This window comes from Balaenoptera musculus, chromosome 10 (assembly GCF_009873245.2).
Source record: "Balaenoptera musculus isolate JJ_BM4_2016_0621 chromosome 10, mBalMus1.pri.v3, whole genome shotgun sequence".
Lineage (NCBI taxonomy): Eukaryota > Metazoa > Chordata > Mammalia > Artiodactyla > Balaenopteridae > Balaenoptera > Balaenoptera musculus.
The window spans coordinates 13,494,809-13,566,897 of NC_045794.1; the positions used below are offsets into that span (position 1 = coordinate 13,494,809).

Genomic DNA, 72,089 nt, shown 5'->3' on the forward strand with positions numbered 1-72,089 from the left:
TGGAACCAAAAAGTGCTGTCTTCTTCAAAAGCATTTTCCTGTTTTAACCCAGATTGAACTTTCCTTTTCTAAACCAGCAAAGCTGGTATTGCCTGTTCTACTCATTTGAGCACTTAGTCATTTGTTGTCTTATGTCATTACCCTGTAGACTCATGTCCCTAAAAGAAAAAGAGAGAGAGATGTACTACTCCAATTTGTAAGACCAAGATAGAATGTACTCAAGGATTTGACGTATGGGTTGGGCAAGAAAGAGAAAACAGAATGGAGGAAGATCTAGATGTATTGCTCAGCCTGGAATGGTGAATTTAGAGATAGGCATGTGGAGACTGGAGTGCTTTCAACTGTAAAATCAGGCCAAATGTGGAATAGACAGAAAAGATGTCAATACTTTTAGGTTCAAACATATCATCAGTCTGTCAAAGGAGGAACAATGTAGTGATGAGCACATGGTCCGATAACAGACCAGGCATTGAGAAGAAGCCCTGGGAAGTCAGCAAATAGCTATTTGGTGAGAGAAGTTCGTGACAGGGAAGGCTTCCTTGGGATCTGAAATGAAAACAGGACTTTAGACATTGAGACTAGGGTGTAAGCAGAGGGTAAGGACTCGCTTGGATGTACGTCACAATCTGGAGTTAGGTCAGATACATGTAATGCTCTAAAATAATCCCAAACAAGAATCAGGACCATATGATATAAGAGCCAGAACCTTAGACTTAGAAAATGTAGGCTCTAGTTACTAGCTGATTGATCTTGGACGGCATTATAACTTCTCTGTGCCTCAATTTCCTCTCTGGTAAAATGAGAGGGTTGCACTAGATGAACCCTAAGGTTCCAAGGGGTGATTCAGGGATTTTCTAACCAAGTAAGTGCATATTTGCTCCAATTACTAAAGACTTCAGGCCATTTGAGGAACCTGCACCTTGCTGTCAATTATTTTAGATATTAAGGTTCTATGTAAGATTTCTTCTGAAAATAGAATTCTACTGAAAAAAATAGTTTGGAAACCACTTGAGCAGATGCTACTAGAGTCTGTTTTCATGATATGAACTAGGATTCTTCATCCTTCTGGCAAATAACCCTAGATGATAAGTGATTTGGGTTTTATTGATATCACTTTAGAGCGTCTTGTAAAATAAAGGGCCTAAAGTATCTTTGGCCAAAGGAACTAATCAAATATTTGGATTTCTGATCAAATATATTTATTATTGTATTTTACACTAAAAAGTAATACATGTTATGATGGACACTTTCAACAATAAAGAGAAGTATAAGGAAGAAAATGGAAATCATATGGATGACTTTAAGCCAGGGAAAATAACTATCACCATTTAGTTTATTTTCTTCTGGTCTTTTTGTGTTTGTGTGTGTGTGCGTGCACACAGGCACAATGTTTTTCAACAAACTTAGGGCTCTGTACATTTATATGCCGTACATTTAAAGGTGAGTAAGAGTAGACTAGTAGGAGTGTTAAAATACAAAAGTAATTAAATTACAGGATAATGTAAACATACTATAAAGGAGGTAAATATAATCTGCTGCAAGAGTTCAGCAGAAATGAAGTCACTTTTAACTAGGTAAAAGCTTCAAAAAAAGAGGCTCTATGGATTTCAGATAGACTGATGTGAGAGAGAAGATATTCTCAGATAAGACAACAGAGGAGAGGGTATTGCAATGGAAATGGGGGGAACCAGTGTCAATTGATGAACCCCGGAGTAGACAGTCCATCTAGACTCTCCCCCTAGTCTCTGCTTTCTCTGTCTGGCTTGGGATTTCATACACAGGCAGATCTCATTTTATTGCACTTCACAGACTCTGCACTTTTTACAAGTTGAAGGTTTGTGGCAACCCTGCATCGAGAAAGGCTATCAGCGCCATTTTTCCACCGGCATTTGCTCACTTCATGCCTCTGTGTCACATTTTGATAATTCTCACAATATTTTAAAGCCTCCACCAGCAAAAAGATTACAACTCACTAAAGACTTTTATGATGGTTAGCATTTTTTAGCAATAAAGTATTTTTTAAAGGTATGTACATTATTTTTTTAGACATAATGCTTTGCACATTGAAGAGACTACGTATAGTGCAAATATAACTTTTACTTGCCATGGGAAACCAAAAAATTTCTGTGACTTGCTTTACTGCGATATTCACTTTATTGTGGTGGTCTGGAACTGAACCTGGAATATCTGCAAAGTATGCCTGTACAGTTAAGATAGCAGCATTATTTACAATTGCCAACATATGGAAGCAACCTAAGTGTCCATCAACAGATGAATGGATAAAGAATAAGTGGTATACACACACACACACACACACACACACACACACACACACACACACACACTGGAATACTACTTGGCCATAAAAAAGAATGAAATTTTGCCATTTGCAGCTACATGGATGGAGAACTTGGAGGGTATTATGCTAAGTGAAATAAGTCAAACGACAAATACTGTATGATATCACTTATATGTGGAATTAAAAAAACAAAACAAACTGGTAAATATAACAAAAAAGAAACAGACTCACAGATACAGAGAACTAACCAGTGGTTACCAGTGGAGAGGAGGGAAGAGGGGAGGGGCAACGTAGGGGTAGGGGATTAAGAGGTACAAACTACTATGTATAAAATAAATAAGCTACAGGGTTATATAGTACAATACAGGGAATATAGCTAATATTTTATAATAACTATAACAGTACCCAAAAGAGTACTTATGTATAACTCAAGTTTCTCTCTGTGAAAAGAGTATGAAAATCACTAAACAGACATTTTGAAAATAAACAATACATCTTAGTACAAGAATAAAAACTGAAATTCGTATTAGGGAAAGTTTGCTATTTTATGATTTCCAGACACCCTCAAAAAAAGTTGGCAAATAAAAAAGAGAGACGGTTTAAATAGTTCTATGTGAGATAGAGGAGACGTAAAAAGAAGAGAGGGTTACTAGAGCAGAAACCTTACAAACCTGGGCCAGTAGTTCAGCGGGAACAGTTAATTATTTTATAATAACTATTTTAAAATTGTGAATCATTACGTTGTACATCTGAAATATATATAATATTGTACATCAACTATACCTCAAAGAGTTTGTGTACTGGCCCCATAAGCTATTAAAATAGTTTGGCGTTCCTAAACCACTGCTGACAGAGATTATGGGGCATGGAAACTTCATAGAGTTGACATAAAGTGTCCTGTCACTGCCAATGTAGAGCAATCTATTTTCAGATCTCATGTGAAGCAGGAAGCAAAACTTTCATCTTAATAGGGGTTTAAACCCCGCCCCTATCTTTCCTATGCCGTGTGAGTAGCAGAATAGAAGGTCATTGATCTTACAAAGAGATGGCAGACGTGGAGACCGTCATTGTCTGCAGCCAGTCAGCACTTTCTATAGACATCATATACAGACTTCCATATATATAGACTGCGCTATGAGCAAGTGTCCAAGTAAAGACTGAGACTTCACAATAAGGTTTCCAAAACAACATGCAGCATAGGTTTTACTGGACAAAAACAGAGTAGAAATGTAGGGGAAAAGTCCATTCTGAATCAAGTTATTGCCAGTTATTGAGCCATTGAATCCAATGATTGCCAGTTTCTTCCCAAGGGGGAACTGGCCCTGTGATCAGAGCCTGCTGTGTGTTCATTGCATATTAGTTGTTTGACCAAGACATGGCTGTGCTCAGGGGGCTTCTACATTCGCAACTTGTTTGCTGGACCCCAGCTTAGCACCTCTCATGAGTTCCTGAAGAAAAACCAATTCATTAAGTCTTTAGAGGGTTGGATACTTTACTGAAGACTGATGGGAAAAGAAGAGGAGGGTTACGTTACATACTATGCTTAGAATCCTCATTTGAAAATCTTCATTAGCTATGTCTCTTCTCCCTCTGAAGTTCCTCTTTTTCACTAGCCACTTCCTCTCTTTCTCCATCCTTCTCCTAACTGTTCCCGCTGACCTTCTGGCCCTGGTTTGTAAGGTTTCTGCTCTCGTAAGCCTGTCTGCTTTTTATGTCTCTTCTATCTCACATAGAACTATTTAAACCCTCTCTCGTTTTTATTTGCCAACTTCTTCTGAGAGTGTCTGGAAATCGTAAAATTGCAAACTTTCCCTAATACGAATTTCACAGTTTTTATTTGTGTACTAAGATGTATTGTTTATTTTCAAAATGTCTGTGTAGTGATTTTCATACTCTTTTCACAGAGAGAAACTTGAGTTACACGTACTTACTCTTCTGGGTACTGTTATAAGTGGGTGCACGTACAGTTGACCTCACTGTCACTGTCAAGATTTTGATGCCATAGAAGTTGACCAAACCAGGTAAGAAGACTCATCCCATTTTCCGAGTACTTTAACTGTCCTCCAATCTGATGCATCTTACAGATGAGATTGGAAAGACAGATCAGTTGAAATCATTGTTTCTTTGTTTTTTCCTTGTTTATTGATTGATTTTTTTTTTACATCTTTATTGGAGTATAATTACTTTACAATGTTGTGTTAGTTTCTGTTGTACAACAATGTGAATCAACTATATGTATACATATATCCCCATATACCCTCCCTCTTGAACGTCTCTCCCACCCTCCCTATCCCACCCCTCTAGGTTGTCGCAAAGCACCGAGCTGATCTCCCTGTGCTATGCAGCTGCTTCCCACTAGCTATCTATTTTACATTTGGTAGTGTATATATGTCAATGCTACTCTCTCACTTCGTCCCAGCTTCCCCTTCCCCACCCCCCGTGCCCTCAAGTCTATTCTCTATGTCTGCATCTTTATTCCTGCCCTGCCACTAGGTTCATCAGTACCATATTTTTTAGATTCCATATGTATGTGTTGGCATATGGCATTTGTTTTTCTCTTTCTGGCTTACTTCAGTCTGTATGACAGACTCTAGGTCCATCCACCTCACTACAAATAACTCAGTTTCGTTTCTTTTTATGGCTGAATAACATTCCATTGTATATATGTGCCATATCTTCTTTACCCACTCATCTGTCGATGGACATTTAGGTTGCTTCCATGTCCTGGCTATTGTAAATAGTGTTGCAATGAACATTGTGGTACATGTCTCTTTTCTGAATTATGGTTTTCTTAAATGCCCCAACCAAAAGACAGACTGGCTGAATGGATACAAAAATAAGACCCCTATATATGCTGTCTACAAGAGACCCACTTCAGACCTAGGGACACATACAGACTGAAAGTGAAGGGATGGAAAAAGATATTCTATGCAAATGGAAATCAAAAGAAAGCTGGAGTAGCAATACTAGTATCAGATAAAAAAGGTATTAAAATAAAGAGTTACAAGAGATAAGGAAGGGCACTGTTGGTGGAAATCATTGTTTCTTAAGTTCTACTACAAGTTTCTAGGAGAAGAGTGGATTGATCACAGCTGTGCGTCAACAGGCAGTGCTGGGTAGGCTATACTAGTAGGGGAAGGTTAAATTGGAGAATCCAGTTTAAAAATTCTGGTGTTATTTCTGTGGTTACTGGAAAGGTATCCTCTGAAGGGAACCTGACATAATTCTCCAATTCTACTATAGCCTGGATGAGGTATTTCTTTTGTTCTGGACCATTTATTATTTCCCATTTGGTTTTCCACCTAGGAAGGGAGCATTTCGTAAAGAAGATATGACTATCTGATCAGTGGAAAGGAACAACTCTCCTTTTTTACCTAATAAATTGAATTCTGATTTATAAATCAGCAATAATAAATCTACTAGTATGAATTAATTTTGGAGAGACTGAACACTTGTCTGAGCCAATCAAAAGGAAATATTTCAAATATTTTAATATTAAGTTAAATACTTAAATGTAAAATAAAGACAGAGGCATCTGTGTGGCATCTTAGCCATGTTCCCACCCTCCCCTTTATTTATTTATTTATTTAATAAATAAATAAATTAATTAATTTATTTATGGCTGCATAGGGTCTTTGTTGCTGTGCGCGGGCTTTCTCTAGTTGTGGCGAGTGGGGGCTACTCTTCGTTGCGGTGCACGGGCTTCTCACTGCGGTGACTTCTCTTATTGTGGAGCATGGGCTCTAGGCACACGGGCTTCAGTAGTTGTGGCACGTGGGCTTCAGTAGTTGTGGCTCACCGGCTCCAGAGCGCAGGCTCAGTAGTTGTGGCGCACGGGCTTAGTTGCTCCGCGGCATGTGGGATCTTCCCAGACGAGGGCTTGAACCCATACCCCCTGCATTGGCAGGCGGATTCTTAACCACTGCGCCACCAAGGAAGTCCCTCCCCTTTATCTTTTAATTGCCATATGCCATTTCAAGGTCATTAATCTCTGTTCTTCGGTTTCCTAATCTATGCAAGGAAGCTAATACTTGTTCTAAAGTGTTCTTTTAAGAAGCAAATTATCAGTAGAAGAAAAGACAGAGAGAAAGAAATTGAGGTGTTATAAAAATTTAAAGGGATTAAAAGTTAACTTTATAAACAGAAATTGTTTGGCCCTATGTTCCTGATAGACCATACCTGGCTGTACTGAAAAGGTATAAGACATTTAATTTATATAAAATGTATGCCCCTGTCTATGAATGTTTACTGTCACATGCTCCATTCTTGGGCTTTGTACAATGTCGAGAAATATTTGAATTAGATTTATATTATTTCTAGGATAAAAAATTTTAGTAGGTATAAATTGGTAACTCCATAAAAGTTTTCTGGAATAATTGGAAAGATGTGCACCCAAGATGAACCAAATCAGATGTTCTCAGTTCGGGGTAAATTGTTCTCTGCTCACCCTAAAACCAGTCCTTCCTAAAAACATTTAATAATCTCAGCGCCTGGAGTCTCCCTTTCCTACCACTCGTGCCATACCTCAGCCCTGCTTGAAAATTTGTACTGTTGCTACCACTGATATATCTGTTCCAGAAAGAAACAGGCTTTCGTTTCCAGGACTGTCAAATCAGGAGCTTTCACGAGAACACAAAGATTCACTCTATTATTGCACATCATAGAACTCATGCCTGTAGCTTGAAAATAGAAGTCTTTGGTGTAGGCATTTGCTTGTTTGACAGTTCTGTTCTAAATTTTGAAACTAGTGGTACTGTAAAGTGCCTGTCTGACAATGGTGTACCAGAGCTTAGTCATGCAAAATAATTATTGTTCACGGTTCCTTAGCTGAAGTCAATAGCTCCGTGCAAAACACAACATAAGGCAGAGATCTAAAGTTACTAAATCAAAACTGAGAAAAAGAAGAATTTTAAGCAGGCTTGGCAGAAAAAAATAGGTTCTACGAGATTTGCCAAGTGATTTCTCTCAGCATACGGAAGGCTCTAATATTTTTAAAAGAACCCCCATGGTAGAAACCATGGTAACTTTTATTAGTATGTCCTGGTAATTGTTGTCAGTTAACTTACATGATGTCAAAAACACGAAAGCAATTATGGAGATAGCAAATGGTGCCTACTGCCTGTTTTCTAAACTTGAAATAATATTTTCAGGTTTGCTTCTGTCAATTCAGTGTTTTAATATCTACATCCAATATATCATCTACACTGAACGGCTTGATTAAATTAACCTAAGTGTGTATAGGACTGAATTTTTGTGACTGGAGTCTTGGGATGCCTACCCTGGACCCAGAGTAGGGCCTATGAATCAGTATAGTGGTGCATGCAGGAAAAGTGAACATCAGTCCTACAAATGAAGGGTTATCTCTCCATGTTGCCTGAAATCTTTGCCAGAGAATCTTGGCAAGATTAGGTATTGCTGCTTGAATGAAAGGGGTGATGTCCTTCTTAACCCCCGGCAGACAACTGCACTTAAGAATATCCCTCTTCTGGGAATAACAAACAGCAATATCTATCGTTTCCTTAGAAGAGGGAGAAACACAGAAATAAACCAGGAATTTCACAGACTCTGCCATAATATATTTACCTTCAACACTTTCAATCCAGTATTAAGACAGAATTGATAGAGGTGGATATGTAATTATTTTAGACTTAGCTCATGGCCACTTTCCATAGAGTTCATGAGTTTTTAAAGAATAATCTGTTATTGAGGTTTAATTACTATACAGTGAAGTGCACAGATTTTAAGTATACAGTTCAATGGTTTTGACAAATGTATACTTGCATGTAACTAATATCCTGAACATTTTCATCACTCCAGAAAGTTTTCTTATGCTCCTTTTCAGCTAATTATCACCCTTATCACTAGAAACAACCACGTTTCTCATTGCTGTTATCATAGATTAGTTTGCCTGTTTTTGAACTTCATATAAATGAATCATAGAGTATGTAGTCCTTTGTGTCTCGATTTTTTTTACTTAACATAGTGTTGAGACTTAGTCATGTTATTGTGCGTATCTGTAGTTTATTATTATTTTTAAATTGTGCTGTAGGTAGTGTTTTTATATGTATATACCACAATTTGTTTTCCCATTCTTCTGCTGATGGACATTTAGGTTTTCCCAGTTTTTGGCAATTGCATATAAAGCAGCAAAGAAATTCTTAAACAATCCTTTTTGTGTCTAAATGTCCTCATTTCTCTTGAGTTATTCTTCAGAGTGGAAATGTTGGATTATAGCCTAGGTCTAAGTTTATCTTTATAAGAAACTACAAGACAGTTTTCCTAGTGTGGGTATCCCATTTTTTTACTCTCACAGGCAACATGTGAGAATCCCATTTGCTCCACACCCTTGTCAGTATTTGATCTTGTCTGTGTTTTCAATTCTTGCCATCCTAATGTTTGGGAAGAAATATCTCATTGTGATTTTTTTGATGGATATTTATAACTTTAATTCAGTTATATTATGAGGAAGGAGCAAACAGTAAAAATATCAATGAACAAAGTAACAAGTCAAAAAGAGAACTATGGAATAATACAAAGATATTTGAAGGAAGGAAGTAAAAGAGGGAAGCATAAACTAATGAAACATGAAATAAACATTTAATAGAAAGGATCAGAAAGCCAAAAATTGATCAAGAAAGAAGAGACAGCACAAATAAATTCTATTATAAATAAAATGGGACCCTAACTACTGATGCAGCAAACATTGAAAAGATGAGAAAAACATTATAATAACCTCATAGTGATAAACTGCTTAGAAAATATGACTTTCCTAAACTGACCCACAAAGAAAAAGACTGAATTCTCTTCAATAACCATTTAAAAATCTGGACTGTTAGTTAAAAAAAAAATCCTACCAAAAGGGAAACATGAGGTCTAGAGGGCTTTACAGGTAAACTCTATAGAATAGTCAAGAAACAGATTATCCAAACCTTTATACAAACTCTTAAAATAATAGAAAAATGGTGAACACTGCCCAACACACTCTGTGAGGCTGGTATAACTTGATACCAAAACTAGACAAGGACAGTATAAAAAACCAGAAAACTACAGGCTAATCTCATCCATGAATCAAGATGCAGACTCCAAACCAAAATTAACAGCAAAGTGAACCCAGCAATATATTAAAAAACTAAAACTTCATGGCTAACTTAGGTTTATCTCAAAATGTAATCAAAATCATGACCAGGAATTGTTCATGAAACTTCAACAAAAGGGCTAAGGATAGCCAAGACTCTCCTCAAAAACTAGCTGAAAAGACTTGTCTTACTAATTATGTAATTAATAATTTAGACAGTGCATTGGTTCAGTGATAGAAAAATAGAGCTAAGGAATAAAACAATGAGCCCAGAAAGAGACCCATGTGAGTATCTCATTGTTATCTGACGGCATATCTCTGAAGACTAATGCCACTGGACACCTTTGAATATGCTTCTTAATCATTCAGATATGTTCTTTTGTGGAGTGTCTGTTCAAATCTTTTGCATATTTTTTCTATTTTTAATTATATATTTTGTCTCCTGATTATTGTTATAGGTATTCTTTATATATTTTGCATACAAGTTCTTTGTTAGATAAATGTATTGAGAATATTTTCTCCCAGACTGTAGTTTGCCTATTCATCTTCTTAATGATGTCTTTTGATGAGCAGAATTCTTAATTTTGATAAAGTCCAATTTATCTTTTTTTTTCTCTTATGGATAATGCTTTTTGTGTCTGGTCTAAGAAATCTTTACCTACTCCAAGGTCATGAAGATATTTTCCTATGTTTTGTTGTAGAAGTTTTATAGTGTTAGCCTTTAGGTCTATGATCCATCTTGAATTATTTTTTGTGTATGGTGTGAGCTGGGGGTTGAAGTTCCTTTTTTTCCATAGTGCTCTCCATTTGTTCCAGCTCCATTCATTGAAAACTTTCCTTTCTCTATTGCATTGCTTTGGAACCTTTGCTGAAAATCAATTGATCAACTGAGTGTGATTCTATTTCTGGATTCTATTCTGTTCTTTTGACCCACTTGTTTATCCTAAACTTTTACCACATTCTCTTGATTAGCTTCATGAGTTTTATCATTTTTTTTTAGTCCTGTTCCTCTCATTGTGGCTTCTTTTAACTCCAGCAGGTATGAGGTTCATATTTTATTTCAGAAGTTAGTACAATTTCCAAACTCCTCTGGATCTCAGTATCTATAAAATAGGAAAAATAAGAACTCCCTTATAGGGTTTTTTGGGAGAGATAAACAATCTAGAATACCTTTAAAAAGTATACTATAATTCTAAAATAATATTTGTATGTTTAGAATGTTGCTTATTTTTATTTCACTTTTTGCTTCCCTTAATCTTAAGACACGTTCTCACATATGTTTACTGAAATCTCCAAGAAGGGTCTGAACCCTTAGTTTCAGATTTGTGGGGGCATCTATTCTATGGATTTAGAGAAAAAAACAAAGATCTAAGATAATTAAAAGGAGTGAGGGGCACCTGATTCCTTCCCACTTTACTGGAAACCTAGTCTAGTGGTGATAGCAATCCTTTCTGACATTTCTCGTTTGTCTGTTTTTCACAAGGCAAGAACGACTAGATTTCTAATGCTTTGTTCTTCCAGATCTTTCTGATTTGATCTCCCTTTTCTTTGTTGTAGCAGCTACATTTTGCTGAATGACCTTTGCTCTCCCCACCCTAAATCAGTGACCTTTTAAACTGTTTTAATATTTGCTGTGGAATTACTTGTGTTGAACTTTGGCTCGAGTTTCCCTGAAAGATTTCATTATAGGCTTAAAATGGTGGTGAGCAGAAGAGTTCAAAGTTTGTACCCTTACCTTTACCCAAACTAAAACAAGCTGAAAAATAACTCTTTCTCTTCCTTACTCATCTAAGAGCATATAACAAAGATGAGCAGAAATCTAAATTTTTTCACAACCTTTTTCCTGTTACTGCTCTAGATCATACCCCAATTATCATTCTCATTGCTAAATTGAAATCTTTTCATCCTTAAGTTTAGTGGCAACTTCTTTTTTTTGGCTTTTGTGTCTACTTGATTGTAAACTCCTTGAGCACAATTATTTGATGTTATTTATCTTAGTTTCGGATTTTAGCATCAAACCAAGTGCCTTGCATTCACATCATAACTGTCTACTAAATTCATTCATTATAGGCAAGTGCTGATTATTGTGCCAAAGACAGTTTCATATATATAACAGACAGGCAATAATTGTACATGGTTTATTGAGAGCAGGAATCCAGTATTTGTTCATTGATTGATTAATAGTTTGAAGTCATTTTATAATTAGAGCATCAGATGAATCTGGTGCTCCTTTCTTTTCAAAAACCTGTTAGAACCGCTCAACTGGAATTCTGTATATCAATTATTTAAATAATAGCTCTCTGTACCTTTTTCTGTAAATTTATCAACAAGATTAGAGCTGTATTACCTCATAATAAATGAAGAGAGTCTTTTAAATACTTGTAGTACTAAAAACTCTTGGCAGGAATTCAGAATTATCTCACATTCTGCCCTATTCCAGTCAGTGTCACAGCCAGGTTCCAGTGTACATTACCAAGATAGGAGAATAAATATATGTAGTTTTCAAAAGACACGGACCATGAAAACGAAGCACTAACGTCTGCTGATGCTAGATTTTCCAATACTGCTACTGATATGCTTCTATAGAAACTGTTCTCAGGCCTGTGATTAATTGCCGTTTCCTAGAGCAAACTGGTAAATCTTACATCCTTTTTTGGTAGAATATGGATTTGTCCATCAAATCTTAGCTAGTCCTGGAGGCACCCTTTAAAGTCTAAAGGAGGTAAAATTAGGCCAAAAAAAAAAAAAAAAGGAAGTACACGACATATAGCAGGTGGTAAATGGGTGAGAAGTATGACCAAGTGAGAAGTAACGTAGATGGAAAGCATAAATCCTTAAACATGTTTAGATAAAGCCATGGAAGTTAGATCCATAAATACTGTTGTGGGTACTAGGAAGCTTGGAAATATCCTTAACCTAGATATCGGTGTTAGAATAACTACGCCTTCTAACCCTAACTCTCCTGAAAGTCCCTGCAAAAAACCATGCTAAACTGATTGTGTAATGAATTGTGTAATGAACTGTAATGATCCAGTTTAAGCTCTTCCAGTTCCATTTTGGACTCTGAACAGGAGGGGACAGAATGAGGAAGCAAATTGTCTAGGATCACGGATTTGGAAGACTGCAAGACTATAGGTGACCTTCACCAAATGTTACATTGTGTCAGTGCCAGCCTTCCGAGGAAGCCTTGCCGCCAGAGCAGGGAAAGAGAAGTTCAACAGAAGGTAATTTTATCAATGACTTCTAATCAGCGTCCCCCCAGCCCCCGAGATCTGAATATTCTCTAAAGCTTTCAAAATTGGGATCTTTTAAACATGTTTGCGGCTACATAAAAGTCGGCCTCCTTTCCCTCCTTTCCCACGCCCAAACTTGAAGAGTTCCAATACAATCGCTAACGTCCCGAGGCGCTGCAGAGGGGAAATGGCCTTTCGGGAGGAGACTTTCCGCCGGCGCCAAAAAGAAGGGTTCAGAGAGGAGAACCGGTGGGCAGGGGTTACTCCGGTGGGAGAAAAATCAGGCGACTTAGGGGAGGGCCTTGGCGAGGGTGGAAGTCGTGCTTTCGGCGCCCGAGAGCAAGTTCCGAGGAAATTAACCAGAAGGGGCGTGGCGCCTGCCTCCCACCCGCCCGCCCTCGCAATGAAAGTCACCGAGCGCCTGCGCGACCCGCCTCTGGGACCAGGTCGCGGTCTTTCTCCTGCTAGGATTCACAGTACGTGCCCGGGAGGGGTGTGTAAGCAGCGGGTAAGGAGAGGGAGGCGGCGGGAAGGGGACCGGGGTGGCAGGTGTAGGCTTGCGGGTCTCTGCCGACCTGAAGCTTCTTTGTTCCATGTAGCTGCTATATGTTTGCTTTTCAATCCATCACTTTTAAAAGGGAGTTTCATTCCTGTCCCCCTTGCAGGTAAATTGTCAAGCTCCAGGACTAAAACTTGAGAGAATAAGTCTTTTTGTGTTTCAGTGATGATTGACCCACTTTGTATTCTCAAACCAAGGTAGCATCCACTTTGAAAGGGCCCCCTTGAACTTTTGGGGAATAAAAAGTACGTGCAAGTAATAGTAATCTAGAAAGTGGCTGCAGTTTAAGCAACTTCTGTTCATCCTAAGGGTGTAAAATCCTGCAGCAGCTCTGAGTTCAAGGACAAACTGGCCTTTGTATCTCCTGAAAGACAGGACTTGCTTCTCTTGGTTTGCTTTGATAAGCCACAGAAACATTAGCAAGTTAAAAAATAATAATAATTAACAAAGTGGAGGAGGACGTGAATTAGACCCTATTAGATGAATTGGAGATTGTTAGAGTCTGCTCACTGGAACCCTGGGAGGATTCTCAGCCCCCCAGTCTGGAGGCGAAAGCCATGTGGAAGGAGTAAAGGAGAAAGGAAGCCTTCTTTGGGAGTTCAGGCCTCAGCTATTACTGCTATTGCTGGATTGGGGTGGTGGGGACCAGGGTGCATGCAGATTTCATCTCCCTGCTTCCTTTGAAATAGTCCCAAGGCCTCTTAGTAGTCCGGGCACCACATTTATTTTCTCCTTTCTCCTCTGCCTGTTTACTCTCCAAGAACGTGCCAGTTGGGCTGTAATCAAACATTGTTGAATGGCCTTGGAAACTTCTCCAGGTCTCCAGCTAACAGGCTTTAACCCAGTCTAGCCCAGTGTTCTCAGATCCCTAGCCTGCTGTGAAAACTAGACACACCTTTTGCATCCCCTGGGAGTTAGGCTGGTATTGAGTTTTACTGTCTTCTGCTTTTTCCAAAATAAGAGGCCTATGTGTGTTGACCATCTTTGTTCATCTTGAAAAATGGCAAATCGGTCCAAATTTGAATATTACTCTCTGTGGCAGACAAGGACAGTTTTTCTGAGGGTTTGTTTGAGAGTGGAGTTTCTTAAACGCTGAGTCCAGAAAAGGTCAGCATAGGCCCCTGGTAATGGCCTCCCCCCACCTCCCCCCCAGAGCCAGAAGCATTTTCCTCCCAACACCTGGGCCCTGAAACTTGGAGGCCTTGTCTGCAGTCACCTCAGTCTATTCAGTAAATTCTAGAACTCATAAGCAGCAATGAGACCACTGAATTATCTTTTTTCTTTGTCTCATGGGTACTGTTCTGTTGCTTTAAAAAGTCTAAAATTGCAGAGTCATGGCCATGGGAATGCATGCTCACATACTGTGTGTTGCACAATATTGATGTAGAAAGGCCGCTGTAGATAAGAGAACTTTGCTCTTTTTGGCTAAGAGCCTATAAAGAGAAGAGGAATATTTCTCAGTTGGTAGCATCTATCACTGAACTGTGATAGATACTAAGGGAGCAGGGGTGGGATTCTGTGGGGTGCGGGGGACAAGACAGGAAGGGGATTTGACAGAAAGAGACCCCCAGAAGGCCAGGGAAGTCTAGAATGTTTAGCCTTGATGGTAGATAGCCCACAGGTTCAACACTTGAGAAAACTGGGTTCCAGTCTTGGGCCCTCCACTGTGAATTTGGGTCAATTACTCATTCTACCTCTCTGGGCCTCAGTTTCCTTATATGTTAAACGTAGAGACAAATATTTGCTCTGAGTACCTTAGAGTTCTCCAAATTCTCAAGTGAGATAATGTGATGGCTTTTGAAAACTCTAAAATTGTATCCTCAGTGCCTAGAACAGCAGTTATTTATTTACCAAATACTTGTATAGCACTTACTGGGTCCCACTGCCTTTCTAAGCACTTTATACTTTATTCACTTAAGGCTCACAAGAGTCCTGTGAGGTAGGAAGTATTATTAACCTCATTTTTACAGGTAAGGTAAATTAATCGCAGTGGGTAAGTGGCAGAGTTACATCCACCTGGACCACAGTCTAGTTGCACAGTCTGTGTGAGCTCGACACGCAGCTCTTTGTCCTTTGTAAAGGCATCACCTCCACATTAGGGGACTGAGCCCCCCTCTCTGGCGATATAGGTAGAGATATTCTCCACTGTGCCAACCAATGCTGGACAATAAAAGGAACAATACACTGTCCAAATAGAATACATCGTTGGAATCATTTATTTTCTATAACTCATCACCAAGTTTCATGTTTTGCTCTGCTTACTTTCCTTCGATTATTTCTACTGTGTTCCTAGACTACTCAAATCACTGAACACTTTACCCTCTGAAGTATTATTACTACTATACTGCTATCCTCCCTCCTGGTGACCTTTCATGTACAAAGTTTCCAGTGACTATTTTTGGAGTGCAGTGCCCAGGCATGATGCAGGTTCAAAGCAACTTACTGACAAATTAGCTTCAAAAAAGAAAGTCTAGATCAGCACCACCTAATTTTGTGCTATAAATGACTCCTATTTCTTAATGCCTTAGCTTTAACTCTCCTTACCCCACCCTCAGATGTGCTGGGAGTGGACCATGTTGATCCTGAGAGGCGATTTGTGGACCCACAGTGTGTGATACCAGAAGCTCAGTATTGGCCTGCTCCCAAAGCCACAGACTTGAGGAGCTAAGGCATATTTTGGTGACTGAGAAACTCTGTGTAAAGTACACTTTGTGTGTTGTTCACATTTAGAGAAAAAGCCTCCCATTGACCTTTGCCTCCAACTGCTCAGGTCTTTGTGTTCTTTCCCCACCAACAGTTCTGGAAGTCTTCTACTTTTTCTCTATTCTTTCAATACCCATTTTCACTGAGAGAAAACCATCCTCTGGTTGCTAAATACACTTCATTCTGAGAACATTGCTAAATACACTTCATTCTGAGAACATTGGTGGGGATGTACAGAAACTGTTTGACTTTTAAAATTATGGTTGAATAAGCAGCATTTGCTACTTGATAAACTTTTCTTAAATTTAAAAAAAATTAACACCGCTGCTGTGTTTCTTCATATCTCTGTCCAGAGGCATAGGACTTAGGGATTCCTTATTAAGTGAATTACTCTATCTGCATGCTGAAGGAGAGTGCAGTTTATTCATGACTCCCCCACCCCTGCCATACTAGAGCAAGAGCAGATACATTAAATGTTGCTAAAAGTATTATTTTGCACTGAGAAACGTCAACTGAAAAAAACACATAACGTGAGAGCTGGGAGTTCAGCTTCAGTTGGGGCTTTCTGAGGATGGTAGCTCTTGAGGAACTGCTCTGAAGAGGTGCGGGTATCAGTATATATATGATTTTGGTGAAGGGGGTATGTGCAATCAAACACACATCTTCGTAGAAGTTTGCTGCTGGTTACAAGGAACGGATGTCTCCATTAATGATGTTAGTGCTTTTCTAGTTATGAGAAGTTGCAAAAAATTGGGCTCATACAAATTTCTCCTGAAAATATCTAACTCTCTGAAGGCCTCTTCTGCCACTTTTTCCCAGAGCACACAGTGCCTCATTCCTGATCTGCCCTGAACTCCTTTCAGGGTGTGTTAAAGGTCAGCGACTGCATTGGCTAGTGACTTCATGCTTGTAGAATCAGATGGTGAGTGTTATTTTTAGTTGGCAGAATCTATCTAACATACTTGCTTTTAAGACTGCTGACTGTTGGAGGTGGGTTAATTTGCTGCTCTGTGTGTGTGTGTGTGTGTGTGTGTGTGTGTGTGTGTGTATTTAAACTAAATACGGTTGACCCTTGAACAATGCGGGGGTTGGGGGGCCAGCCTTCCACACAGTCGAAAATCCACTTATGACGTATAGTCGCCCCCTCCTTTTACTCGGTTCCTCTGTATCCATGGTTCTGCATCTGCAGATTCAACCAGCTGCTAATTGTTTAGCATGCTGCTATTTAGTATTGAAAAAATCCAAATATAAGTGGACCCACACAGGACAAACCCGTGTTGTTCAGGGGTCACCTGTACATTTCTATTTGTCTGAATCCTAGGAGTATATTTTTAGCCTACCTTTTAAAGTAGGGGTTGCTTAGGAAGCTTTGGGATTTTTATTTGCAAAATGGGAGTAATGCTTAACTTGTAGCATAATTGGAAGAGGAAGGAAGATAACAGATGGAAGGGGTGCCAGCACCGCCAGCTGCGGGGTAGGCACTCAGTCAATGTTAGTTGAATCAGAATTAAGCAGTTTGCAGTCTCTTGAAGGAGACAGTGCAGTGTGGTTGGTATACAAGATGTGAGGTCAGAGACCTGGGTTTGTGTCCCAGCATGGCTGCTAAGTATCTCAAATTTCCATTTCATTCATCTGTAGAATAGATATACTTATGAGAATGATAATTTTATGGTTATGAAAATTATGTAAGGTAATGCACGTAAAGTACATGGTATAATTGGATGTGTAGCCAAGTCTTATAAAATTAAATATGTATGTATTATATATGTGATTTATGTCCCATTCAACAGTAACATACAGACAACTTCATGACTGGTAGCAGAGTATAGAAAGATATATAGGTTTACAGATTATTGGTAGATGGATAGATTGATCCGAATGATCACTCTAGGTTGCGTGCAGGGGTTGAGTTTTAAAGGCAGGAACAGATGTGTCTACAAGAGACAACACTCCATGCTAAGCCTGTAAAATAGCGTTCAAGCTTGGGTATGAGAAAAGATATTTGTTTATGTAGAAGACATAGAAGATGTAGGTAGTGGGGCTGGTAATAGAACAGAGGAGGTTAAAAAGAATGACTCTCAGATAGTACGGAATTTCAGCTTTACCCTAACTTTCTACCCGCCTGGACTTCAGCATCACCCGTGTGTGCCTCTGTCTCCTTCCTGAGCACTTTCCTGTTTATACTTCCGACACCAGACTCAGGGAGTTACCTTCAGTTTACTCCTGACCGCTTTTAGGTGGAAGTAAATATGGAATGTGAAGTGACCTGAAGACTTACGTAAAGTTAATCCGCCTCCCCTTGTGCCTTCTACAAAAGCATCATAAATGCCAATTTTTCACCTTGCATTTGCAAGCCTTGTTATTTTATGTTTCCATTATCCTGCCTCACCCTCTTCACTTGTGTTGATGTGAATGATGACCATGGTCTTGATGACGGCGATGATCGTGATCAGGAGATCGTAAACTTTATTGAGGGTTTTCGTGGGCCAGGCACTGTGCTAGGTATTTTCCACATGCTATCTCAGTTAAATCCTGACAACAACCCACTAACTTAGGAGGTATTACTATTCCTATCTTATAGATGAAGAAATTCAGTTTCACAGAGGCTAAGTCTCTCAACCAAGGTTAATAGAAAAATGGTGTAACTGGAATTAGAATCCTGGAGTCTGAGATCTTGAATACGACTGAAAGGACAAAAGGCTGTTAAGTTGGGTTTGTAAAGGAGGACATATGTTAGAACTTAAGCATTTCTAATCAAACATTAATGATACTAAATACTATGGACGTAGTTTGATGTTTCTGAGGAGACCCATGGATTCTGTTTTTGTGTGTGTCCAACTTGTGGCTCATCTTGATGCAAAAATATGATTTTATTTCTATCTTTAGAGCAGTTCGCCTGTTTATTTTTGCTTGTAATACCCCCTGCATTTTCATTTTCACTCAGTACTTGTTTGATGTCTTCAAGCTTAATGGTATAGAACTAGACAAAACCATAATAGTATTCATTTTGGAATTTAAAAAAACCTAACTGATTATTTCTTCTTCAAATAACCCGAGATATCTTTAAGAACAGTGTGGTTAATGCTGCAGTATAAGCGCATCAAGTGACCGTCAAGTTATTTGGGGTATTTCTGTCTGCTTTATCCCATCTTGTCTAAAATTTTTTTAAGATTCCAGACCAAAACTGAAAAAATGGTCGAGCTCACGCAGCTAATGGACAATGAAGTATTCATGGCCTTTGCCTCCTACACAACGATTGTTCTTTCAAAAATGATGTTTATGAGCACTGCAACTGCATTCTATAGATTGACAAGAAAGGTAAGACATCGGAGGCAATATTTTCTTTTAAGAGTTGAGATTCTGGAAAGCAATTTTCTTAAATTATTTTTTGTAAAGCCCAGTGGCATATTGTCTAATACTGCAAATGAAGTATGCAATCATTTGGTACAGGTGGTCCTGATATATTTATGGAATGGGTGCTTTTTCCTAGAAACTAGTAAATAGTTTTTTCATTGTAGCTTTTACCTTTTGTCATGCCACTTAGCATATGAGATTTCTGGAGTATCAAAGTTTTCAAGGAAACTTTTTGTGATTTTGAAGTTAATTTTGCCTACTAGAGTTTAGAAAATAGTCATTTTCTAGACAGTGAACTGGTGTTTTCAGCTCTGTTACAGGTCAAGGATATGCCTTTGGGGACAGAATTAAAGTTCTTATTATCAGCAGAACCTCTTATGATTGGGATAAGGCATTTGAATTTTGTGTGGTTATGAATTCTTAAGTGGATCATATTTCTACCCGTCATGATAAGAATGATTTTTTTTAAAACTGGAGGCTTGGGGAAGGTGGTAGAAAGTTTTTGAAACACATAACCTATATTCAGGCAGGGTTTATGACGACAGTGATGGGGGTAAAGCTACGTTGACAAAGTTAAATGCTTTTTCATTGGTGTGGTCCCTGTGCCTATTCAGCAGCTTCTTTCTGGAAACCATCGTTTCTCTTTTAGTCCCTGTCCTGAGTTTTTGTCCTCCAGAGCCTTGCTTTTATCTAGACGTCACAGTGCTCCCTAAGGTATTTCCTCATTACTGTCTTGAGGCATCATTTCTTCCCAAGGATATCTGCATTTTAATGGGGGCCCATACCCATGTGTTTAACTCTCTAATGGGGCAAGGTGTTAGAGCAGCAGTCTATTAAGTGGCTGCTACCACCAGATCCACACTGTCCTCTAGAAATGTCAGGCACCAAGGATAGCAGAAATGTGGCTTGTCTTAAAAGGAGAAGGGAATTCCAGTTTGTGGAGAGCCTGTGATATATGTTAGGAGCCATGACACTCTTTGTGTGTGTCAGATCATGGAAACATTTTACCTAATTGTTAGCATTATCATGTGAGATAAGCGTTACTGTTCCCATTTTATAGATGAGGAAATACAAGTCAGAGATTAAGTAGCTTTCCCAAGGTTACACACCAATAAAGGGTGAGGCTGAGATTCAAATTCGGATTGGTTTCAATGAAAATCTCATGCACTTTACGTTGTAATACCTTCATTTACTTATTCAAAATATATTTATTGAACATCCACTGTGTGCCAGGCAATTATTTAAGAACAAGACAGACAGATCTGACCTCAAGAGCTGATACTGTATCACACTGCTGCCCATCAGCTCTCCTCAACATCTTTACCTGAAATAAATGCTCATGTCATATTAAGAAAAATATTATAATATTTATGAGGTTCCTCAGCTTAAACTAAGGCTAATTTTAGAGTTCGTGTTTTTCTTTATTATATATTATTAAATACTGGGACATACTTAAATATTTTTAAATGCATGTTTCAAGTTTCAGGGAATGGGGAAATCATTTCAAACATCATAATAATGGCAGGAAGGAATACATGAAATATGCCCTAGAACATGTACTTGGTGTTTATAGGAATGCGATTCAACTTCTTATATTTCACTGTATTGTTCAACACAAACTTCTAGTTAATTCAAAAAAGGAAAAGAGGCACACATATCCTAACAAAGTACAAAATACTTTTCCTGCCCCTCACTCTTTTATGCTGCATGCCTGTTCTCTGATATCCTTGGCAAGTAAACTTATGACTTTCATATGAGCCAACCAGTTAGAAATATTAATACTCTTGAGGGCAAGTGCATCAACATTACTGTAAAAAAATGCCAGTTCACCATAATAGTCAATGAGGACTTAGAATTATGCTCATTTTTTCCATTTTTGCTTCCTTTTCGCTATTTTTATACATTGGTTTTTATGTCCGTTCTTATTTATGCTTCTCTTAAAATTTTTTTTTACACTGTTAATAAAAATTCAGATTTTAAGAAGAGATGCTTTCTGCTACCCCTGGGTTTGATCTATTGCTCCCATTTTTTTTTCATAATGGCCAACTTGGATGCCTGTATTTCCTTCCATTAAAATGTAAATAACTTATCAGATAGAGTTACCCCCATGTTACTTGGCATTTGAAATAGGTTTTTTCCTCGTTATTTGGAATAGGTTTTTGCCAACCCAGAAGACTGCGCAGGCTTTGGCAAAGGAGAGAATGCCAAGAAGTATCTTCGGACAGATGACAGAGTGGAACGTGTACGAAGGTGAACCCACTGTCTCCTGAAATGATTTACTTGATCAAAGAATTTTGGTACCAGAGTTAAGTGAGGATGTTGGGGTCTAGAAGAAAGAAGGAAGAAAAGTCAATCATTTTACCTAGTCCATATAATTATAGAAAATTAGCAATCTAGATGTCTCCAACTATCACTGTGATTGCACATATTTCCAGTTTAGCTTTTCTGTGCACTTTGTTGGGGTTAATGACTTTGTTCTGTGTAGGGATTTATCAAAAGTAATGACAAGTAGGAGGTGAAATGAGGGTGGTAGATTCTTGCAGTTTTTGTCATCTTTCTCCAGAGGTGAAACTGTCAGCTTGTGTAAAAGGTTGAAGAACTAGGTATTTTCACATAAGATTCAAAATATGAACTTGGGAAATCTCTCCGTTTCCAATCTCTCTCTTCTTTGTCGATATTATGTTTAATATACTGAGAATGCAATGAACAATGAAAAGCAGTAAGCCAAGATACCATCTACACAGTTTCTTAATAATACCATGAATATACTTATTTTAAAAGCACATTGAATTCTAGTTCTGGAGTATATTTCTTTTTTTTTTTTTTTTTTGGAGTATATTTCTTAATCCTTGTCATAAAGTCATGTAAATTGCAAACTCTTTTTCATCTTTACAGAGGTATTATTGACAAATAAAATTGTAAGATGTTTGAAGTGTACAATGTCATTTGATATATGTATATGTTGTGAAAGGATTCCCTATATTGAGTTAATTAACACATCCATCACCTCACATATTTCATCTCCCCTCCTCTCTTTTTTGGTGAGAACATTTCACTTCTACTTCTATAGCAACTTTCAGTTATACAATAACACAATACAGTGTTATCAACTATAGTCAGCATGTTATACTTTAGATCCTCAGACCTTGTTCATCTTATGACTGATGGTTCATACCTTTTTATCAACCTCTCCATATTTCTCCCAACCCCTAGCCCCCTGGCTACCACTACTTTCTGTTTCTATGAGTTTGATTTTTTTTCCTTTCGGTAGATTCCGTGTATAAGTAATACCATATAATATTTGTCTTTCTCTGTCTTAATTATTTCATTCAGCCTAATGCCCTCCAGTTTCATCCAAATGACAGGATTTCCTTTTTTTTCTTAAGACTGAATAATATTCCATTGTGTGTGTGTGTGTGTGTATGGTTAGGTTGTTTCCATGTCTTGGCTGTTGTGAATAATGCTGCAATGAATGTGGGAGTGCAGACATCTCTTTGGGATAATGGTAGTTCTCTTTTTAATTGTTTGAGGACCTTCCATACTGTTTTCCATAGTGGTTGTACCAGTTTACATTCCCAACAACAGTGTGGAAGAGTTCCCTTTTCTCCACATCCTGGCAAGCATTTTCTATCTCTTGTCCTTTTTACAGTAGCCATCCTAACAGGTATAATGTGATAACTCATTTTGATTTAGGATGATTGGTGATGTTGACCACCTTTCATGTACCTCTTGGCCAGTTGGATGTCTTCTTTGGAAAAATGGCTAATTGGGTCTCCTTTTTTAACTGGGTTATTTTTACTTGTTTGTTTATTTGTTTTGGGCTATGGAATTGTATGAGTTCCTTATATATTTTGAATATAAGCCCTTATCAGATATGTGGTTTGCAAATATTTTCTCCCATTCCATAAGTTGCTTTTCAATTTTGTCGATGGTTTCTTTTGCTGAGCAGAAGCTTTTTGATTTGATGTAGTCTCATTTGTTTGTTTTTGCTTTTGTTGTCTTTGCTTTTGGTGTCAAATCTAAAAAATCATTGCTAAGGCCAATGTCAAAGAGCTTACTGACTATCTTTTCCTTCTAGAAGTTTTATGGTTTCAGGTCTTACGTTCAAGTCTTTAATCCATTTTGAGTTGATTTTTGTGTATGGTGTAAGATAGGGTCCAGTTTCATTCTTTTGCTTGTGGAAATGTAGTTTTCCTGACACAATTTATTGCAGAGGCTGTCCTTCCCTATTGTATATTCTTGGCTCCTTTGTAAAAAATTAATTGACTACATATGTATGGGTTTATTTCTGGACTCTCTATTCTGTTCCTTTGATCGATGTGTCTGCTTTTATGCCAATACAATACTGCCCGGATTACTATAGTTTTTAAATGTAGTTTGAAATCAGGAAGTATGATGCCTCCAGCTTTGTTTTTATTTCTCAAGATTGCTTTGGATATTCAGGGTCATTTGTGGTTTCACACAAATTTTGGAATTTTAAAAAAGTTCTCTAAAAATGCCACTGGGATTTTGAGAGGGAGTACATTAAATCTGTAGATTGCTTTGGGTAGTGTGGGCATTTTAGCAATATTAATATTAATTCTTCCAATCTATGAGCAGAGAATATCTTTTCCTTTATTTACGTCTTTTATTTCTTTCATCAGTGTCTTACAGTTTTCAGTGTATAGATCTTTCACCTCTTTGGTTAAATTAATTCCTAAGTATTTTATTCTTTTTGCTGCTATTTTATTTTTTATTTATTTTTTATTTTTTTAAACTTTATTTATTTATTTATTTTTGGCTGTGTTGGGTCTTCGTTTCTGTGCGAGGGCTTTCTCCAGTTGCGGAGAGCGGGGGCCACTCTTCATCGCAGTGCGTGGGCCTCTCACTGTCGCGGCCTCTCCCGTTGCGGAGCACAGGCTCCAGACGCGCAGGCTCAGTGGTTGTGGCTCACGGGCTTAGTTGCTCCGCGGCATGTGGGATCTTCCCACACCAGGGCTCGAACCCGGTTCCCCTGCATTGGCAGGCAGATTCTTAACCACTGCGCCACCAGGGAAGCCCTTTGCTGCTATTTTAAATGGAATTGTTTTAAGTTTCTCTTTCTGATAGTTCATTGTTAGTGTATAGAAATGCAACTGATTTTTTTCATTGTAGTTTATTGAAATTTGAGCAAGAATTTGGCTTTGATATTCTCCAACATAATATTTTTGTATATTGATTTCATATCCTGAGACTATACTGAATTCATTTATTACTTCTAACAGTTTTTGGTGGAATTAGGTGAGTATTTTTGATATAATATCATATCATCTACAAATAGAGACAGTTTTACTTCTTTCTTTCTGATTTGGATGACTATTTCTTTTTCCTGATTAATTGCTCTGACTAGGATTTCCAGTACTATGTTGAATAAAAGTGATGAGGGTGGGCATCCTTGTTTTGTTCCTGATCTTAGAGGAAAAATTTTTGGCTTTTCACCATTGAGTACCATGTTAGCTGTGGACTTGTCATATATAGCCTTTATTACATTGAAGTACATTCCATCTATAACCAGTTTGTTGTGAGTTTTTATCATGAAAGGATTTTGGGTTGTCAAATGCTTTTTCTGCTTCTATTGAGAAGATATTTTTAAAAATTTATTTATTTATTTATTTTTGGCTGTATTGGGTCTTCGTTTCTGTGTGAGGGCTTTCTCTAGTTGCGGCGAGCGGGGGCCACTCTTCATCGCGGTACGTGGGCCTCTCACTGTCGCAGCCTCTCTTGTTGCGAAGCACAGGCTCCAGACGCGCAGGCTCAGTAGTTGTGGCTCACGGGCCTAGTTGCTCCACGGCATGTGGGATCTTCCCAGACCAGGGCTCGAACCTGTGTCCCCTGCATTGGCAGGCAGATTCTCAACCACTGCGCCACCAGGGAAGCCCCTGAGAAGATTTTTATCTTTCATTTTGTTAATGTGGAGTATCACACAGATTGATTTGCAGATGTTGAGCCATCCTTACATCCCTGGAATAAATCTCACTTGATAATGGAGTATGATCCTTTTGATCCTTTCAATTAAACTGTTTAATTTGTTTTGCTAATATTTTGTTGGGGATTTTTGCCTCTATGTTCATCAGGGATATTGGCCTGTAATTTTCTTTTCTTGTAGTGTCCTTATCTGACTTGGATATCAGGGTAATGCTGGATTTTTAAAATGAGTTTGTAAATGTTCCCTCCTCTTTTATTTTTTGGAAGAGTTTGAGAAGGATTGGTTTTAATTCTTCTTAGGGTGTTTGGTAGAATTCACCAGTGAAGCTGTCTGGTCCTGGATTTCTTTGTTGGGAGGTCTGTAATTACTGATTCAATCTTCCTACTAGTAATTGGTCTGTCCAGATTTTCTATTTCCTCATGATTCAGTCTTGGTAGTTTGTATTTTACTAAGAATGTAACCATTTCTTCTAGGTTGTCCAATTTGTTGGTGTATAATTGTTCATGAGTCTATTTTGACCCTTTGTATTTCTGTAGTGTCAGTTTGAATGGCTTCTTTTTTAATTCTAATTTTATTTATTTGAGTCCTCTCCCTTTTTTTCTTGGTAAGTCTTGCTAAAGGTTCGTTTATTTTATCTTTTCAAAAAAATCAGCTCTTAGTTTCTTTGATCTTTTTACTGTCTTTTTAGTCTATTTCATTTATTTCTACTCTGATCTTTGTTATTTCTTTCCTTTTACTAATTTTGGGCTTAGTTTGCTTTTCTTTTTTTAGCTTCTTGAGGTGTAAAGTTAGATTGTTTATTTGAGATCTTTCTTTTTTCTTAATGTAGGTATTTATCACTTGTATAAGCTTCCCTTTTAGAACTGCTTTTGCTGCATTCCTTGAATTTTGGCATATTCTGTTTCTGTCTTTGTCTCAAGACATTTTTTGATTTCTCTTGATTTTTTCTTTGACCCATTGGTTGTTTAGTAGCATGTTGTTTAATCTCCACATTTGTGAATTTTCCAGGTTTTTTCTTTTTTCTTCTTTTTGTAGTTGATCTTTAGTATCATACTGTTGTGGTTGGAATAGATGCTTGATATGATTTCACACTTCTTAAACTTATTAAGGCTTGCTTTTTGGCCTAACATATGATCTGTCCTGGATAATGTTCCATGTGTTCTTGGGAAGAATATGTATTCTGTGGCTTTTGGATGTAAAGTTCTGTAAATGTCTTTTTAGGTCCATCTGATCTAAAGTATAGTTTAAGTTCAATGTTCCCTTATTGATTTTCTTTCTGGATGGTCTATCCACTGTTGAAATTGGGATATTGAAGTCCTCTACAATTATGGCATTGTTCTTTCTCCTTCAGATCTGTTAATATTTGCTTTATATATTTAGGTGTCCTATGTTGGGTGCATAAATATTTACCAGTGTTATATCCTCTTGATGAATTGACCCACTTTATCATTATATAATGACCTTGTTTGTCTCTTGTCACAGTCTTAGGCTTAAAGTCTGTTTTGCCTGATATAAGTATAGCTACTTAGCTTTCTATGGCTTCCATTTGCATGGAGTATCTTTTTCTATCCCTTCACTTTGAGTGTATGTGTGTCCTTAAAGCTGAAATTAGTCTCTTTATAGGCAACATGTTGTTAGGTCTTGTTTTATTTTTATCTATTCAATCATTCTGTGTCTTTTGATTGGACAATTTAGCCCATTTTCATTTAAAGTAATTACAGATAGCTATGTACTTATTGCCATTTTGTTAATTTTTTTCTGGTTGTTTTGGAATGCCTTTGTTCCTTTGTTTCTCTCTTCCTTTGTAATTTGATGATTTTCTCTAATGGTAAGCTTTGATTGCTTTCTCTTTATCTTTTGTGTATCTACTGTAAGATTTTACTTTGTGGTCACCCTGAGTCTTACATAAAACATCTTGTGTTTATAATAGTCTATTTTAAGTTGATAACAACTTAGCTTTGAATGCATACAAATGCTCTACATTTTTACACTCCTCCTTCCACATTTTATGTTTTTGATGTCACAATTTTCATCTTGTTATTTTGTGTAGCCACTGACAAATTATTATAGTTACAGTTATTTTTAATACTTTTGTCTTTTAATCTTTATACTAGAGTTATAGGTGATTTAACCACCACCATTACATTAGAGTATTTTGACTTTAACTATATGTTTACTTTTACAAGTGAATTTTATACTTTCATGTTTTCCTCTTTAGTGTCCTTCAGTTTGAAGAACTTGAACACTTTTTTATAGGGTTGGTCTAGTGGTGATAAACTCCTTTAGCTTTTGTTTGTCTGGAAAACTCTATCTCTCCTTCTATTCTGAAGGACGGCTTTGTTGGGTAGTGTATTCTTAGTTGGTAGTTTTTTCTTACAGAACTTTGAATATATCATACCACTCTCTCTGGCTTGCAAAATTTCTGATAAAAAAAATCTGATAATCTTACGTGGGTTCCCTTGTATGAAATAAGTTGCTTTTCTCTTGCTGCTTTTAAGCTTCTCTCCTTGTCTTTAACTTTTGATAAGTTAATTATAACGTGTCTCGGTGTGGGTCTCTTTGGATTCATCTGTTTTGGTACTTTCTGAGGTTTTTGTAGCTGAATGTCTATTTCTTTCTTCAGATTAGGAACATTTTCGGCCATTACTTCTTTGGATAAGTTTCTGCCCCCTTTTCAGTCTCATACTTCTGGTACCTCTATAATGCATATATTGGTCTTTTTGAGGGTTTTCCATAAGTTCCTTAAGCGATTGTCACTCTTTTTCATTATTTTTTCTTTTTGTTTCTCTGATGGATGAATTCCGCAGCACTGTCTTCAAGTTTGCTGAACCTTTCTTCTGCTTGATCTAATCTGTTGTGACCTCCTTTATTGAATTTTTTAATTCAGTCATATTCTTCAGCTCTGTGATTTCTGTTTGTTACTTTAAAAATATTTTCTATTTCTGTTGAAATTCTCACTTTGCTCATGCATTGCTCTCCTGACCTTGATGAGCGTCTTATGACCATGATTTCCCTCAGGTAAATCACTTATCTCTGTTTCAGTAAGATCTGTTTCTGTAGATTTATCTTGTTCTTTTGTTTGGAACATATTTCTCTGTTTCTTTATTTTTCTTTATTCTCTGTGTTGGTTTCTGTGCATTAGATAAAACAACCACCACTCCCAGTCTTGACAGAGTGGTCTCATGTGGGAGATGAACGTTGTCAATTAACTTGAGCTCCTGGTTGTCTCTCAAACCTTTGTGATTGTCCAAGCTGCCTTCTTTGTTTCTACTGGCTCCCAGTTTTTGAGTGTGTGCCAAGACTTTTCAAGTGTTCCAAAGGGGAGGATCACAGTCAGCAGCTAGCTGCAAGCTGATTGGAAGCTGGACTCTCAAACAACAGCTGGGAAAGTAGGTAGTTAAGCCCCTTCCAGAGAGAAACTGGGATTTGGGCATTTTTCCTGGGCTCAGGTGTATATCTGTGGGGAGAGCTCTTGTACCTATTAAGAAACTGCTTCCTTGTTTGCTATAGTCCTGTGGAAGTCATGAATGCAAGCCCCATTGGCTATCAGAGCCAGGCAATCCAGGAGCCTGTCCCTTCAGTAGTAGCTGCAAAAGTTGGGGTGCCAGAAGTGCATACAAGCTCCTTCCAAGGAGATACTGGCAACTTGGAGTGGGCTAGAGGGAGAAGGTGAGGGATGTGTCTTCTGGCTTCTCCAGTCTCTGAAGAGGATTATAGCCAGCCCCTAGATGCATACTGAATTAGAAGCCTGACCCTCAGCAGCAGCTTTAAAGTATACAGATGAATGCCTTTTAGGGAAAGACTGGAAGATGGACATTTTTGCCTGCTCCCTCTTCACTGAGCCTTGGGGGTGGGGGTAGCTGCGGCAAGTGCTTGTGCTTGTTGAGAACTGCTTCTTTGTTTGCTATATTCCTGTGGGACTTGTGAATGGTAGCACTATTGGCTGTCAGAGCCAGGTGATCCAGAGACCCATCACTTGGGCTGCAGCCATAAAAACTGAGGTGCAGATGTGTGTAAGCTCCTTCCGGGGAGATACTGGAGACTTGTTTTGGGCTAGAAGGAGAAAATGGAGGAGATGTCTACTGGCTTTCCTAGGAAGGATCAAAGCCAGACCCTAGATGCAGGCTAACTGGAAGCTTGACCTTTAGGTAGCAGTTTTTAAAGTATGCAGGTGGATCTCTATCTGGGAAAAACTGGGAGGTGGGCATTTTTGCCTGTTCCCTCTGTGCTGAGTCCTGGGGGAATAGCTACAACAAGTCTCATGCACCTGTTAACAACTTTGCTTTTGTTTGCTATAGTCCTTTGGGTCTCCAGGATGCAATCCTCACTGACTTACAGAGTTAGGTGTTTTGGTGGGGGCCTGTTCTTGGGTGAAAGTCTTAAAGGTTGGGGCACTAAATATGAGGTCTAAACCCTTTTCTCCTCAGGGAGAAGCTGGGAGTTGAGAATTCCCTTCTGACTGTATGATGCTGTTCTGGGGGTGGGGTTTATAGCAAGATTTTTTCAGCCTTGCCTTATCCATTTCGATGTGGGTATTTTCTCATTCTCTCAATGGGTAGAAGTTGCTCAGCTAGTTTCTGGATTTCTTTCAGAGGTAATTGCTCCATGTGTAACTGTCCATTTGGTGTATCTGTGGAAAGAGGGGAGTTCAGGAGCCCCCTATGTCACCATCTTGGCTGACCTTCTCCCCACCGCAAAATTTTTTATATTGAGATTCCATTCCCAATCCATTAGTTACCTTTTTCTAACATGTGAAACATTAAAGTTATGTACTGTCTTCATTTAGTATTTTCTAATGCTCATCTAAACTGTAGTACAATTCTAGACACATTTCACGGGATAAGCAAAATTATATAAAATTAAAGAAGCAGTGAAGAGTTTTCATAGCCATACTTAAACATTTAGATATTTAGTTTTGTGATGAATAGTTAAGATATGAAACATCATGAATATATTTGACTACACTTCTTCAATTTGGTGAGTATAAATAGATAATGAAATGGGGACTGAAAGAAAAAATTTTACTTCTGTAATTCACGTTATCTGCTGCAGCATCAAATCCCTTTGGAATCTAGATCATATTTGCATCATCACTTTTGACTTCCTGGAAAGTCTGAAGCCCCTCCCAAGATTTCTGCACATTCCCTTATGGTATATCGTCTCAAGATTAACTCAGTCTGCAATCCTGCATTTGTGCATGTTTCCATATTCTGCATTTTGTTAGGCTGATGTAAACTTGGTTCTTTCCATCAACTCTCTCAACAAATCAAGTTAAAAATGTGATAAAAATAGACCTGACTAAATCAAGGTGCAGAGTTTACAGTATGGCAACACAAACATTTCAAGTTGTATGTTACAGTGCTCTGTCCTTCAGCATCCTCTCCCTGGGGAAGTTGCATTGTGCCCTCTTCACCTCACAGAATGGTCAGCATTACACCATTGTGCAGGCTATTCTTTTACCCCATGTACTTCTCTGCTCCTCCAGTACCGAAATTTATTTTTTTTATTTATGCAGAAGTTTAATCTCAAATTATTTATCAAGCAAGAATGGCTTTTTCTAAGAGGAAGTCTATGCTAGATAGTTAGAATAAGATTTTAACTTTTGCTTCACTTAGTTATATATTTGTTAATTCAGCAGTCCTACTGATTAAAGTGGCCAGTTTTAAAATGGATTGTGTCAAGAATATGGATCTAAAATAGTCTCAGGAATCTCTCAAAGAATCAATGTGAAAATTTCAAACAGTATCAGAGGAAAATTATATGTGTTATGATGAAAAAGAATAAAAATTAGAAAAGGTGAATAAAGCTTTGTGGAGTTATCAAAACCACTAAAGAGAAAGTAAGCAGTTTAAAGCTTTGTCTCATCCTTTTCGTGCATCCCTTTTAGGGAAGGTAATCAAATACATGATGCTAATCATGACCCTATGCTCATAAAATTGCCCAGAACTTGAAAGTGACAACAATTAGACCTTTAGTAGCATTAGTAAGTTTGAAAGGAAGATCAAAGTAAGTCTCACCTATGAAAACTTAGCAACAGATATTTTATTTGGGAATTTTTAGATTCCTCCCCACTCTCCCTTCCCAGCCCCTACTTCTGTCTCTCCTTGCCCATGGGATTGTATTTCTAAAGGAGAAAGCCATTATCTAAGCTGATCTTCTCATCAGGTTGTGAACAACAAATAAAATTTAGAATGATTGACCTTAGCTATGAAAGGAGTCAGTGTCCTTGAGGAGGTGCAGCCACTGTGTGTCCAGCGCCTCCTGGCGATCAGACACTGGCTTTTCAGTGCAGCAAGAAAGAGTGTCCAGGAAAGACAAGGCATCCAGTTTTCAGGTGTATTTTTTTAAGATCGGATCAGTCCCATCAAAAAATTTCCTACTAACAAATCTCTTTTGGAGATACTTTTCAGAGAAAGAGTTTCCAGAATCTCCACTTCCCATTTTTAACCTAGAATTTTTCTTTTTCATTACTTCCACATGTAATTATCACGTTATTTCTATTAGCATATTTCAGTGACAGGGACAGAATTTGGCTACAAAGGAAGTGAAAATTATGCTTTCAGGTATGCAATAGTGAGAAAATTAATACATTCTACACATATGGAACACTTAATTAAAAATATAAAGTAATATGTGTTGAAATGTCAAGATAAGTAGCCTAAAGTTAGTTATTTATATTCTGGGCAGACAGAAATCAGTGATGATTAGAAAACCTTTTACATTATGCATTTATTTAATCCTATCCCATCTTGTTCTAGAAAGAATTCAAGACCAAATGTGTTCCCTACAACAAGGTAAAAAGAAAGTTGTACAGTAATCAGGGCAGCTGGAGAAATACAGGGTAGCATTCAAACGAGGAAAAGGGGGGTGGTACTTAGGAAGAGGAGAGATGTTTAGAATAGGCTATGTTTAAAGGTAGAGAATACCCCTTCACTGAAACTGTTCAGTGGAGTCCAGGTGATACTTGCTGGGGATTCTTCAAGGAACTGGAGCATGGGCTAGGATTTGAGCCAGATGACTTCCCTTCTGGCCCCAATGCATGAAGGAAGCATTTATTGAGAGATTACTGTGTGTGTCTCACTGTCACTTCTTTTATTGGAGTGCTATAAAATAGCTTTAAGACTGGGTTCCTGCCCTTGAGGGGGTTTATAACTTTTCCCCTAAAAATAAGACCAACATTCATGTAGTACTTAGAGAATGATATAAAGCAGTCTCCCATTAGATGTTAAGTCGTGAGGTACAGGGTATTATTTCCTAGGGTATTTAGAAATATTTCATAAAGGAAGAAGCTGAAGAATGTTAGGACTTGAGGAGAAGGAGAGGAGAGATCACGTCAATTTGGGAAAATTTCTTTGTGGGAATTTGGAAATACTGCTGCTGTATGCTGAGCATGAAGAACTTTGGGTAAGAGAAGGGAGTCAGCAAATCTGGTGTGAAGCTCCTTTTGTAGTTGGCCATCCCCTGATAATTCTCAAAGATGTCTACAAGTCTGGTCTAGGTCAGGGCGATGCTGAGATCCGAGTGGTTCTGATCTGACTAGGAAGGTGTGACTGGTGCATCATAAGCACAGAGCAGGGCTGATGGGAAGGTCAGCCCAGAGCAAGCTTGCCCCAAGGAGCATCTGCCTGAAGGAGAAAGGAAACAGGAACACAGGATGATGGAGAGGGGGAAATAGACCCCGGTAGAAGGTGGTCACACATAAAGATGGATGTCCACCAGTTACTAGATTTTGGTAGCTGTCTAGGAATGACATGAAAATGAAGGAAGCTGCCCCTCTAGGATGAGTTCTGTTGTTTGAGCAGAGAAAGGGTCATGGTGGAAGGGTGATACTGAACTACAGCAGGAGCTGACTGGGAGAGTTGGGTAAGCATGTGCCTGGCTCAGGGTCTAAAAAAGAAGAGCATATAAAATAGCGTAAATTAACATAGAGTGTGAGGCTCCATTGAAAACAGGCCTTACTAGGACAATAAGGAGTGCTATCTCTGAGACCATTTCGAGGGCCAAGGACAGGGAAAGAGAACTGAAAAGAGAAATAAGATAAAGAGAAAGAGGGAAGCCAGAAAAAAATGAGGGGCCAGTAAGGTCCAAGGAAGCCCTGCCTTTGAACTTCCTTCCCTCTCCCTCCACTGGAGCCCTTTACCCCTTATTGTCTTTGACTTTCTTCTCTTCTATTTGCCAATTGCTTAATACAGGCTTAGAAGTAAACACATTTCCACAGGGTCTCACCATTATAGGTTCTTTCCCAACTTTAAAATGTCTGTCCTTTTAGAATGTTGTGAAGGAGAAAAGTAACATGGCCAAGATGGGAGGTGAAGATATATCTGTGGTCCAGCAGGAGAGTTCAAAGGACCCAAACAAATACCCTTGCTATTTGGTAATTGGTGAAGCGGGCTCTTCTTTAGTAGAAAATAGTATTCCTGTCCTTTCTTGCCCACCTCACTCTCAGTAACCCTTGAGTTGTTCCATGAAAGAGAAGGGACAAGAACTCCCATACCTTTCTGTCTTGGCTTTTATTCAGGAACAGGCAGTTGTTTATTTAAATCTTTCAAAACTGTTACTTACCTAGGTCACTGTCACATTCTTCATACCTTTATGTTGTCATCTTTGTCAAAAAGGTGATGAGAAAGGATAATCTACAGGAAACAGGAGAAAGGAAAGGAAGGGAGGAGAATGGTGATCATTGAGCAGGCAATATGTAATAGTTACATTTTTTGCTAAAAGAAAAGAGAGTAACATAAAACAAATATTTTTCATTTTGAAATATGTATCGATAGCTGATAAGCTCTATCAAAATCTCAATTTCTAGTCTAGATTCTTAAGCAGTTTTTAACTCTGGAGACTTGAACAGGGGTACCAGATTTTTGAAGATTAAGCAGTTTAAAAAAATGTCAAGTCAATAATAGATGTGCCTTGTATTCACAATCCTAGCCAGAGGTGCCATGAATTGGAGGAAAACTTGTGTCTAAACCATGCTTTCTGTTTTCTTATAGCTGTGGTATGAAATTCCAATCAAGGAACTATGTCTTTCTCTTTATTGTCTATCAATTTTATGTATACTTTGCACTTTGCTCCATCACTACTAACTAATTCCTTTTGCAATTTTAGGATAGATTGGCTAAATTTTTTCCCATGTTTGAAAGACTAGTTATGTATTCTGTTATATGGATGTGGAGAGCATGAATTTCTTGATATTAAATTGGTAAATTGATTCTTGACAACCTAGTGGATTGGGTGAATGGGCAAGGGTGGTCTCAGTAACCATTTTGCAGACTAGCACAAGTGAGGGAGGAGTCTTAAGAAAGGTCATAACCAAAAGGGTTTTCTTCTTTTGGGAAGAAGAGTTTTTATAAGAAGAATCTTGAATTGCTGTTGTGTGGACCTTAGAAGAAAAAGTATTTTATATGTATAAAAATAGAGTGAGTTTTATTATATAGATGCAGTTTTGATAGTCTTGAAAGTGCAGCAAGCCTTCTCTGTTGTATGTTGAGATACACTACAAATAAAAGAAACAAGATAACGAGGCATTCTAAATAAGAGTCAAGTGGGTAAGGAAGCAAGGGAATTTGAGAGAAATAAAATGAATCTTACTTTGCATGTTTAAGATCCATTAACACTTCTATTTAGTTTCAGAAGAGAGGGGAAAATGAATATATTTCTGCTGATTTTGAAATTTGTGTTTTACAAGTCATCTTTTTCCACAGAGCCCACTTGAATGACCTTGAAAATATTGTGCCATTTCTTGGTATTGGCCTTCTGTATTCCTTGAGTGGTCCAGATCTCTCTACTGCCATCCTGCACTTCAGACTCTTTGTTGGAGCACGAATCTACCACACAATTGCATATTTGATACCCCTTCCCCAGCCAAATCGCGCTTTGGCTTTTTTCCTTGGATATGGAGTTACACTGTCAATGGCTTACAGATTGCTGAGAAGTAGGTTGTACCTGTAAAGAGAATCATACAACTCATCATCCAGTGATTTTCTAACAATTCTGTACTTCCAACTTATAACAAATACTTTTTAAGGTTTTAAGTGGGAAAGGAGCAGAGAAATTAAGATAGGGAAAACCTAGTCTGAATATTAATGTCACCAATATCCTTTATTCTTTTTTAATATTTGCACTAGAAATTTAACATAATTTTTAGCTCTTTTGTCTTATTCTTAAAGTACTTTGTTTTAAATTTTTATTGTAATTTGTAACATTATTCAACATTTCATATTTTAAATCTTTAGAAAGAGTAAGTACATGTATGTTAAACTTGTATTTCAGTATTGCTGAAATTGGCATATGAAATAAAGAATTTAAAGAATGATTTCATTTGGTTTTATTTTTCCCAACGTATTTTCAAAAGTTTCAAACCTACAGAAAAGCAGAAAAGTAGTACAATGAACTTCTATATGTCTTTCACCTAGATTTACCAGTTGTAAACATTTCCCCATATTTGCTTTAGCTCTATCACTCAATGTTTTTTCTGAACAATTTGAAAGTAAGCTGCAGATACTGTATCATGCATTTAAGATACTTCACTCCTAAATACTTCAACATGTATCTCCTGTGTACAAAGCAGCCTCCAAATAACCATACCATTCCCACACCAAAGAAATTTAACTCTAATACAATATTTATTTAACATACACAGTTCATATTTAAATTCCCCAATTTTTCCAATAATGTCTTTTATAACTGCTTTATTTTTGATCCAGGAATCAAACAAGGACGTCACACTGCCTTTTGTTATCATTTCTATTTAGTTTTCAATAAAATGGATGAGTTCTTTCATTTTTTTTCATCTTTTATGACTGGCGTTTTTTGAGAAGTTTAGGCTGGTGGTTTAATAGAATGATCCTTAATCTGATTTGGTTTTGTATATTATTTTCTCATTCTTAGATTCTAATTAAACATTTTTGTTAATGTTGTGTTCTTCAGATTACAGCACATTAATAGACATATGATGTCACTTTGTCCCATTAGTGGTGATCAGTTCAGTAAGGTAGTATCGACCAGATTTATTCACTGTAAAGCTATCTTTTTATAATCGTATTTAGGGTGATAAATTGAGACTGTGCAAATCCTGTCCTCCTACAAACTTTCACCCAATGGATTTAGCATCAAATAATGCTCAGCTTTGTTTCTATATAAAAATATAAATATATAAACATAAAAATTCATAAAGCATATGTTTACAAACGTATAAACACTATATACATCCATACATATTTAGATTTTTTGTCTTAAATTATGTATACTTAAACCTTTGTAATAAAGGATGAACCTTTAAAATATTGATATTTATACTCGCCATTTATATTATTAGTTTTTCTATCTCTTGATTACTCTTAATTTTAATACATATTTCTTAAATAGTGCTTTTAGTGGCTCTCATAATGGTTCATTTAGGTTTACCACACAAATGAAAAGTCACTGTGTTTATATTTTAAGTTTCATAATTTGAGCAGCTCTTAAGTCCATAAAACATATTGGACAATTGACTATGGAGAATTCTGTACAAGTTTCTTTTCACTTCTTTTCCTAATGTTAAAAGCGGCTTTGCATATCAGGAAAGCTTTGTGGTGTAATTAATGGAAAAGATCATGAGCTCAGAAGTGAAAAGTTCAAAATTTAAGGATTAGATCTGCCTGCATAAACACACACACACACAGACCCACACACAGACACCTTACCCTCTGGATTTGGGTAACCTATTTACTCTGTCCAATCTGTAGTTTCCTTAAACTTTTGTGAGATTTTTTGAAGGTCAAATGATCTATGTATGTGAAAAAAAGATACTCTAAACAATAAAGTGTCCTCCATATGGAAATTATTTGAGTAATCTATTGAGCACAAAGATTCAGTTAGCTGAGTTTTGTGTAAGATACTTGTTTAACCATTGTCACTTCTGTAATTGTTCTCATAAATTTTCTACTTCCCTGGTAATGCTTCTCAGAGTAGTAGCAGAATGTACTGTGGTTATTGGTTACCCACTCAGCTACTAATATTTGATATCCATTACTTAACAACTATCAGGAGAAAGAAAGGACATTTAAATTATATGTTCTTAGAGGTATAAAAACTATGTATATGTGCAGAACATGTTTAAGAAAAAATGAAAATGTCTGGAGATCACCTACTTCAATTTCCAAGTTTGAATAATAGTTGTAAAGACAATTTAAAATGGTTTCTAACTGTATTTTCACTCAGAAGAGAAGCTGTAGATGTTGGGGCATTTATTAGTGAAACTGTTGTAATGGAGAAGGATGGATGAAGGAAAGAATATTTACTGGTCCAGTGTCTCCTGTACCAAGGAATCCCCACCTGACCACATGACACACTGGACTCTGGAGGCACGTCTGTGCTATAAGTGGCTTTGACTTGTGATGGGACAGAGGTGGAGAAGAGATTGCACAGTTTGTATTAACACTGTTACCTAGGAGGGATGTGATGGATATGTTCACGTTTCTACCACTTAATTAGAACTCTTTGAACGCAAGGATTGTGTTTTCTTTGTCTTTGTATATACATTCTCATTCATGTACGCAAACATACACATCTGCATTCACACACCTCATTCTCAGACTCCACACTCACCACACACACACACACACACACACACACACATACACACACATACACACAGGAGTTAGTACCACCACCATCACCAGTACTAACCATTATGTATGCACTTAATAATTAGGTAACAAGTTACTTCTTCAAATTTCACCACTCCCTTCACTCAAGCCTTGGTCTCTCCTCACCAACCCTAAACTAACTCTACCATAAGTAAGTCAAGTTTCTTCTGCAGAAATCAGAAGGTATTTATCTGAAATTCTTATAGAAGCATCATCTAGGGCGGTGATGGGAGTTTTAGTGAGAGGGTGCAGTGACTCTCAAATGGGGCTGGAGGGTGGGGCAGATTTTATCAAAATCTCTACAGCTAGCATCTACACATACACACAATATACTGAATCAATATTATTTAGGACATAAGCCCTATGGTTATTTCACGTAGTACTACGTAGAGTAGAATCTTCTTAGCAGGTGGGGACATCTATCTCTAAGATGTACTTATTTGGCTTGGACATGTTGAAAGATGGTGGTGGGACATCAGAATTTGACATATATTAAAGGGCTCTGTGGTTTTAAAAGACTGAGAAAATCTTATCTAATCAGTGCCAAAAGGGTGGGACCCTCTGCTTTGAAAACTCAAACACTCTTTCAGGGTATTGATGTGACTAGGCCCTGAGAGGTAGACTCATAAATGAGAATTGAGTGTAAACCATAATAGCAAGGAATTCATTGAAACTCAGTTCTGTAACTGTCCCATGGTCTAGTGGTCTTGAATCCCAGGGATCACTCCATTCTGGCCCTGTGGTCAAGCTGCTTTGGAAGTTAAATCGTGATCAGAAATCCTCTCTTGATTTTCTCTGGGGGAGCACTGCCAAAGGTACCAAAGTTACTCCACGACTCAGTGCTCTGCACACTATAGGAAGGCTTGTGTGGCCAAAAAAAAAGGCTTGTGTGGCTTGGAGAGCATGGGTTCACACCAAAGAGAGTTGGATGAGTCAAATGTTCAATGGCATAAGACTAAGGTAATCTGATATATCCGTTTCAAGATAGAGGTGATGTCATGAATGGGACTAAAAATACTCATAGTTCATTGGCTACAGTACCCCACATTCATCTCCACACTTGGACCAGTCTTGTAAGTGGGACTGAAAGACCAAGGCTAATGACACAAGCTCCTCACCATTGTGGGTGCTTAGGCACAATCAACTCTTATCTTTGTATTCTTCCTTTTCTCTGTTTCCTTGGCTATCTAATACCTCTTCTGAGTGAAACATTCCTCTTTACACCATATTAAAGGACAAAGAGTCTACTTCTTGGGTCTTCTTGACCTGGAAGTGAGCAGCTTGCCAGCTTGCTGTGTTCAGCTAGGAGATTAACTATCAAAGGCCAAATGTACAACTTCCAGTTCCTATTTATTTTTATTTTTCCTACCTTCCCACTCTTAACATTCAATGATTCTAAGCCCAGACATTTCTCCAGGCAGTGGGAAGACAGGCCGAGAGATTCTGGTGCCCAAAGCATTAAACTTTAATGTAGAGAGACTCAAGCCTAGGGAATCCTGTATAAATTCTAGAAACCATTCACCTGAGGGTTCTACTTTATAAATACCAAAAAAAAATTTTTTTTTTGAGTTGCATAGTTGCTTCACACTGACTCTTTTTGGAGACAGATGGTGAGAAGTGAGGCAATTTGCCTTGAAAGTCTCTACAATCCATTTAGAAACAGCAGCACAAGAATCCTATGGTCACCTCCCCGCTGCCAGCCTGAAATGTCAGCCCTGTGGGAAGCTGATAGGTGTTCCTGCTATCAGCGGAAGCAGCACCTCTACATTCGTATCTTTCAGAGTACTTTATTCACCTTATATCCTATGTAAACTGTTGGATTTGACAAGGAGGGGTTGTCAAAGGCAGACTACTGGGAAGGGGCTATGTTGGGTTGAATTTGGCACCAATCTCTCACACTTGACAGCTCAAGTACAAGATTGGGGATGAGCTATAGGACCTATGAGCCTCTTCAGTCAGCAAGCGCTGGCCCTAAGTCACATTTAATTCAGAAAGCCCTGACAGCCCTGCATGAAATGGGAGCAGTAAAATGGAGAGATAGGAGCTGCGTGCAAGAGTAGGTCATTTAAGTTATTTCCTCTTACTGGAGTTTCGGCAAATAAGAACCAGGGTGATATAGACTGTGCTACACCACAAAGAGATCTGCGTTAGCAACTTAAAGAAAATCATCCAGATTTTAAGGCTGGGTGACATGATTTTCCATAGCTAAAAGCTAAGAGGGGAATCAGCGGAGAGTCAGAGCTGCCTAAAATTCTTCATCTTTTACCCTAACTTATACGTATCTATATCTATATTGCGATATAAATAAAACCATCTAAAATAAAGAGAAGAGTAAAGGATTGAAGCAGCTTTACCTAGTGGATAGAACAATAGATTTGAAAGCACTTAAATTTGAATCTTGGCTCTGACACTTTCTGGCTGCCCGAGACAATGACCAAGATATATAACTTCCTTAAGCCCCATCTTTAATTCTAAAATGGCAAAATTAAGACTTTACCTACAGTATTAATATTCTTTTGCCACAATAGTTCTATGTAACAAATCATCCATGACTCAGGGGCTTGGCAAATGATTCTGCAGGGTTGGGCTGATGTTGGCTGGGTTTGCTCATGTGTCTGCTGTGAGCTACAGGTTGGCTAAGTGATTCTCGTGGACGTGTGTCTGTCTCACATATCTAGGAATTGGCTGGAGCTTGGGTGATTCCAAATGATCTAAACTAGGATTACTGGGGCAACTCAACTCTATTCCATGTGTCTCATCCTCTAGTATGGGGGTCAGCAAACTATGGCTCATTGGCCAAATCCAACCCATGTATTGTTTCTATAAATAACGTTTTATCAGAACACAATTTTGCTCATTCATTTTCATATTTGCTACGGCTACTTTCATGTCACAATGGCAGTGCTGAATAGTTGAATAGTAGCAGTAGAGACCACATGGCCCACAAAACCAAAAAGATTTACTATCTGATCTTTTACAGAAACAGCATGCTGACTCTTGCTTTCGTAGGCTAGCCTGGATATGTTAACATGGCCGTGGCAAAGAGCAAGGGAGGAAATGGAAATGCATTAGCACCTTTTCAAGATTCTGCACGTATCACATCTGCTAACATGCTACTGGCCAAAGAAAGTCATATGTATGACTGCAGAATTAAAGCTCTAGGACACAGACAACCTTATTAGTGAGAAGAACTGCAAAGTCATGTGACCCAGGGGCCTGGATACCTGAAGAGATGAAGAATTTAGGCTATTTTTGCAACCAATTTACTGCACCTGCCCACTTCATGATATTGTGATGAGGTTCAAGTCAGACACATGTAAAACATCTTATAAACTCTACCACAGTATGCAATTAAAACAGCATTCATTCTAATGTGTCATAATTTTATCAGATTAGTGGTAATCTGTTATATCCTCAGTATGATAAGAATAGTTATAACTAAATATGTGGTATGTGAACTTGACCTTCTTGTTCTAATTTGCAATGCGCTGCCTTAGAGAGACAGATGGGACAAGGAACAAATATTTGGATAACCTTATCGCTTCTTTAATCAAGTTGGTTCCCAAACTGTACCCAGTCTGTTCTCTTGAAATTGTCATCTGCACCCTGCTCCCAACCAAGTGTTTCAACAAAATTAATCAAGTTCTGATTACTGATGTATTGAGTGTAGCACAGACAATATTAGTGGCCCAAATGTAAAATTTTTGTTAGTATTTGCTGAAGTAATTGTATTTTATCTTCCCATGGGTTGAATTAATCGTGAAAATAAGGGCTGTGCTAAATCCTTGTCTGAGCTACTACATCTATAACTCGATAGCTAAAGGAATGCAATTTACTCTTTCTTTATAACTCATCTTTCATGACAAGACAGAGTTGAGAACCAAGAATTGGTTCTAAGGATAGCTTTCCACTAACTTGCATGAGACACAGGCAAATCACATACTCTTGCTCTCTCCATGTCTTCACATTTAAAATCAAGAGATTAAGTTAGAAAAATATTTGAAATATTCTCTGACTCCAAAAATTCTATTTGTTCTGGAGGCAGGTGTTGGTCTCCTCTTTTTCCAGTGATAAAATATGAAAAGCAAGATGTGGGAGTAATTATAGTAGGAAGCTTGTAGCCTCTATTAATGAGGTCAAAGCTAAACTTGTGTGTTAAATAGCATTTTGTGGTTTAGTGCCTTAGGATAATAATCTTTAAATTAATTTTCCTCTGAATCACCAACATGATGCCACCAAAACCAAATCATCATTTGTTAATTTTCAGAAATAAATAAACAAATGCATGGAGTTACCCCCACTTTAAGACTTCCTTCTATTCAATTTTCTTCAGACACTGAACCTGCTGCCACTTGAGTAGATCAGTCGCTAGTAGCAGTGATTGTGGGACAAACAAATAGAATGCCCAGAAATAAGTAAAGTAGGGTTTCTTGTTTTTTTTCATCGTGGGCTCCCAGAATCTTGACTCTATGAGTTGGCTAGGTTCCACTTAGTCCAAATAACTATATATAAAATAAATATTTTATGTATTTTACCTATTGTTTCATGAAAGAAATATTACTATGGGCTTCCTATGTGCCAGACGCTGTTCTAGGTGTTTGGTATACATCAATGAATAGACACATGGAGAGTTTGCCTTCTAGTGGTGATTCTTTAATTTAGGGATTGTAAAGAAAGCAAAAGGATCTGTTGAACTGATTGAACCCATACTATCATGAGAATTTTCTATGCCAGCGGTCAGTCCACCAGGCCCTGTGGACCAAATCTGGCCTTCCACTTGTTTTTGTTTGGCCGACAAGCTAAAAGTGTTTTTTTCCTAATGAACATTTGCAATAAATTTGATGATTGAGAATGCTAACCTTGAAACCCACTTAAGCAAAATATTATCCTTTGAATAAAATTCCATTCTTTTCACTAGTAGATCTGAATTACAAAACTTGTGCTCCATCATTATTATTTTTTGAATTTCAACAATAAAAAATGTGGAAATTTGTTTTCTCATTTGTTATATAAGTTCCTACATAACACACTTGATTTTGCCTCTTGGTTCACTAAGTCTAATATTTGCTGTCTGGCCTTTTACAGAAAAAGTTTGTCAATGCCTGATCTATACAATTGAATATAAAGAATATGAATGGATACAGAAAATTTTTCTAGTTCTTTTTCATTAAATAACTGAATTTAATCAAAATGACTAAGAAAACTTTAGTTCAACATTGATCCTGTTATATTTAAATTATTATCTATTTTTGTTCTAAATTATTATGTCCTATATGGTATGTTATATGCTGGAATATTTGTAATCTTATAAGCATTTTCTCAATTGTTAAAGGATTGAGATATTGTTAATTGACCTCTATGAAAACACAGCTTCTTACCAGCATGCTTTGAGTCTGTATGTGCTCTCTCCCTGGTAGCTGAATTTTCTCTCTGAGATCAGTGCTGTTTTTAAAAAAATTTTATTGAAGTATAGTTGATTTACAATGTTGTGCTTAATTGCTGCTGTACAGCAAAGTGACTCAGTTTTATAAATATGTATATATACATATATATATATAAATATATTCTTTTTCATATTCTTTTCCATTATGGTTTAACACAGGATATTGAATATAGTTCCCTGTGCTATACAGTAGGACCTTGTTGTTTATCCATCCTATATATAATAGTTTGCATCTGTTAATCCCAAATTCCCTGTCCTTCCCTCCCTCACCCCCTTCCCCCTTGGCAACCACAAGTCTGTTTATGTCTGTAAGTCTGTTTTTGTTTTGTAGATAGGTTCATTTCTGTTGTATTTTAGAATCCACATGTAAGTGATATCATATGGTATTTGTTTTCTGAGATCAGTGCTCCTGATGTTACTGTGATGGATATTGAAATTTTAAAGCCCCCTTGGCTGGAAAAATCTCCTTTTGCTTGGAGTAGATATATAGAAATCATGACACTTCCAGTGTAACTCTATTATTACATCACTCACTTCTCAGAAATGATAGTTAAAACCATTAATGTTTAATCACTTCATACCCAATGAGAAGTAGTTTACACTAATAGAGAGCAGAATAAGCTATGGCCAAATGAGACTGAACAGAAAACTCAGAAACAGCTGATGAGGTCTAATTTAACATCTTTGTTTTTTCCTGGGACATTTATGCTCATGATGGTGATTTTATATTGCATACATATAACATAGTCACACTTATTGCTTTTGGAATTGCCCTAGTTTCTTTGATAGATTTATATTTATTACTCTTTTATGGAGAAATAGTACACTGTTCCACTAGGAAAATAGTGACTGCTCTGCCACACAAATTTTAAATTTACTAATTCAAAAATTACCCCAAGCCCTTTACCAAACCCAAAAACTCATAACTATTATGTTTAGTATTCGGAGTTAGTATTTTAAATTATATTTCAAAATATGAACTAGAAAAATTACATAGATTTCCATTTTTAGGAATCTATTCCAAAGATACATAGGTCAAAAATATAAAAGTATTTGTGAACAAGGCTATTCACTGAAGCACCATTTACAATAGCAAAATACTGCAAATAATTCAAATACTCACCAATAAGAAATGGTTGAATAAACTATGATGTATTCACACAATGGATTATTATGCAGGTGTAAAAAAAGAATGAGAAAAATCTCTACGTTACTATGGAATAATCTCCAGGATATAAGAATGTGTGTTTGTGTGTGTGTGTGTGATTATAATTTAAAACTCAATGAAAAGACAAACCATAAAGTTTAAAAAAATAGTTAACTATGGGAGAAGGAGGGAAGAGATGGAAGGAAGGGGGATAGACACTATTTTTTTTTCTTTAGACACCTTGTTTTGAAGATGCAACTTTGGAAATGTAAATATTTTACATAATAAAAAAATAAAATTAAACACAAAATGCAACTCCTAAATATCGAAAGTGAAAAGAAAAAGAAACCTCAAAGTGTATCCTGTTGATACTCCCACAGAGAAATTATCCCAAGTGACTTTAAGGCATAACGGTTGGATTGTACATCCCCAGTGGGACAACATAAACTGAAAAAGAAAAAAAGAAAAAACCCTATTTACAATAATGATATAGTTGACGGTAGTGTTTATATTATTCTGAGACCATCGTGTATATAGTATTGATAAAGCAAATAAATAATTATATTGGTGTCATTGAAACCAGGGTTTGGGGCATGGTAGAAGAGAGAAACAGATATGAAATCAGCTAGGTTAAGTGAAAACCTCGTATTCCTGAATTTGAATTGGGAGTATTAGTTTGAACTTATGATGTGTTTTATCTAAAACAAAACAAAGATAACAATATTTTCTATCTATAGCCACTGAAAAGACCTCGCAGCCAGTTGTAGGAAATGCAAGATGAATCTTGTCACATCAGAAAATAAGGATGCTATTCAAGACTACTAGCGTCATCCCAAAAGGACAGAAGTCTAAGTGAAGAGACTCCCTTGTCAAAGGGAGGATGACTTGAGTATCACTAAGTATAATAATTGCGATATGTTGTAAGGCATCAAAGATGTTTAAATCCATGTGTTAATAAAATACATACATATACATATACGCACACATACATGTATGTATATACATATTATATATATATATTATATATAATATTATATATATAGAAGACCGCATATATATAAAAAAAGAACCAAGCATTCATTTTGCTTCTCCTGTGCAAATTGTACCTCAGCATAAACAATTGCTCTTGAGGGGGAAATATCTCTTAGAAGCTTACCAGCTAAGAATTAAAGAAATAATTTATCATTTTAACACCTTAAGAATTATTGGATCTAAGCAATGATTATCAATGTCTGCTAACATCACAAAAAGAAGACAACCAGGAATTATTCATCCCTGAGGGTATTATACAACACCACCTCTGTGGTTGTCTGGACAAAAAAATCCCTCATAAATCTCCACCCGTCTCTTATTTAAAATACAAATTTACAGAAAATACAAAGGACAAAAATCACCAAGAGGATAAAGTCAGAAAAATTCAGACAGAAAACTTCATAGGATGAACCACCCATTTCTTCAACAAAAACTTCAAGAGAGAAGAGAAAAAGAGGGAGACAGACACAGACAGACAGAGAGCCTAAAGACTGAAAGAAATTTGAGACATTTATCATCTCTCAATGTATAGATGTCATTTGGATTCTAATTCAAAAAACAAGCTAAAAATAAAGTGAAAATGATAAAATAAAAAACTGGGGAAATGTGAGCATGATTGAATATTTGATATTAAAGAATATTTTAACATTTTCAGGTATGATCATGTTATTGAATATGCAAAAAAGGGTCTCTACGTTTTAGAAAAATCTATGAAATATTTACAGATGATGTGATGTCTAAGATAACCTCAAAATTCAGGGATGGGATAGAGAGAGACATGAAGGTATCAAGTATAAGGGAGCAAAGTTGGTCATGGTTTATGAACTGTTGAAGCTGAGTGATAGGTACATGGAGAATTGTTATACTGTTTTCTCTACTTTTATGTATATTTGAGATGTTCTAAAATAAAATATTAAAACATAGAGGGTAGAGGTGAGCAAATTCTTCCAAGACCTAGAACTATAGCTTATCAAAACCTATAACTTATCAATTACAGTGCCTGTTGAACTAATACTTTAACAATATTTTGTCCTCTAGAGAGGAAGATTATATATAAGCTGAGTTGTATTAATGGGTGCTTGTGATCATCTTTTTTATACATAGTAAATCTTTAGGTTATTTTCCAAGTCTAGATTTCTCCTTTAAAGTTTTGGTTAAGATGTTGTCATGGGGGGCCAATGTCTTAATATAACAGACTCTGTGTATGTCTGTATATATATAATGGAGATAATGTTTTTGAAATATGTTCACAAATAATATAATCTCTCTCTTAAACCACACTTTTTTTTGCCACTAGTGCATGCCTTGAGTCTTTATCAGCCCAGGGAAGAGGAAAGTAGGTACCTTCTAGAAAAAAGAGGCCCAGAGGTAAGAAAAGGGCAGATATGACAGGTGAATTCCTCATAGAAAAGGGACAGGAAGAGAAACAATTCTGGTGCAAAAAGGAAGGGGTTCAGAGAGGATGGATCTGGGATTGGGATGCTACTGGGATCCCCTGGAGGGACCTACATACCTCTGGCCTTCGTGAGAAGGTAGAGGCCTCAGTGAGGCCCACACCCCAAGAAATTGTTTAAATAGTGCACCCCCCACCCGAAAAAAAAAGATGTGTATAGGTCCTAACCCCTGGAACCCATAAATGTGACCTTATGGAATAAAGGGTTTTTGCAGATATAATTAAATTAATGATCTCGAGATGAGATTATTCTGGACTAGGATGGGCTTTAAATCCAATGGCAAATCCTTATAAGAGATGAGAAGGGAAAACAGACACAGATAGAGAGAGAAGAAGGTAATGAGGAGAAGGAGGCAGCGACCGGAGTTATGCAGCCCCAGGCCAAGGAACGCCAAGGGTCGCCGGAAGCCGGCAGAAGCTAGGAGAGAGGCATAGACCGGATTCTCCCTCAGAGCCTCCAGGGAGAACCCACCCTGCTGACCCCTTGATTTCAGACTCTGGCCTCCGGAATTGGAGGAGAATCAATGTTCTGTTGCTTTAGGCCACTGAATTCGTGATAATTTGCTATTGCAGCCCTAGGAAACAAACACACCCTGCTTCTCATAGGGAACTGTGGGAGGAGCGCATCTCACAGGGTCCTCCGAAGTGACATGAGAGGCCGAAAGAGTAGTAATATCAGTGTCATGGGAGTGGTTTGGGAGAGGTCCAGAAATAAGAGCTGCAGGTCTCCATTGGCTCACTTTCACAGACTGTTTCCTGGAGTTCTGACATGCTCTTGGTGGCATCACTGAGAAACCGGTGGACCCATCAAGAGATCCCTGTGGTGAAGGATGAATCCATTGAGGGTTGCGGCAGGGACTGCAGGGAGAGGTAGATAGATGAGGTGGGGACCTAAGAAAAGGTTGGTTGGGAAGAGTAAGATAGTACCAGGCACAAAAGGAGCTGACAGAACAGACCATGGATTTCCCCAGGGTGGACTTAGCGTGGATTTAGATAGGACAGTCTGAGAGCAGACAGCAGGAGAAACCAGTTACAACTCAGAGAAGCAGGAGCCCGGAGAGAAATACAACACAGGCACTAGAGACCACCTCCCCAGTTTAATCTTCTTGTGCCCAAATTTCATCTGGGAAAGGGGGAGAAACTTGAGTTGTTCGAATAAATAGTTTGAACTGCAATACAAGTTCAACTGCAATGGGTGATTGTAATCAAGAAGGGGGCTAGTGAGCATGAATGGACAAGTTCAAGAGTTTTCTTGTCATTAGATGGGTGGGGATAGGTGGGTCGAAAGAAGGACTTTGTTATTACATCAATTAGATACTTTTCTAAAGCTACATTAGGATGCATGAGTTGTAGTATGTAAAATTTGACCTTGCTACACATAGAAGAGGCAAAAATCAGCAGTTATAGACTTTAGATATGTTTTTCATGGTGAAATCTACTATGATTTTTACCAGCTTATTTAGACCTAATTTAATTTATTTGCACATCTGTCAGCCTGTGAAAGAGTCAGTTTGACAACAAAAATCTGATGCAACTGTATCTATTTTATCTTCAGTCTTTCCATCAAAGGCCAGGAGAAACCTACTTCTTCTAAGGGCTTTGTTTTTATCAGTCTGGGTGGCTAGCTTTGATTTGGCTTTGTCATCTTGCTGGGGAGCTCACAAGTAACTCTCATGAAGAGTTCTGCTGATGCTTATTTATAGGTCAGCAAGTTTGGAGGACTGTTCTTAACGTATTCAGTTTATTTTGGAGCTTTGCCTCTTTTCTACTTCTCTGGGGTCAGGTCTGTTTTACAGCCAGCTTGAAAGACACTGCGGAAGTAACTGTCCATAAAATGAGGGTCTCCTATCTGTATTCTCTCCTCAGCACCCTCGCCTGAAGAATCTGTCTACTGCCTTCACTCTTTGCTTCATTCTGGCTGTACAGAGACTTCTTAGAGGTGTCCTAACAGGTGGCCAGGGTGTCCAGCTTCATTTCTGGGGCCGCACATCACACTGATTAGTACCTTCAAATGCAGTGACTAATTTGCTAGGGTGTGAGGTAAAATTCAATAAATGAATCTACAGTCCCCAAGCAGCTTGTAGTTTGGAAATTCTTGGACTCCTTTGGAGCAGGTTGGCAATTTCCTATTACCACTAGATGTCCCTGTGTGGCTTTTCTTTTGGACACCAGTGCTGTACAAGCTGCAAGTTATTTCTGCTCTCCTGGATGGAAGGAAAGTGCATCACAGTCTCTGAAGAGGCTGTTTACAGTGGAATATCATCCACGCTGGGACCCAACACAACTTAGCCCTAGTACACTAATTTCAAGTCTCAGGGCATGGCAAAGCTGGAGAGTACTCTGAGACTGTGCAGAAATCAGGACCATCTCTACAGAGGTCCCAGGTTCTTTCCAATTTGCCTTCATTCAATTTTCCCTGCCTCCCAGCTCCCTCTCGGTAGCCTAGGCCAAAGCTTTAAAAACTATCATGGAGAACTAGTTAAAAAAAATTTTTTTTTTCACACTTCTGCTTTCTTGCAGACCAACACATGGTCTTGCTGCGCAGGACATCACAGGTTACTCACTTTGGGAGTTTGATAACAACCAAACTGTCTGTTCCCCCCAACAAAATGATGGGTTATGTACTTAGATGTGACGTTGCACAGCAATGTCAGCTGACTACAAAAGGTTTTTTAAAGCATTCTCTCAATTTCTGTATTTCCTTTGTCTTTGACTGGCAACAGCTTGTGGCCCAGCACTGGCTGAGGGTCATGCTTTGGGCGGCACTGGCCTAGGCGTCATCATAAGGCTTAGTTCTACATCCTTGAATTAAAACTAATGGGCCATGGGGAACTGGAATGGCTCAAGGCAGCTTTAGAAGACTTGAACGGAGACTCCTGCAATGTGCAGAGAGCCGTGGTCTCTGTCCTTCTACCCCAGGTCAGGCCTGGACCTTCCACTGACCTACTGCACTGAATCTCAGATTAAGGCAACATTAAACAGAAAACAGTGGGTGATCCCCAGAGGCCACAGCAGTGGAGAGGGAATGAGAGTTCTTGCAGCTTCTGAACCTGTTACCGAGTCCAAGCTCGTACTGCTTGCCGTATGACAGGCCAATAAATCGAGAGAGGAGTTGTTAGGGCAAGGAATAGCGACTTTATTCAGAAAGCCAGCAAACCGAGAAGATAGTGGACTCATGTCCCAAAGAACCATCTTGCCTGAGTTAGAATTCAGCCTTCTTTTATACTAAAAGGGAAGGGAATAAAGTCCACCATTTCCTGGCTCCAGTCAGTCTCTGGAGGGGATGTGCTAATTTCTTCCTGCCTGCAGTCATTCACACGTGGGCCTGGTCAGGATGTTTCCTGTGAACAAAAGGTATTTTAGCTTAATGATCATTACCTGGGAGGCAGGGTTCCCAGAGATGGGCCACTGTGTATAATTTAAGCTTATAGGTGACATCCCTTTAGTGATTAACTTGTAATAGAATGCAAAGGTTCTTCCCCATTACGAACCTTCTTGCAGAAATTAAGTGAACCTTGTCAAGGTCTACTCTATACTTTAGAAGAGAAATAAAGGTGGTGAAGGATGGTAAATACCATGTACTTGGATTTGTCTTAATAATTAGCCATAGTGACACCTGGGTGATCAATCCTGTGATGTCTTATGTCACAACCAGCTCCAATTACAGGAGGAGCAGGAAAGAGTTTTAGCTTCACAAACTGAAAAGAAACTGTTTACTCAATGCACCAACAGTTTGTGTCCCAACAATCATTTATTAAGACAGTTATTGTAATGTAAGAGCACAATTTGCCTTCAAAACAATGTTGAGAATGGTGGTTAATTTTCCTGTTTACTCACAGAAAACCATTTAAGCCAGGCAGTAATTGACTTAAACACTATTTTTCTCTTTTTTATGATTCCATGGGTCAGGTCAAGTCAAGCAACAAAGAACATTGTTTTCTCTGTTATAAGCTCTTGAAATCCAAGTTCCAAATTTTGATAGAAGGGGTTTCCCCTCTCTTTCTCAGGATGCCTCATGGAGAAACAGGATTTGTCTGGACTTCCTTGTTCTGAAAGGACAACAAGATGACTCGAGTCCCTTGTAGCGGTAACCAGCAAGGAGGCAGGATTCCCAATGAAGGGTTCCATTAGCTGTGTCCTTAAGGCTTGGAGTATAAAACCATGTTTGATGAGCAGTGTTTGATGAGCAGGGACCTTTGTGGTAAAAGCTTCCAGGGGTGGCTGGGAGTGAGGCATGAGATCTCTTAGAGAAGGAAAAGTCACGTGGTGAGAGCCAGAAGCACTGGATCAAGAGTCACCAAGTGGAAGACTGGGATGAAGCCGCATGAATGAAAAAGGAAGAAGAAAGACATACTCACATGACAAGAGTTGAAGGGCAATATATGCAGCTCTGTCAGCTGGGGATCGAAATTCCACAGGTGAAGGCTCATTTTCATATGTCTACATTTATGCAGCAGAGTCCTTGAAGGAGAGGCCCTAAATATGTCCTTCTGGAAAGATGACTCTACATCTTTAGTGTCTCCTGTGGGAAATGTAATAGAGATGGGACAGATCCAAGTTTCATGGAGCCTGAAGCTTATGCAAGTTGTGGATACTTTAGAAAAAAAAAGCAAACTTAAAAATATAAAATTAGGTATGAATATAAATATCTATTTAGATAAGAAAATAAATTTAAAAAATATCCATTTAAAAAAGCTAGCAAATACAGGCATACCTCAGAGATATTGTGGGTTTGGTTCCAGACCACTGCAATAAAGGGTATATCACCATAAAGCAAGTCAAATGGATTTTGGTTTCCCAGTGCATACAAAAATTATGTCTACATTGTACTGTAGCCTATTAAGTGTGCCATAGCATTATGTCTAAAAATGTACATACCTTAATTAAAAAATACTTTTTTGCTAAAAAATGTTAACCATTACCTGAGCTTTCAGTCAGTCATAATCTTTTTGCTGGTGGAGGGTCTTGCCTCCATGTTGACAGCTGCTGACTGATCAGGGTGGTGGTTACTGAAGGGTAGGGTAATTGTGGCAACTTCTTAAAATAAGACATCAATGAAGTTTGCCGCATAGATTGACTCTTCCTTTCATGAATGGTTTCTTGGTGGCATGCAATGCTCTTTGATAGCATTTTACCCACACTAGAACTTCTTTCATAAGTAGAGTCAATCTCTCAAACCTTGCTTCTGCTTTATCAACTAAATTTATGTCATATTCTAGATCCTTTGTTGCATTTTAACAATCTTCACCAAGAGTAGATTTCATCTCAATAAACCACCTTCTTTGTTCATCCATAAGAAGCAATCCCTCATCAGTTCAAGTTTCATCATAAGATTGCAGTGATTCAGTCCATCTTCAGGCTCTACTTTTTTTTTTTTTCTGAGACAAGAATCTCTTTTTATTTAACATTGCAGGGTTAGAAAGTAAGAACCAGGCAGAGCGGGAGACAGTACAAATAATCAAGTTGGATATAACCCTTACATTTTCATTTGAAAGACAGAAAAAAATAAGCTTTAAAGTGGCATGTGTTTATTGTATGCCATATCAAAGCAAAAGATATGGACATAGATATATAGACATAGATATAGATATCACGTTTTCTTTACCTGTTCATTCATCAGTTGACAATTAGATTGTTACCATGTCATGGCTGTTGTGAATAATGCTACATGGGGGTGAAGATATCTCCTCAAGATACTGATTTTGTTTCCTTCAGACATATACCCAGAAATGAGACTTCTGGATAATATGGCAGTTCTGTTTTTAATTTTTTAAAGAACCACCATAATGTTTTCCACAGTGGCAGCACCAATTTAAATTCCCATCAACAGTGTTCAAGGGTCCCTTTTTCTCTATATCTTTGTCTACCTTTTTTATCTTTTTAAAATTATTATCATAGCCATCCTAACAGATGTGAAATGATATGTCATTGTGGTTTTTTTTTAAACATCTTTATTGAAGTATAATTGCTTCACAATGGTATGTTAGTTTCTGCTTTATAACAAAGTGAATCAGCTACACATATACACACGTTCCCATATCTCCTCCCTCCTGCATCTCCCTCCCTCCCACTCTCCCCATCCCACCCCCCCAGGCGGTCACAAAGCACTGAGCTGATCTCCCTGTGCTATGCGGCTGCTTCCCACTAGCTATCTATTTTACATTTGGTAGTGTATATATGTCCATGACACTCTCTCACCCTGTCACATCTCACCCCTCCCCCTCCCCATATCCTCAAGTCCATTCTTTAGTAGGTCTGTGTCTTTATTCCCATCTTGCCACTAGGTTCTTCATGACCTTTTTTTTTCCCTTAGATTCCATATATATGTGTTAGCATACTGTATTTGTTTTTCTCTTTCTGACTTACTTCACTCTGTATGACAGACTCTAACTCCATCCACCTCATTACAAATACCTCCATTTCATTTCTTTTTATGGCTGAGTAATATTCCATTGTATATATGTGCCACATCTTCTTTATCCATTCATCTGATGATGGACACTTAGGTTGCTTCCATGTCCTGGCTATTGTAAATAGAGCTGCAATGAACATTTTGGTACATGACTCTTTTTGAATTATGGTTTTCTCAGGGTATATGCCCAGTAGTGGGATTGCTGGGTCGTATGGTAGTTCTATTTTTCATTTTTTAAGGAACCTCCATACTGTTCTCCATAGTGGCTGTATCAATTTACATTCCCACCAACAGTGCAAGAGTGTTCCCTTTTCTCCACACCCTCTCCAGCATTTATTGTTTGTAGATTTTTTGATGATGGCCATTCTGACCGGTGTGAGATGATACCTCATTGTAGTTTTGATTTGCATTTCTCTAATGATTAATGATGTTGAGCATTCTTTCATGTGTCTGTTGGCCATCTGTATATCTTCTTTGGAGAAATGTCTATTTAGGTCTTCTGCCCATTTTTGGATTGGGTTGTTTGTTTTTTTGTTATTGAGCTGCATGAGCTGCTTGTAAATTTTGGAGATTAATCCTTTGTCAGTTGCTTCATTTGCAAATATTTTCTCCCATTCTGAGGGTTGTCTTTTCGTCTTGTTTATGGTTTCCTTTGCTGTGCAAAAGCTTTTAAGTTTCATTAGGTCCCATTTGTTTATTTGTGTTTTTATTTCCATTTCTCTAGGAGCTGGGTCAAAAGGATCTTGCTGTGATTTATGTCATAGAGTGTTCTGCCTATGTTTTCCTCTAAGAGTTTGATAGTGTCTGGCTTTACACTTAGGTCTTTAATCCATTTTGAGTTTATTTTTGTGTATGGTGTCAGGGAGTGTTCTAATTTCATACTTTTACATGTACCTGTCCAATTTTCCCAGCACCACTTATTGAAGAGACTGTCTTTTCTCCATTGTATATCCTTGCCTCCTTTATCAAAGATAAGGTGACCATATGTGTGTGGGTTTATCTCTGGGCTTTCTATCCTGTTCCATTGATCTATATTTCTGTTTTTGTGCCAGTACCAAACTGTCTTGATTACTGTAGCTTTGTAATATAGTCTGAAGTCAGGGAGCCTGATTCCTCCAGCTCCATTTTTTGTTCTCAAGATTGCTTTGGCTATTCGGGGTCTTTTGTGTCTCCATACAAATTGTGAAATTTTTTGTTCTAGTTCTGTGAAAAATGCCAGTGGTAGTTTGATAGGGATTGCATTGAATCTGTAGATTGCTTTGGGTAGTAGAGTCATTTTCACAATGTTGATTCTTCCAATCCAAGAACATGGTATATCTCTCCATCTATTTGTATCATCTTTAATTTCTTTCATCAGTGTCCTATAATTTTCTGCATACAGGTCTTTTGTCTCCTTAGGTAGGTTTATTCCTAGATATTTTATTCTTTTTGTTGCAATGGTAAACGGGAGTGTTTTCTTAATTTCACTTTCAGATTTTTCATCATTAGTATATAGGAATGCAAGAGATTTCTGTGCATTAATTTTGTATCCTGCTACTTGACCAAATTCATTGATTAGCTCTAGTAGTTTTCTGGTGGCAGTTTTAGGATTCTCTATGTATAGTATCATGTCATCTGCAAACAGTGACAGCTTTACTTCTTCTTTTCTGATTTGGATTCCTTTTATTTCTTTTTCTTCTCTGATTGCTGTGGCTAACACTTCCAAAACTATGTTGAATAATAGTGGTGAGAGTGGGCAACCTTGTCTTGTTCCTGATCGTAGTGGAAATGGTTTCAGTTTTTCACCATTGAGGACAATGTTGGCTGTGGGTTTGTCATATATGGCCTTTATTATGTTGAGGAAAGTTCCCTCTATGCCTACTTTCTGCAGGGCTTTTATCATAAATGGGTGTTGAATTTTGTCGAGAGCTTTCTCTGCATCTATTGAGATGATCATATGGTTTTTCTCCTTCAATTTGTTAATATGATGTATCACGTTGATTGATTTGCATATATTGAAGAATCCTTGCATTCCTGGAATAAACCCCACTTGATCATGGTGTATAATCCTTTTAATGTGCTGTTGGATTCTGTTTGCTAGTATTTTGTTGAGGATTTTTGCATCTATGTTCATCAGTGATATTGGCCTGTAGTTTTCTTTCTTTGTGACATCTTTGTCTGGTTTTGGTATCAGGGTGATGGTGGCCTCGTAGAATGAGTTGGGGAGTGTTCCTCCCTCTGCAATATTTTGGAAGAGTTTGAGAAGGATAGGTGTTAGCTCTTCTCTAAATGTTTGATAGAATTCGCCTGTGAAGTCCTCTGGTCCTGGGCTTTTGTTTGTTGGAAGATTTTTAATCACAGTTTCAATTTCAGTGCTTGTGATTGGTCTATTCATATTTTCTATTTCTTCCTGGTTCAGTCTCGGTAGGTTGTGCATTTCTAAGAATCTGTCCATTTCTTCCAGGTTGTCCATTTTATTGGCATAGAGTTGCTTGTAGTAATCTCTCATGATCTTTTGTATTTCTGCAGTGTCAGTGGTTACTTCTCCTTTTTCATTTCTAATTCTATTGATTTGAGTCTTCTCCCTTTTTCTCTTGATGAGTCTGGCTAATGGTTTATCAATTTTGTTTATCTTCTCGAAGAACCAGCTTTTAGTTTCATTGATTTTTGCTATTGTTTCCTTCATTTCTTTTTCATTTATTTCTGCTCTGATCTTTATGATTTCTTTCCTTCTGCTAGCTTTGGGGTTTTTTTTGTTCTTCTTTCTCTAATTGCTTTAGGTGCAAGGTTAGGTTGTTTATTCGAGATGTTTCCTGTTTCTTGATGTAGGCTTGTATTGCTATAAACTTCCCTCTTAGCACTGCTTTTGCTGCATCCCATAGGTTTTGGGTCGTCGTGTCTCCATTGTCATTTGTTTCTAGGTATTTTTTGATTTCCCCTTTGATTTCTTCAGTGATCACTTCGTTATTAAGTAGTGTATTGTGTAGCCTCCATGTGTTTGTATTTTTTACAGATCTTTTCCTGTAATTGATATCTAGTCTCATAGCGTTGTGGTCAGAAAAGATACTTGATACGATTTCAATTTTCTTAAATTTACCAAGGCTTGATTTGTGACCCAAGATATGATCTATCCTGGAGAATGTTCCATGAGCACTTGAGAAAAATGTGTATTCTGCTGTTTTTGGGTGGAATGTCCTATAAATATCAATTAAGTCCATCTTGTTTAATGTATCATTTAAAGCTTGTGTTTCCTTATTTATTTTCATTTTGGATGATCTGTCCATTGGTGAAAGCGGGGTGTTAAAGTCCCCTACTATGATTGTGTTACTGTCTATTTCCCCTTTTATGGCTGTTAGTATTTGCCTTATGTATTGAGGTGCTCCTATGTTGGGTGCATAAATATTTACAATTGTTATACCTTCCTCTTGGATCGATCCCTTGATCATTATATAGTGTCCTTCTTTGTCTCTTGTAATAGTCTTTATTTTAAAGTCTATTTTGTCTGATATGAGAATTGCTACTCCAGCTTTCTTTTGATTTCCATTTGCATGGAATATCTTTTTCCATCTCCTCACTTTCAGTCTGTATGTATCTCTAGGTCTGAAGTGGGTCTCTTGTAGACAGCATATATATGGATCTTGCTTTTGTATCCATTCAGCCAGCCTGTGTCTTTTGGTGGGAGCATTTAATCCATTTACATTTAAGGTAATTATCGATATGTATGTTCCTATTCCCATTTTCTTAGATATTTTGTGTTTGTTATTGTAGGTGTTTTCCTTCTCTTGTGTTTCTTGCCTAGAGAAGTTCCTTTAGCATTTGTTGTAAAGCTGGTTTGGTGGTGCTGAACTCTCTCAGCTTTTGCTTGTCTGTAAAGGTTTTAATTTCTCCATCAAATCTGAATGAGATCCTTGCTGCATAGAGTAACCTTGGTTGTAAGTTTTTCTCCTTCATGACTTTAAGTATATCCTGCCACTCCCTTCTGGCTTGCAGAGTTTCTGCTGAAAGATCAGCTGTTAACCTTATGGGGATTCCCTTGTGTGTTATTTGTTGTTTTTCCCTTGCTGCTTTTAATATGTTTTCTTTGTATTTAATTTTTGATAGTTTGATTAATATGTGTCTTGGCGTGTTTCTCCTTGGGTTTATCCTGTATGGGACTATCTGTGCTTCCAGGACTTGATTAACTATTTCCTTTCCCATATTAGGGAAGTTTTCAACTATAATCTCTTCAAATATTTTCTCAGTCCCTTTCTTTTTCTCTTCTTCTTCTGGGACCCCTATAATTCGAATGTTGGTGCGTTTAATGTTGTCCCAGAGGTCTCTGAGACTGTCCTCAGTTCTTTTCATTCTTTTTTCTTTATCCTGCTCTGCAGTATTTATTTCCACCATTTTATCTTCCAGGTCACTTATCCTTTCTTCTGCCTCAGTTATTCTGCTATTGATCCCATCTAGAGTATTTTTAATTTCATTTATTGTGTTTTTCATCATTGCTTGGTTCCTCTTTAGTTCTTCTACATCCTTGTTAAATGTTTCTTACATTTTGTCTATTCTATTTCCAAGATTTTGGATCATCTTTACTATCATTATTCTGAATTCTTTTTCAGGTAGACTGCCTATTTCCTCTTCATTTGTTAGGTCTGGTGTGTTTTGACCCTGCTCCTTCACCTGCTGTGTGGTTTTTTGTCTTCTCATTTTGCTTATCTTACTGTGTTTGGGGTTTCCTTTTCACAGGCTGCAGGTTCATAGTTCCCGTTGTTTTTGGTATCTGTCCCCAGTGGCTAAGGTTGGTTCAGTGGGTTGTGTAGGCTTCCTGGTGGAGGGGACTAGTGCCTGTGTTCTGATGGATGAGGTTGGATCTTGTCTTTCTGGTGGGCATGTCACGTCTGGTGGTGTATTTTGGGGTGTCTGTGGCCTTATTATGATTTTAGGCAGCCTCTCTGCTAATGGATGGGGCTGTGTTCCTGTCTTGCTAGTTGTTTGGCATAGGGTGTCCAGCACTGTAGCTTGCTGGTCGTTGAGTGAAGCTGGGTCTTGATGTTGAGATGGAGATCTCTGAGAGATTTTCGCCATTTGGTATTACGTGGAGCTGGGAGGTCTCTTGTGGACCAGTGTCCTGAAGTTGGCTCTCCCACCTCAGAGGCACAGCCCTGATGCCTGGCTGGAGCACCAAGAGCCTTTCATCCACACGGCTCAGAATAAAAGGGGGAAAAAAATAGAAAGAAAGAAAGAAAGAGGATAAAATAAAATAAAATAAAGCTATTATAATAAAAAATAAGAAAAAAAATTATTAAGAATAAATGTATTCAGAAAAAAATTTTTTTTAATTTTTAGAATAGATTTATTAATTTTTTATAGTAAAAAATAAGAAAAAAATTATTAAGAAAAAAATTTATTAAGAAAAAAGTTTTTAATTTTTTAAAATAAAAAATATGAAAAAACTTATTAAAAAATTTTTTTTAATTTCTAAAAATAGAAAATAAGGAAAAAATTATTAAGAAAACATTTATTAGGAAAAAAATTTTTTTAGTTAAAAAAAAAACAAAAACAAAAACAAAAACAAAAAACACGGACGAACCTAACCCTAGGACTAATGGTGAAAGCAAAGCTATACAGACAAAATCTCACCCAGAAGCATACACCTACACACTCACTAAAAAAGGAAAAGGGGAAAAATTAATATATCCTGCTCCCTAAGTCCACCTCTTGCATTTGGGATGATTTGTTGTCTATTCAGGTATTCAACAGATGCAGGCACATCAAGTTGTTTGTGGAGCTTTAATCCGCTGCTTCTGAGGCTGCTGGGAGGGATTTCCCTTTCTCTTCTTTGTCTGCACAGCTCCCGGGGTTCAGCTTTGGATTTGGACCCGCCTCTGCGTGTAGGTCACCTGAGGACGTCTGTTCCCCGCCCAGACAGGACGGGGTTAAAGGAGCAGCTGCTTCGGGGGCTCTGGCTCACTCAGGCCGGGGGGTGGGAGCGGTACGGAGGAGGCGGGGCGAGCCTGCGGCGGCAGAGGCGTCGTGACGTTGCAGCAGCCTGAGGCGCGCCGTGTGTTCTCCCGGGGAAGTTGTCCCCGGATCACGGGAGCCTGGCAGTGGCGGGCTGCACAGGCTCCCGGGAGGGGCGGTGTGGAGAGTGACCTGTGCTCGCACACAGGCTTCTTGGTGGCGGCAGCAGCAGCCTTAGCGTCTCATGCCCGTCTCTGGGGTCCGCGCTGTTAGCCGCGGCTCGCGCCCGTTTCTGGAGTTCGTTTAGGCGGCGCTCTGAATCCCCTCTCCTTGCGCGCCACGAAACAAAGAGGCAAGAAAAAGTCTCTTGCCTCTTTGGCAGCTGCAGACTTTTTCCTGGACTCCCTCCCAGCTAGCTGTGGTGCACTAACCCCTTCAGGCTGTGTTCACGCCGCCAACCCCAGTCCTCTCCCTGCGATCCGACCGAAGCCTGAGCCTCAGCTCCCAGCCCCGCCCGCCCTGGCGGGGGAGCAGACAAGCCTCTCGGGCTGGTGAGCGCTGCTCGGCGCCGAGCGTCCGTGCGGGAATCTCTCCGCTTTGCCCTCCACACCCCTGTGGCTGCGCTCTCCTCCGTGGCTCCGAAGCTTCCCCCCCCCCCGCCACCTGCAGTTTCTGCCCGCGAAGGGGCTTCCTAGTGTGTGGAAACCTTTCCTCCTTCACGGCTCCCTCCCACTGGTGCAGGTCCCGTCCCTATTCTTTTGTCTCTGTTATTTCTTTTTTCTTTTGCCCTACCCAAGTACGTGGGGATTTTCTTGCCTTTTGGGAGGTCAGACGTCTTCTGCCAGCATTCAGTAGGTGTTCTGTAGGAGCAGTTCCACGTGTAGATGTATTTCTACTGTATCTGTGGGAAGGAAGGTGATCTCCGCGTCTTACTCTTCCACCATCTTGCCCCCTGTCATTGTGGTTTTGATTTGCATTTCCCTGATGATTAGTGATGTTTAACACCTTTTTGTGTACCTGTTGTCCGTTTATATGTCTTCTTTGGAAAAATGTCTATTCAAGTCCTTTGACCATTTTTACATTGGATTATTTGGGGTTTTATTTTGTTTTTGTAATTAAGTTGTATGAGTTCCTTATATATTTTGGAAATTAAGCCCTTACCAGATATCTGATTTGTAAATATTTTCTACCATTCCATAGGTTGCCTCTTCACTCTACTAATTGTTTCTTTTGCTGTGTAGAAGCTTTTTAGTTTGATGTAGTCTTGCTTGTTTATTCTGCTTTTGTTGCCTGTGCTTTTCGTGTCATATCTGAAAATTTACTGCCAAACCCAATGTCAAGAAACTTTTTCTCTATGTTTTTTTCTAGGAGTTGCATGGTTTCAGGTCTTACATTTAAGTCTTTGATTCATTTTGAGTTGGTTTTTGTGTATGATATGAGATAGTGGTCCAGTTTTCCCAATGCCATTTATTGAAGAGACTATCCTTTCCGCATTGTGTATTCTTGGGACCCTTGTCAAAGATTAATTGACCACATCAGGCTCTACTTCTAATTCTAGTTCTCTGGCTATTTCTATCACATCTGCCGTTACTTCCTCCACTGAAATCTTGAACTCCTCAAAGTCATCCATGACTTCTTCCAAACTCCTGTAAACGTTGATATTTTGACCTTTCCCCATGAATCATGAAAGTTCTTAATGGCATCTAGAATGGGGAATCCTTTCCAAAATGTTTTCAATTTACTTCACCCAGATCCATCAGAGGAATCACTACCTACGGCAGCTATAGCCTTAAAAAATCTGTTTCTTACATTTTCATTCCTCATCTCACCTGTCACAATCTATCCAGATCCAAAGCATGACCACAGGGTAACCAGCTGAAAATGCACCAAGTTCTTTAGCCTACAATTCCTGTATTGATTGATTGTCTAATTGACGGAAGTATTTCTTGATTCAACAAACATTTATTTGTAGTTTCTACTTTGTTCTAGGTGCTCTTCTGGACTCTGAGTATAAGAAAGAAGGAGAAATTGTGCCCTCCTGGAGGAGCTCAGAGAGCTCTTTGTTCCAGATCTTACTGATAGAGAGTAGCAGAGTCAAGGTAAGAATCCAGGTGTCATGATTTCTGGCTTAGTGCTTTTGCTATAAGGCCACATTGTTTCTGAAGTTTAAAAGTTTGACCAATACCAAAAGCAGAAAATGCTCCACAGTGATGTAAGCAAATCAGTACCTCTAACTTATGGTAGGTTAATAAGGGCCTCGGTATTTTGGAACTATTAAAAGTAACCTATGGAATCTGAGGTAATGGACCCTAAAGTCCCTACAATAGGGATCAAATTCTAAACCTAAGAAACATCCCCAAAGACAAGTACTAAAACATCAAAGGTATTGGTTTTAAAATATAAAAGCACAAAAGCAAGTATTTAACGTATCAAGACAAGTATTTAAACGTAATTGAGGTCCTTTCTTAATGACTCAGTTAAAGCGATTATACACGTGGGAGATGGGATATCTTCAACTTCCAGCTTGAGCAGCTCTTCCTTGCTCCTTGCTGTAGGGAGAGACTTTTAAGACTTGGTGGCTGGTTGCACTTGTACCTCTTCATCAGGAAAATAAAGCAGTCAAAGCAGGGCAAAGGGGACTCACAATTTTTGAGTGTCATTGAGGTGTCCTGAGTTTTATGCGTGTTGTGTCATTTAATCAACAAAACAGTCTTATGTGGTAGGGATTTTTGTCCTCATTTTACTGAAAACTAAATTCAATTTTTTTTTTTTGGCCGTGCTGCATGGCTTGTAGGATCTTAGTTCCCCAACCAGGGAGTGAACCTGGGCCCTCAGCCGTGAAAGCGCAGTCCTAACCATTGGACCGCCAAGGAATTTCCTAAATTCAAATATTTTAAATACTATGCCCAAGGACACAGTTTGTAAATGGTAGACTCAGAAATGATGGGACTTCCCCGGCAGTCTGGCGGTTAAGACTCTGCTGCTTCCGTTGCAGGGGGCAGGAGCCCTGGTTGGGGAACTAAGATCCTGCATGCTGTGTGGCATGGCCAAAAAAAAAAAAGGTAAAAAGAAATGAAACTAGGCTGGTTTAGTTCCAAGGTTCATGTTCTTTGCAGCATACCATGCCACCTCCAGGGATGATAACAAAATTTAAAGGAGAGGAAAAAAACCCTGAAGATGAAGTAGGGAAGATTATAAATAAGGAAGGGCTAACATTTAGATATTTTTTGAATTAACAGATATACCAGCAGAAGGGCTGGGCTTATAATGTTTGTTATTCTCTAATCAAACATCACTTTTCAACACGTGGTGCCAGGAACCAAGCTCAGATCCCTCCCTTACTTGCCCTGTACCCAGGAGCAAACTTTCATACTCATTGAGAATTTCTGAAAGATCCTGCCTTCATCAAGAAGTAGAAAGATAAAATCCTGGGCTCTGGAGGCAGAGAACCTGTGTTTAAATACCACATTTGCCACCAACTAGATATATGTAGACAGATTTTTTACCTTTCTTGTGTCTGAGTTGTCTCAATGGGGATAATAATAATAAAGCCTCACTCCTAAACTCATGGGGAGTAAATAAGATGATACATAAAAAGAATCTAACATGGTGTCTAGTCCAAAGTGAGTGTTCAAAAAAATGTTGGTCTTCCTATTACTATTTTAAAACAAAACAAATATGATAGGTATAAATTGCTTCTCTATACTCAGAGGCAAGAAATGACACATCTCTTTATATTGTAAACAAAGTTTGGTCCATTTCAAGGATTAGTAAAAAGTCCCGTGATTAATTTGGAGGTCCCACTCCTACCCTTTGGAGCATATATGTTTAGAGTTCATGAGTCTCACTGGAGGAAGATCATTGTTGATGTCCAGGCTTATGTGCCTATTCAGAGATGGTGGCTCTACTCCCCAAATTAGGCCTCTTCACCAAGCACTTTCTAAAATTGTTGTCATTTCTATCCAAGGTTCTATCACTCATTTAATTGTGGCCAGGTCACCACCAATCCCATAAACCCAAATCCAAAGGTCTTCTTTCCCAGTCTTTGGGGTCTAACCAGGCATTTTGAGTCTGAGTCATTCCCTTTTCAATATCTTCTGTTTCTACCTCTTCTCAGATACCTGAGCCTACATCTCCTTAACACACAAGCCTCTGTAGTTATCACCTTCAACGAGCCAAAACTTGCCTGGCATATTCTCTTCTCTGGCTCTGAAGAAAAGGCTTTCTTTCTTCACCAGGGGGTAGTGGTAAGGCAGAACCCAGAACTTTAGAAACACAATTCTGGTTTATCCTTACTGACGGAAGAGGAGAAACTTTATTATTTTCCAGTGAGATGGCATCAGAGAAAAACTCAAAGTAACAGGAAAATTTCTCAATAAATTACCTTGTTAAATACATATACATACACTTATATATATAAATATATATATACACTTATATATATTAAAAATATATATATATATACACCATTTTATATATATATATAAAACCAGTCTATCTGTAAGATACTGTAGGAAATGCAAGGAACTTACCCTCTAGTTAGGAAGTGAGACCTAGTCAAGATAAAACAACTGAGGCACTTCTGACCTTCCTGAAATTCCTATCAAAAACCTGAATATCCTTGAAGTGATTTTAAAACATGACAATTTTAACTAAGCACTAGTTTGGAGAGTCACATCTCTGCCTGAAAATATACTTTGATGGCCATTATCTTTGTCTTTCTGCTTCAGTGACGTGGAGATGGATTGGATGCCAGGGTGACAGAGAATCTTCCTAGCTGATTAGGCTTCTGTAGACACAACAAAGGCCATACTTTAAATTAGCTCCAACAGTCTAATCAGAATGAACAGACTACTTGGGTCTGTGATGGAGACATATTGGCAGCTGATGAAGGCTGTCTAGAGGGATTTTGGTGAAAACCCAAAGTATATTAATGCTGAAAGCAGTTTGATTCCAGTGTAAGGATTAAGGGTGATTTAGAAGGAAGTGTTTATGCTAACAATTCATTTCTATTTTAATTTTCTTTAAAGTTTGTCTTTATGTATTAGCTTTAAGAATCATGCAAGATAATAATTTTTCTCATCTCTTTCATCAGTGGTTTAAAAATATTAATTTGTTAAAATAATCACACTCAGGAGCATTTTGATATCTCAGACCACCTCATCAGGATGCCCACTACGATCTGGGGGGAAAAATGCCCTAACTGCAGATTCATGTCTTTTGGTTGAGGAAACCAATTGCATCTTGATTCTACAAACTTGAGCACATTCATCATCTAAGGAAAATCTATATCACTTGTTATTAGAAGACACTGAACTTACTCTCATAATGAACTTTTCCAGAATATATCTTTTTTTAACATGTTTTAAAATGTAAATAGAAAACTATCTTAAGTTGGGTTTCCTGGGAAATAAAATTTGAGCCAGAAGTTTCCATGCAGGATGTTAATTGAGGAGTGCTCTTGGGCTCAACACCTGTGATGGAGAGAAAGGTGGAGAATGGCAGAGGGAAGGGTTGAATTGTGATGCAATAATAACAAAGCCTCATTGGATCCTAAAGGGAGTTCTGAAACTGGGCTTAATCTTCAGAGCTGGACCTTTATTCCTATTCATCAAACAATGAGTGGATTTGGGCTGCCCATGAGAAGGGGAGGTGACCTTGAGTGAGACTCTTCTCCTGTTGTGGGCGAATGCCAGTCAAGGACTCAGCTGAGGACCTTCAAACATTAGCTGAGGCGCCTAGCATCCATTACAGTCCACCCCTTGAGTTTTTCGGATCCATTTGTTTTGCAGGATAAATTCTGGGAACAATTTCTCTAGAATTCTGATTGGTCTCTTTTTGGGGGGAAACTTGCCTGAGAAAGCTTAGTGGGATGAATTACCAGCCCATCTCTGCAGTTGATCTCAAGGCTGCAATAGATACTCTTCTTTCCTTCCTCTACTATCCTTTGCTACCCATTTCTCCCACTCTTGGCTACCATCTCTCTTGGTTTAGATTACTTGACCTGATAATCCAGACTTCAATCCTGAGGAGTCTAAATCCCTGGTCACTATATCCATGGCTATTGCACATATCCATTTATCAATAAAACTGGCAAGGGAAAAACACAAGACATTCCAGTGGATCACCTGAGTACTACACATATGCCTTCATTGTTTAAGGGTAGCCTTATCACTTCCGATTGATCAGGGTGCATTGCTTCTAGCAACATGGCTACTCTTTTCCTTCTCTACTGGTTTCTTGGAATAAGGAATCTGATGTGAGGTTTCATGAGAGTCTTGTTTTGTTTCCTGGTGAAAATATTTCCCTTCTGGGAACTAGACCACTAAACTTATGAAGTCCAGAGTTTCAAGAGTGAGTAGCACAAATTCCCCAAGTGGGCCCACTTCTACTGTAGTTCATTATTTCTAGATCCATGTATTCTATTTATTGAGGGCAAAGCTCAATTTGAAGTTTGCTTTCCTAGGATATATGCTGCTTGTAAAGGATATTGTCCTATTCATGTATGGAATCATCTTCTAATTTTTGTCTCACTTGTGCCTTCAAAAGGCTCTTCCTTTACTCCATCAAACCAATGGTTTCTGGATGGTATGGTATGTGCGTATGTGATAGGTCTATGGTCATATACCCACTGCCATCCCTCCTTTTCTGTAAAGTGAGTTTCTTAGTCTGGAGTAATGTTAGATGGAATTTTATGCCGATGGGTCAGACACTCTCTAAGCCTTAGCATAGGAAGTAAGGCAAACTCATGCTTGAAATCTGTGCCCATTTAGGTCAAGATGAATAACTGCCCCTTCCAGAGCAGAAGGGTTAAATGTATTTAAGTTGACACTAAGTGGCTGTTTTGATCTCCCTGAGAAATGATGCCATATCTGGACCCAGCATTCATCTCTTACCATCACTTTAAACCTCTGTGGCTGGCTGGTTGAACATTTGGCAGCAGGAGCAGTGACTAGATCAACCTTGATGAGTGAGTGTCCATGCTAAGCCCATGCACAGTCTTCATTTCACCATCTTAACTACTCCACTATTGCACCCATTGTGTTGACAGTGGAGTGGCCATTGGCCAAGACTGGCTAACCTCAACTGATTGAGTCATTCTGTCTTAATGTTTATTGAGTTCTTCTGTGGGACAAGTGCTGTCTTCCAAGCCTCTGACCAACTGGCCAATCCATTTTCCACTACCTGTATATAGATTCATATATATATATATATTGAAACACCTCTCTTTTTACACAATGTGGATCATCGGGTATCCCAACCAAATGTCTGCCCAATGTGAGGATGTCCTCTCACAACTGTCTTTCAGGGCCACTTCTAAGTAAGAATTCATTTTCATCTGGTTCCACACATACCAAGATGACCCATTTTCAGCCTAAGCCATATATACCAAGACCAACTTTTTCCTTCAGAATTCTCAGGTCATAAGGGAACCCAGATGAGGCCATAGGAATGAGCTGAGGTGCAACAGTGGTAGCTGACATGGGCTACCTGCCTGTAATGGTCTTGTGCTATTGCGTCTGAACTTGCATGTGTCTGATCCCAAATGTACCACTTCCCTTGGATTTCTGGGCACACAGTCACTTGATATTCTAGTTAAGTTACTTAGAAATGGCCTTAACCTTTTGGTTCTTGCTTTTAAGATTTGTTAGTGAGTGCAGGAAAAGAGTTCAACCTAGAGCTAATTACTGAGATAAAACTCTTCTGAGTACCCTACTCCATGCCTCATGAATTATGAGGTTTTCCAGTCTGACTGCAGGGAACAAGGCCCCTTTCCTATGTCTGAGCTCCAGATATTGTTTCCTCTAGTCGTTTTGGGTGATTCTTTCCTGAGTCTTGGGTGATTTTTCTCACATCACGTGCTGATCAGTACTCAGTTGAATGGTCTAAGGGAGCCTCTGCATCCTCTTGGTACCCACTCTCTGATCTATAGCACTCTGCCCTGCAAACTCTAGCTGCCTTGTTTTCCCCAGACTCTCTTGCTTCCTCAACTAAGCACGTCTGCTGAGCTCTGCTTCAGTTTCCCCTCTTTGAGCTTGTAAGCTCTCTGTGCAGTAACCTGGAGCAATCACAGAGTTCAGCTCACTTTTTCATCCCCTCAGGGATCCCTGTCTTCCACTGCCTAATGTCTAGTATGTTGAAAACTATTGTTTCATGTAGTTCTTCCATTTGTTTAGTTGTTTCATGTGGAAGCATAAATCTGGCCTGTGTCCTTGTGTATTAAGGCCAGCTCAGACCTGGTATTCAATAATCCTATAATATCTGGGTATTCCCTTTTTCCAGTATATGCGATTGGGCATAAGGATATGTCACAGCAAACATTTTGATTTCAATGTGAAACAAAAAACCAGTTCTGAGATATTTTGTTTGTCCCTTATGTCTATAGCCTATGCACAGAAAATCCATGTTGTATATGTTTATTATTTATCCCTAGAATTAGGTTACTCCTCATCTGCCCTCTGAAAGTATTTCATTTGTACATTTATCTGGACTCTAATTACCTGAGTACTTGTTATTTTACTGCCCAATATCCATTGTCCCTTCCTAAAGGTCCTCTGAATTTTATTATTGGGATGATACCTTCTCCATTTCACTCCTCTATCCAAGGGCACCTGATTCATGGGAGGCCAATCCTGTGCTCACTTTCTGTTCTCAGAGAATTGTCATTCCACCTGGGCAGCGACAGCTTCACCAGATCCTTTCTGCTATCATTCCTCTATGGTGGTCCTGCATCTTAGCTTCCTGTCTGGTCTTGGTGGCTCTCAGTGCTCTAGTTTGGTTCTCCAGTCTTCCATCAATTCTGAGAGTCTCCCCAATCCATCCAACTTATTTCCTTTTCCATAACATATCCAGAGGACAGTTCTATTTACATTCAATAAATGACCAATCCAGCTTTGTATTATGGTTATGTACATTTCTCTCTGCAACTAGATTGTAAGACAGTGGAGAGCAAGACCCATGATTTATTCATCTTCTTGTCTTCTAGAGGACCAAGAAGAGATGCAGATGCTAAACAAATGCTGCATTAAATTTAATCAATCATCAAACGTTTTTAGCATCTTGTGAAGGATATATTATTTACATACATGAATATGTCACAGTCTTTAAGTCCAACAGAAGTCATAGAATCAACCTCACCTTGACCTATATTCCTGAGAGAACTTTTGGATAGGAAACGTGCATTTCCTATCCGAAACTATACAGTAATGGAGTAAAGTCCTTCGCGTATGACTGCAAAAATCTCCAGCCATTTTTGCAAAATCTAGTCTACGACCTCCCAAATCTATAAATTGCCATTGATAGCATCTAACTCTCCTTTCTCATGGACACCTTTTAATGCCTGGGCATTGAGTTGCTATTTTTATATTTTCTTCCAGTTAACCGTTTCTTCCTCTGAGGTCCAGGATTGAAAACTGTGCTCTGTTACTTATTTCTTTACTTGTCCCCACCATATGTATGAAGATGTTTTCCAAATCTTTATCTCAACACGTAACTTCTCAGCTGTGCTCCAGTTTTACACCTACTCTTGCCTGAGTGACATGGGCATATACGTATACTGCCACCCATTCAAGCTAAATCTGGCACAAATTGAACTTCTCACCTTTTAAACTGTCACCTTGTCATTTTTCCCATCATCATTAAAAATACCATCAGCCCCCAGACTTAGAAAGTGGGATATATCCTCTATTTTATTACCCTACTCACACAGATCAAGTCTACGAGTCATAGTTCCCCAAAGTAAATCTTTTCCTTTAACTCTCTTCACCTATATACATGCCAACAAAAGAAACAAAATCAGACATGTTTGGAACTAACTAGTAGAGTTAATCTATAGGAAGGAATAAAATCTGCTTCACACAACCATCTCTCATTGGTGTTTCTGGGAACCTAACATCTCTAGCCATAACCCTGAATTGATTTGATTCAGGTAGGAAGAACACAGGATCAGAATGAATATTTTTTTAATCTATGGCCATTATGGTCTAGTTTAGTTTAGTTTCGATTTGTTTTGTATTTTATCCACTTAAGCATAAAAAGATGGTTGGATTCTTCTAAATGTAATAAGATAGTCACAAGATCCTACAGGTAAAAGTACTAAGAAGGGACACAATATATTTTTGAAACCTAGATTTGTTTTTTCTTCATTTAAAAAAATTTTTATTGGAGTATAGTTGATTTACAATGTTGTGTTAGTTTCAGGTGTACAACAAAGTGAATCAGTTATATATATGCATATATTCATTCTTTTTCAGATTCTTTTCCCATATAGGTTATTACAGAATATTGAGTAGAGTTCTCTGTGCTATACAGTAGGTCCTTATTAGTTATCTATTTTATATATAGTAGTGTTCATATGGTAATCCCAGTCTCTTAATTTATCACTTGCCCCTACGTTTCCCCTTTGGGAACCATAAGTTCGATTTCGAGATCTGTGAGTCTGTTTCTGTTTTATAAATAAGTTCATTTGTATCATTTTTAAATTAGATTCCACATATAAGTGATATTGTATGACATTTGTCTTTCTATCTCTGACATTTCACTTATGATAATCTCTAGGTCTATTCATGTTGCTGCAAATGGCATTATCTTGTTCTTTTTTATGGCTGAGTAATATTCTGTTGTATATATGTACCACATCTTCTTCATCCATTCATCTGTCAATGGACATTTAGGTTGTTTCCATGTCTTGGCTATTGTAAATAGTGCTGCAATGAATATTGGGGTACATGTTCTTTTCAAATTATGGCTTTCTCCAGATATATGCCCAGGAGTGGTATTGCTGGATCATACGGTAGTTCTATATCTAGTTTTTAAAGGAATCTCCATACTGTTCTCCATAGTGGTTGTACCAATTTACATTGCCACCAGCAGTGTAGGAGAGTGCCCTTTTTTCCATACTCTCTCCAGCATTTATTGTTTGTAGATTTTTTGATGATGGCCATTCTGACTGGTGTGAGGTGATACCTCATTGTATCTTCATTTTGTTTGTTTGTTTCATACTGTGTGGTTTATTACTTTATATATATACATGAGTTAACTTTTTGGTTTCATTTTTTATAAACATTTATTTTTCTATCAGAACTCTTGATTATTAAGTGGAATATTCTTTTGATCTAAGGACCTACTGTATAACACAGGGAATTCTGCTCAATATTATGTAACAACCTAAATGGGAAAAGAATTTGAAAAAGAATAGATACATGTAGATGTATAACTGAATCACTTTGCTGTGCACCTGAGACTATCACAACATTGTTAATCAACTATACTCCAATATAAAATAAAAAGTTAAAAAAGTCATCAGTAATTCTTAAACTACAGGACACCACACCAATAAAGATGCTTCTAGTTACCAGATGACAACTAGCTATAAAGCACAGTCTAGAGGAAAGTCAATCGCTCAAGAATGCACTGCAATCCTTCAGAATCTCCCTGTGCTTCAAGCCCTTGTGTCTAACTGCTCACTGGGCAGTTCCTTCTGTATATACTTAAGTCCTCATTTTCCATAAACCCATTCTTGATTCCCTATTTTCTAGTCACTCAAGTGTGAAAATGTGCACTTATTTTCAAATCCTTTTCTTTCAACCCAGTAAGTTAATTTACATCCATTTTATTTCTGAAAAACATACTTTCATTCATTTTTTCCCCCACATTCCGTTGTTACTGCCACTAATACATTCTGATCTCATATCTCTTGCCTTGACAATTTCAGTAGACTCCTCATGGACTCCTTGATTCCAGTCTCTTCTCTTGACCAGTAACCCTCCATGTTGCCAAGAGACTTGCATTTTTAAAGAGATATCTGATCACTTTCTTCTCTGATCCAAAAAACCTTGATGCCTCATTGTCATTATGACACAATTCAAATTTAATAGCATGATGTTCTTTGCTCTGATCTGAAAACCATCATCAAATAAGTGTTGAACAGCATTTAATATGATTTTTCTTCTGCTATCAAGATTCTATAATATATTTGCTTCATATCCCCTTTATCTCTTCCTACTCACTATAGGTACTGCTGACTTTATGCTTTGGCTATACGAGTTCTTTCCTAAATATGCACCATGATTCCCTGTCTCCATGGCTTTGTATCACTCGTTCATTTTGATTGGAATATTCATTCATTCTACTCTTTTGTGTCAAAAATTCTATTTATTCTTCTTGGCAAAATTCAAATGACCATTCTTTTAAAAATTCTCCCAGGTAAATTTAGACAATTCTTCCATGTTCTTTTCACTGTTTTTTCCCCTCTTACATCAAATAAGTTTAATAATTATGTAAATGCCTATCGATGTTTCTTCTATTATATTCATATAAACTTTGCCAGGTCAGATACAGGTTATTTTATCTCTCCCTCAGCCCTTAATCCCCTGTTTAACTAGATAATTCTTGCTCATCTCCTGGGTCTCAGTATAAGTATCTCTCCATAATTCGGAGTCTCCTCTGAGTCCCTAGAAAATGTTGATCTTCCAAAAAACATTCATGGCAACATGAACTTTTCCTTAATAGCATACAATACATGGTTAATTGTTTAAAATCTTCATTGCCAGACTGTAAGTTACCTACTTCACTGCAGTATTCCCTGTAATCAGCCTAATGTTTGGCACATAAAAGGAATTCAATAAATATATTTTCAGTGAATGAATGAAACTAACTCTCTTTTGTTCACTTTTATAACTACAACAGGACCAAGCTTTATGCATTTGATAGATTTAGCATTTGACAAATGCAAGTTATGTAATGCAATTGGATTTATTGTCAAGAAGTCCTATATAGACTGATCACTCAATAAATGTTTCTTAGATGAGTGAGGAAATGAATGAATGAATACAGGCAGTCATATGGTATAACTGAAAGAATATTAGATAGAGAATTAGAAGGTCTTG

At 38.1% G+C, this 72,089-nt stretch overlaps 1 protein-coding gene across 4 annotated transcripts; it reads left to right on the forward strand.

The window, feature by feature from the left end:
* The first annotated feature begins 12,445 nt into the window (after positions 1–12,445).
* Positions 12,446–35,961, forward strand: MGST1 (microsomal glutathione S-transferase 1). Of its 4 annotated transcripts, none has more exons than XM_036866238.1 (4): positions 12,446–12,598; positions 19,040–19,187; positions 21,379–21,473; positions 34,869–35,961. In XM_036866238.1, the coding sequence occupies exons 2-4, from the start codon at positions 19,062–19,064 to the stop codon at positions 35,113–35,115; spliced, it is 468 nt and encodes a 155-aa protein (XP_036722133.1). In that variant the 5' UTR covers positions 12,446–12,598; positions 19,040–19,061; the 3' UTR covers positions 35,116–35,961. The 4 variants fall into 4 exon arrangements, with proteins under 4 accessions (XP_036722133.1, XP_036722132.1, XP_036722131.1 ...); XM_036866237.1 differs by lacking the exon at positions 12,446–12,598 and adding an exon at positions 12,998–13,083; XM_036866236.1 differs by lacking the exon at positions 12,446–12,598 and adding an exon at positions 13,013–13,115.
* Positions 35,962–72,089: the final 36,128 nt, after the last annotated feature.

Coding starts and splice junctions, on each gene's coding strand:
- MGST1 (XM_036866238.1), top strand. CDS start 19,062: ATGGTCGAGCTCACGCAGCTAATGGACAATGAAGTATTCATGGCCTTT. Junction 19,188..21,378: donor TCTATAGATTGACAAGAAAG/GTAAGACATCGG, acceptor TATTTGGAATAG/GTTTTTGCCAACCCAGAAGA. Junction 21,474..34,868: donor AGAGTGGAACGTGTACGAAG/GTGAACCCACTG, acceptor CTTTTTCCACAG/AGCCCACTTGAATGACCTTG.